Genomic DNA, 72,089 nt, shown 5'->3' with positions numbered 1-72,089 from the left:
AAACAACCAAGGGAAAAAAAAAACCCTTGGCAGGTTGACTTCTGATCAAAGCTGGATTCCCAGCTGCTCGCCAGCTCCAGACCCACTCTAAAAGCACTTCACTCATTTTAGTTTGCACAGAGGCTTAAAGTAGGTATAAACATAAAACTACCTGCTCTTACAGGTGTTCCCTTTGCTTTGCAACAGCAGACATGTTTTAATAACCTGTAAGCTCTCCACCTAACTACTTGTGTCTGTGAAACCAGAGTATAAATCACTCTCCCCACACAGACACCTTCTACACAGAAAGAAAAGAGTACCCTGAGTACAAGGAGGAGGGACATTCATTCCCTCCACTCTCGACCTGCCAAAGCCATCAAACACAAACACCATTCCCCTCATGTCACACGATTTATGTCAAATTTGTTTTCAAACTAAGGGGAGATTTGTAAGTGGGCAATAACCACTGAATAAACACAGTGATTAGGTGAGGTGGATAATCATATCCACACTCGGGTGTGCCAGGGTTACTTCTTGGTGACAGGGGAAGAAGAGAGGTGGGGAAAGAGCTGGAAGCCAAGATTGCCAAGACAGCTTTGCTCACAGCTGAGGTCCCTGCCGGCTCTCAGTTCCTGCAGAAGCCTAAGGAAAAGGTTAAGCAGTTCAAGGTGTTGAGCACTCACCCTCAACAGCTGCGGGCTACAAGGGCTTGACTCTCTCCCTCCTACTGTCCACCCAGTAGACGCCACTAAAGTCAATCAAAAGCTTTACTAATGCTTCACAGAATCCTTACAAGCCAAAAAGGATATGAATTGGGTAAGAGTTTTTTACTGTGAGACTGACAGAGCACAGGTTACCCTGAGAGGTTGTATAGTCTCTCACCTTGAACATGTTCAAAAGCTTTTTGGACACAGTCCTGAGCAATCAAGTCCAGGTGATGATGTTTGAGCAGGAAAGTCGAACAAAATGACCTCCATAGATGCCTTCCAACGTGAAGCACTCTGTGAAAAAGTGGAGTAGCAGTACTACAGTACTACACCCTCCCCCTCCCCAAGTCCATATGGGTCTTTAGAGCCATCTCTAATATTTTGAACAAAAACATTAATTGGGCATGTCCCGTGATTATTTCCAAATCACTGTCTCCTTTTCTCTCCCCCACTAAAATTCAAAGTTACCTCCTTTAAGCTTTAAAGATTGTTTTGAAATAACCAGCCAAAAACATACACATGTTGTGCATAGTCCTACAAAGCTTGCAGCAAAGCAAATTATAGGCCGGGGTGGATGAAGGAAGCTGAATCAAAACATATCTCTGTACAAAATGCTTGTGGCTTAGCAAAAGTGGTCTTTTTCTTTCCTCTCATGGTTAAAATGTATTGTGTTATGAGCCAGTCTCATGCTGTGAAGCACAGAGAAGAAACCATACTGGTCTTTTAAATAGATTTTTGCGGGACAAAAGCTAATCCACAGAAAATTCCGAATACCTTTGAAATGGAAGAGTTACACTGCTGTCTCTCTTCAGAAGTCTGACAAAGGCCTCATATTAGATTTTATCATCAAACTCAATAACAGCATTTTAACAGCATTCAGAGAAAGGGAGAGGAGAAAAGCATCTCTGAATTCTGACCAGAGCACATTCCAAGCAAAATGAAAAGTTCAGGTTTTACTCTCAAACCAATGGGTACTCACCAATAAAGAGGTGCAGTAGAAGGTGGTGTTGGTTTAGAACCCAAACAGATTGTTTCAGGAACAAATATTTAAACAGTAGAGCCCAGTGTAGGCCAAATCCCACTTTTCTTTTTGACCTGGCCCCGCAAAGGCTTTCCTGTGGGTTGGGTCCTCCAGCACCCTGGCTATGTTGCAATTAATCTTCAAACAGGGACATCATAACACCTCAGGCTCATCTTTATGATCTAAACTCTGTCTTTCTGGTTTATCATTCAGACATAAAGGGTTCTATCTTTCAGTAAGAGAAATGCTAAGCAATTCATATCAGTAAATAGCAACTTCTGCTATCAAAATGGTCTGGATACTGTTAAGCTTCCAAGTATCTTCCATGAGATAATCCGTATCATCTAAATGCAGTTAAGTACTCAGCAAGTATGAAAAACTTTTGTATCATACATCAAGCTGGAAACAATTTGTTGCCCCTGAGGGTCAGATATGTCACATACCACTTGGTTTATCACCCTCACACATACAGGTTGCGTTTTGTAAGATCCCTCACGAGGAGTCATTGGGCAGCTTAATTAGAGTGGTTGCACAGATCACGTGGCCTTACGCTTCTGTTTTGGCAGCTCACCTCCTTGCATTCACAGCGTTGAGTAGCTGGCTGTGATTTTCACTCCATTTCACACTAAAAGGTGCCAGAATGCAACTCTAGAAGGAAGCACTAGAGAGAACGTACAGTCTGCTCATTTTTAATAGGCAGATATTTACTCACTCCGAGTACATTCCTTCAGGGACTCGTGTGGTACTCTATTTGCATCTCCTCAGGAAAAGGATTTATTTTTTTTTCTTTTTCTATCAGAAAATAAATAAATAAAAAAAAAAAGTCTTGAATATCTGATCTTGTACTTCTCTGGTACAGTCACCCTTCTAGTACACTTGGAGCAAAAAACATCTTCTCTCAGCAACCCATATGTTCTGCTTTAGATTTTTAAGCCTTAATAACAAAACTCCAAGCAGGGGACATCTTTTAGCACAATTAAAAGAAGCCAATCTAAAATGACCACTGCTCAGCTTTAAGTTTGAATCCAAAAAACCCAAGACTTGCAGCATTCAATATGGTTTTCTCAAGATAAATATGGTTGGGGAGGGGAAACTACATGTCTTGTTTTTGTTTTAGTTGTTTGTTTGTGGGTTTTTTGGCTTGTTTGTTTTTTAATTGGTGGAACAGTAGAGCAGATAGAGAAGAAAAAGCTCTCAGAGCATCTCCTGTCTTGTGCCGTACTATCTAATATGCCCACTTCAAGTCAGCCAAATGGTTTCAATCATCCCAGTGGGAGACCATATTCTTTCTAGCAGAGAAACTTCAGGGAAAGGAAAAAAAAAAAAAAAAAAAAAAAAAAAAGAAAAAAAAAAAAAGAAAAGAGAAACTCTGAGCTGCCAAAGTCACCATTCAGATAAAGTTGTACACTGGGGTTCATCTATTTATCCATTACTGATCGTGGTCTTGTGGGAGCCAGTTTATGCAGTGAGAGAACAGGGGTCACCTCAGTGTCCTTCCCAGCATCTCAAGAGAATGCTTTTGCTTGCTTAGGGCTGTGCACGAGCAACTGCAAAGCACAAAGTGACAGATGTGTTTGTCTAAATGGCCTCACTGAGCTACCACCAGGAAAGAGGCTGCTTTGGGCCAAACTACAAGTTAAAGGCATTCGGTTCACAACTAAAATTAAATAGCATATATATATATATATAAAATATTTATAAATTTATTAACTATAAACACATAATTCTCACAGGGTTCACATGTCTAGTATATTGATAGAGTCCATACTGCCCCAGCTCTGCCCACAGTCAATCCTCTGCCTTCCCTCACTTCTGTCTCAGTGGAGAAAGAGTTGGATTTTTCATCCTGAAATGGTACTGAGATCATCAAGTCGTGCTCTTCTCGGAGCAAGGGAGGGTCAGGCCAGAGCGAAGGAGTGTCATGGTGACAGTGATGACCTGCAACTCTAACTCTAGCACATATTAAGCTCCTCTGAGAGGAGGCTTGGTTGCCCTTTGAAGAGGATTACTTTAAAGTTCCTCTTAGCCTTCTGTTAAGCAATTAAACCCCATCTTCTGTTCTCTAATTCTGTTGGGGTTTTTAAATCAGATTTATTTCTGTGAAACTTTTCACTGAAGGTGAAATAGTTTCCCATCTTGGAAAGTATTATCTCCCCAGCATACCTGCAAGAGCTTCAGTGCACATTTCTACACTCTGTGCCTGCAGTAATCTTGTCTCTGTTGAAACATCAGAGGCTCAAATTTAGGCTTGAACACGTGCAACAGGAGACAAAATTTGGCTCCCCAAGTGTAAAATAGCTCAGTTGTCTACTGACTCAACATCAAAAAATTTAAAAAAAAAAAAAAAAATATCAGCCTCTTGGAAAGGATTCATTTTCAAAACTTAAAGTAGTAAGGAGGTGAGGAGAGGAGAAAAAAAGGAATGAAAAAAAATTTTATGTAGCCAAGTATCCATTCATAATGCTCTGTTGAAAACATTGACAAGTAAAAAAAATTCTTTTCCCCCAAAATAAGCCTAAATATTTTTCTTCTATCTTAAATTTCTCTTTCCTTTCGGTTTCATTACTAATATTTATAAAGCACGTGTTAGATATAACCACACTTCATTGGAACTTACTAGGAAGTAATCCCCATCATAGGATCTGAGCTTAGGAACTTCTGAGAACAAGAGGGTGCTACTTTCTGGATTTGACCAGGGTAGCAGCAGTTTTTATGATTATTGTTTATTCCATATTTAAAAGGAGACAAGGCATAGCCTCCTAATACTTAAAAAAAATTAAAAAAAAAATCAAAACACAGAGATTATTCAGTGAGATTTTAACCTCCAGTCCAACAAAACCAAAACTGTTTGAGGGACCCTGCAGGACTCTCAGGTGACAAGAAGCAGCCACACCTGCTGCACATTCCCAACCAGGCAGCCCCAGCCAGCTGAGCCACTGGCATTCCCGTGCTGCCACCCAAGGCAGGGAGGAAGGCAAATTTCCAAAGCCAAACCAGCACCACAAAACCCTCTCTGACAACCCCGGGGCATTTGATTCCGAGCCCAGTGACATTTTGCTGGCTTGTGAGTGTGTACATGGGAACATACACAGTGTTTAAAGAGAGTAAATCACCGAGACCCACAGTCTTCTTATGCAGCAGAAAATGTATTGCTGTGAAAGATGGGAATGGTAGGACTCCCACCTGAGGGGCATGAAGGACTTCCCTTTGTTACACCACTGCGAGACACTGAGATGCCCCAGTGACTGGCACAACATGGGAACCTGATTACACACTGGAACACCGAGCCAGCTGTTATCCCTGGCTTTGCTCTTCCTTCGAGCCTCCTGCTAAGGCATTCCTCCCACCCATCATAAACACGGAAAGCAAAGCCCAGGGATTTCACTGAACAGAGCTCTGAGTGGAGGGAATAAAGCCATAGGACCTGATTCCCTGTTACATGAAAGCAAAAGATGCCAAAGTCTTAAAGTACTTTGGCAGAAGGCTAGCTCTGTATAACTAAGAATGCAAGCTCTGTGGTTAGTTTAATCCCTGGAATAGCTCTGCAGATTTCTGAGTAATATTGCACAGGGCAAGTTTGGCTGTAAGGTTTTTTTTTATATCTCTAAATTACTTACTGCTGTACGTTCCTTTCTTGCCTTTATATAAGCTCTCTTTTAAAACACACGTGAGAAGTGAGAAAAAGAAGAATCTTTCTGAAAACAACTTCCACTGCAGACAATTTGAATCCTGGGAGAGAAATTAGTTCCAGTAGCTGCCCAGGCCGCAACGTAGCCCCATCTAGAAAGGATACATCTGCTGCCTCAAGGAGTTTCTCAAGGAAAAGAGCATTTAAAAAAAAAAAAAAATCTTTATTATTGTTATTACTCTTTTTATTGCCATTTATTGATTCTTAGGCTGTCAGAGCTGCACCAACCTGTTTTTTGTCACTCCTCTGTTTTCAGAGAAATAGTGTCAAGAAAGAGATGGACTAGAAAAGGGTATTCAAGTTGCATGAATGAGACAGATGAGTTGGAGTTATTACAGGGCATTTCTGAAATATTCCTTTCTCCCCCCCTTCCCCTTCTTCAAACACAGGCTTAGTATCTGAATATAAAAGTTTAGTTTAATGGAGAAAAGAGAGAGAAATGGCTTATGATTTCCATATGTTTTAGTACCTTCAAAATAAAGGCATGGTAATACTTAAATAGTATTAAGCTTCAAACAGCTGGTACTGTGTTTGTTACTATAATCATTTCTCTAATTATAGTGGAATGTGACAAAAAAAAAAGTTTAAAAAAGGGGCTTGTTTTGACAGTTCTACACTCAGAGCTCCCAACAGGCCACCAATTAGAACCTGGAAAAAGGAAGGAACTTATAAAAACTAATGACTGCTCAGTAATGGGATGTAGACCTATTTTTGTTGTAAAAGTACTTTTTTTCTCCCCCTACAATAAATCTGGTCTCCTTTAGCTAAAACAACTCTATTTATGTCACGTTCAAGATATATGAACAAAATTAAGGATCTTTTTGTCAGTTAGCACTTCTGTTTTTCCAATTATGTCCCTCGGTTTCTATAAACATGCAAAAGCTGTCATGAATCTAAACATGAATTCTTGATAATAAATGCAGATATTCTGATTGCCAGAAGTTCATGATCATTCTGAGGGGTTTTAGCCAGTGGTTCCATGTACATTTACACAAAATGATCCAAATCCCACAGCATTCAGAGAATAGGTTTTCAGTGTGCTGATCCAAGCTCTACCCACTGGTGACAGATTTCTTCTTTCTCAGACTCAGGGACATCTCCCATGCTTAAGGGGAAGAAAAGAAAACAAAACAAAACAAACACCAAAATGCTGAGCACTACCCATGTTATTTAAAGCAGCATGAGCTGAAAAAGCTTAACAACATACACAGAATGAGATGTAGAATATGATCCAATAAGGATGTCAGTTATTTCAGTTGAAGACTTAATCCAGCTACACAGAGGTTCATGGGTATCTTTTCCCTCACTCCAGCGCAGTTGGATTAGTGCTAAACTACTTTCTCTGCAATGAAAAGAAACAAGCTTTTCTCCTCTGCTGCATTTCTTTTACTCCTGCACTGTGGTTTCCGTGTCTTGTCTTTTCCACCACTCAACTGTTGACATCTTAAAATAGAATTACATTTCCATTGTGTAAGCACAAGAGCATGTGAATTCAAATCTCATTTCAGTACAGGTAAGCAAAGCTTTTCAAATGTTTTCTGATCTTGGTTTTGGTGCTTGTCTGAGTTTATTCCACAATACTTGGAAATTCAATTTTTTGTTTTGAAATTGCACAGAACGCTTTTCCACAGACAAAATCACCCTAAGTGGTTCAAACAAAACCAAGTTTGATGAGGAATTTCTTACTTCTAAATCCCTGCATTGAGGTTATTCTTGCCCAGAAGCTCTGCTCAGTGACAGCTGCACACTGAGAGCCTCAGCTGGAGGAAGGGCTGTGCTCAGTATCGTCTGCCATTTCAAAGTGAGATGGTTCAAGCAAGAACCATCTATCTCTGTTCACACATGGCATACAAATAATTTTGGCTTCATATCCAAAAGAATCCTTTTCATTTAGCATTTACAAACATGAGTGTTGATAGGGGAGGTTCCTCTTTTTAGTTGAGAGGTTGGTTGGTTGTTCATTCATTTGCTTAACCCTACCTTACTTAAGAGCAAAGAGCCTGATTCAGCCAAGGACTTTTGCCTAAATATGACCAGTTATATAAGCTCTACTTTTGAAAAAATGCATAAGAGTGACTAATCTGATCTATCAATAAAGTTTTTCTGTTAAAATTTTCTTCCCACTGATTCTTTAATGCTCCTGTTTTCCACTCAACTTCGTCCTCCATTTTGTCTAGATGTGATAAAAACCACACATATTTGAATGCCTTGTAATGAAAATTGAAGATAATGGCCTCTTAAAGGTACACAGAGTTGTTTTCAGTACATTCAGTACAAGTATTAATAAAGAGAATGTATATGAGAGATAAGAATATCACCTTAAATACCTACTACAATTTAGAATATGCTATGAAAGTTACATCAGTTAGATGGTCTCATTGGCCCATCAGTTATTAGCATGAAAAAAAAATATTCAGTTGCTGTATTTCTCTTCATGGTAATACCTTTGGTCACCAAATACAACTTTTTTGTATTTATTTTTGTAACCATGGTAGTGGAAGACATTTACTGATAGAAGTCACAAAAATTTAAAAGAGTATTAATTTTTAGAGATTCAGAATATTTTTCTTTTTTACCCCTGCAGTAATAGGCACTTGGAGAATGCTCTGATACATATTTCCTCATATTTCAAACACTGTAACAGGAATCTAGAAATCTTTGCAAGAATCTTAAAACTTATTAAGACTCATCCCTATACTGTAACATTCTTTCCAGTTTCTGATGTGAAGTTAAAATCTGTTTTTGCAAGCCTAGCTTGTGAAAGCAGTTAATTAGTCGTTGTAGTTTTTCCGTTAATGATTTCACTCGAACAGACTGAAATTGCTCTCAGAAACCAACACTGTATTTTCCCAGACTCTGCATCTCCTTTTCTGCTCTCATGCAGCACTGTGGCAGCGATTCACATGAAATGATTTGTGGGGAACAAGAGCAAAAACCCTTTCCTTTACCAAAAGATACCTTGGTTTTACTAAGACCTTGATTGCTAAGGAAGCTGCTCTGGGCTTCTGAAGTTGATACTCACAATGTGTGTAACGTCAACCTCAAAGTGACAGAGTGCAAGCAGAGAGAGGTAAACCCACAACAGCTACAAGGCAAACTCATACAAACCCACTGGGAGCCCCAGGGTGGAGCCCTCTTGTCACCCAGACCCTGCAGTTTAACAGGTGGCCACTTGGCCCTTCCTGGCTGTCCCCAGGGATGTGCTGTGCACTTCAGCCAGTTGTACCCACCAAGCCAGGCACATCAGTTTAACTGTGCTTCTTCTCTAACAGATATTAATCTAGAGCAACACATTGTCCTTATGACATGCAATCTTTTATAAGCTTCAAATCCAACCCCAGTTTAAGAGGTTACTCTTTTACATGAACAAAATACAAAGCTCAAAAAGAGACAGATATGCAAAGCTTACTTTTTCCTCTTTTCAAACATATGTGTAGAATTGTATCTTTCCACTAAACCTCCTGGAGATGGACTAGTATATCAGACAATTCCATGCAACTACTTATATCATGTTTTCTATTTGTTTGATACAGACCAAGCTACAAAAAAAACCAAAAAAAACCCCAACAAATTAAACACTGTCGCAAAAGCAGATACAGGTAAAGCACACAGCTTTATTGAATGACCATCTTCACAGTAAGTTACATCATTACCCATTTCACCTCCTGCTCAACAGCTTTCCCCTGACTTGCTTCCCAGCTTGAATTCTTCAGATGAGATCAGCTGTTCACCTCGAGTTCATAAACAGCTGGAGAAGTTTACCCTGCTGTGAATGAGACTTTGTTTGTGTAACTCAGGAAAGTTAGCTCAATCTTAACTTCTCTGTTAAGGACAGAAAAGCAGCCTGCTGTAGTGGTGAAACATGAAAGCTAAATACATACACAGGTGTCTTGAAAGTAGTTTGTAAATATGAGAGCCTGTACATGATCTCTAAGGGTAGATACACTCTTTAAATCCCTAGATCTCAAAAAAGTGAGGGCAAAACCTCTGTAGGTGTATTTGGTCCAAAGCCATTTGCTTTCACTGTGGTTCATAGAGCTACTTTTCACATTAACAGTTCAGTGCCAGCAAAAACACTATTGCCTTCAATGCTAATTAGAGAGGTGGCAAGTAAGGGTTTTCTAATTAAAGTGGATTTAACTTTTGTATGTTAATTACTCTCAGTTAGTACCAATCAAATAAAGCAATAACGGGGTCATTTCACATTTAAATCACAGAAGCTTCAAGCATAAGCTGCCTTAGAGGAAATTAGCTTGCAATTAAACAGCGTTTTATTAATAATCGCTTGTAAATAGTAACAGCCAAGCTGTTGCACAGGCCTTGCCTAGTGGTTACAATTATAACCACCCACACAAAAATTGACAGAGGTAAATTCTGACTAATCATTTCTCAGGATTTCAATCTGCTCACTTTGTTTAAATCTCCTGCCCTCGTAATTAATGTTATCTATCATTGCCTGTCAAAAAGACATTTGTTTCACGGTGCACTGTGATGTGCTCTTTCACCACACCATCCCTGTCTGTGCTCACCTGCCTCCTGACAGCAGGGGGACCTCCCTGTTCTCCCAGCTCCTCTCTCAGCTGCACTTACAGGCACTGGGCAATTTTTCCAATATAAAGAACAGCTTTTACATGCACCAGTTAACACAGAGTGCGACTCTGGTCCTACCAGAGCCCTTAATTTAAGGCTCTACTGTGAGAACAAGTATTAATAATATTGTCCCCTGACACAGTTAGACCTCCTTTGCCTGTGCAATCTCTGTATCAATAGTTTAAATACATAAACAAGCAACTGGTATATGTTGTCCACAGAAAATAAAATAGATACTTATCTTCAATAACAAGCTTAAAGCCTTAGATTATGTATAATTTTTTTCTGAAGGGTGGACAGAATGCCCCTGCATCTCACAGTTACATATGAGCAGTTTGGGAAGGCAGATCAAAGTCAACATCAGAACAACACTCATCAGATCAACTCTCTGCCTTCAGCTGAGCTACAATTTCACTCAAGGATTCTGCAAGCAGGAGATTTTGTGCTGGTGCACCTGTTCCCAAAAGCACACCTATTCTTGGTGCATCCAACACAATAAAAGACTGCACTCCCTAAAGAGTTCAATTCAAATGAAAGCTTCTCTAAAAACTCTCCAGAGGAAAAGAATACTAGGAAAAAAAAATTAAGTGGGTGGGAAGAACCTCCAATCTAGAAGACTGTACAATTCCCTCAGTAAAGAAACTAAATCCCTAAGTAAAACATCATGTTGTGCCTCTAAAGTTCCCCCTGCTTAAGAATCTCAGACAGCTTTTTTTAAGTTCTTCTAAGTGAACAGCTGTAGAATAGTTACTGCAAAGCCAAGCAACTTTCCTGACTTCAGGAAGAGTCACAGTAAAGATTTATTACTCATCAACTTAGCTGATTTCAGTGCTGATGACCAAACCCTACAGAAAAAAAAGAAAGCCATTTTACTAATGAAAAAATAGATGAAAACCTACCAGAGTTGTAATCGTTGTCAGCAATGGTCTGATGAAATATGACAAAACCTCTTCTCTCTTGTTTTCAACTTGGTCAGCAGTCAGCTCAGCTGCAAATTTCTATGTAATTACCCTGACCTTTAATTAATAAATTAAGCTACCTTGCTTTATATTATAATATAACGATATCAAAGTATAACATTCGTTTCCATTCTGGAACTGAACTCTTCTTTAATGACACCCATCTAGTGACCCAACACCTATAAAAAACAGAGTTGCACCCAGTTCTGTTCTAACCAATGTTTCCTCCCTCCAGACATTATATCATGGCTGCTGAGAAGTCAGACCATATTCAGCTGTGTACTGAGATAGGTAACACCTGTTACACGGCTCTGATGAGCACAAAACAGGCAGAATCAGTGGTGGTACTGCTTTGGGATAACTTCTTGGAATTAAAGCCTTTCCATAATGGGACAAAAAGAAAAAAAAAAAAAAAGTGTTCAAATTAATTGCTTTGCTGGAGTTTTGGGAAGTTTTTATAGACAGCTTCCCTTAGTGAGTCAGCTTACAGGCAGTGGGGAAAAAAACATAAACTGAAAACTGTTTTCTTGTTCCCATTTGAACTTTTAGAAACCATGACTAGGGTGGCAATATGAAGGTGAACATATATATGGCTGAGAAGCTGCACTGACAGAACTGCATGCCTCCACAGCTGGGTGTTTGTGGGGTCGTGTAAATCTGTGTCTTTTTCAGAGGCTGAGCACTGTTTGTAGCAGCTACAAGTTCAATTTGTATCCCACAATGCTTTCTCAGCTATTTGCTTTTGGGTGTTCTCAGGTTTTTTTATCTCCTTAAAATGCCCCACAGATCATTTCAGAGCTCAGTAAGTCACCCTCTCTTACAATGCTTTCTTAGTTTTATTTCAGGTTCCCGTCACTTGAGCTTGTTATTCTCCTCTGAAGGAGGGACAGGGACTGCTACAGATGCACCTGCTCAGAGATCACAGTGTAAGGCACTTGCAACTGGATCTGCCATATGGGAATTAATCTCTTAAACCTACAGACAGCTGAAAACCACATGAAAACATATGTCTCTGAGAGACCAGGCCAGCCTCAACTCCTTGAGAGCATTTTGTATCCTCTTTTTTTTTTTTTTCTTTGAAATCATTTACAAAGATATCAACGGGCAGCAAAGGAATAAAGGCACAAGTGAATTTTGGGAACATTGGCCTTTTTTTCCAGACCTCTAAAGAAAGCAGTGTAGAAACCAAGTCTCCTCCAGCAGAAGCCAAGGTTATGTGGATGAGGCTCCTTCATCTCACTCTCATGCTGCTCAGTGTGATGAGATGCTGCTCAGGTGACCGAGATGCAACCCAAGCAATAGCCCATGTTGTCCTGAGCAGCCTGGCTGAGCCAGGGACAGCAGGATGCTGGGGATGATTTGCTGCTGTTTGGCCACTTTTCTGCTTCTTGACTTGGCATCAGTGTTCAGAGAGTGTGAACGAGCACAGGCAGAGCTGAGGGGGAACATTCCACGCTGGCTCCGTGCAGGTGTAAATAACAGCGTAAAGTGCATGGTGGGGAACACAATACACCCTCTCCATAACCCTGGTAAGGCTGTAAATAGTACAAGTCCAAGCACTGGATATCAAGCATAGAAATAAGAGAAAATAATCCCTTTATTAAAGTCGGGTCTGATGAAGTTAAACCTAAATCTTGTTACCCTTTTCAACAGGAGTATACTTGATGGATTGATGAGAACGACATGAATAGGATTTGGCCTCTATTTGGCCTGTTGAAGTCAGGATTCTGGGCCCCAAAATGGGGTGGGGGGAGGAAGGAAGACCTGAAACATCTTCAGGTCTTTCCCTTCCTCCCACACTAGCCAAATAATGACAACATAGTCCCATCTTACCTTGGTTTAAGATGGTTGTGAAGTGGATTTTCTGAGCTTGGAAGATCAAGCTCTGATGAACTTGGTCTGATGAACTATTTTCAAAATTGCTTTCAATTTGAGCTGTTGTACAACACATCCAGTAACCACTGAATAAGAAGAGAGCAACTCAAATCTTGCACACTGCAAAGGTTCAGATGACTTAATGACAGGTAACAGCTCACAGTTCTTGAATGCCTTACTCTCTTAGTTTTACCTTAGCTCAAGCACATTCTGTCTACAGATATATACAGGCAAAATATTTAGGGGATAAAATACAACCTGAATAAATACCAACATGACAGTGTCAGCCCCAGGAGATGGAAATGACACATGGTTGTCACTTCAGGGTAGAAAAATACACCTTCCAACATCTTCATAGCATTAACCTCTCAAAACTCAGGAGGAAAAGGATAAAACCTTTATTAACTGTCTTAGGTCACATTGCTGATCTTAATACTGAAACACTTAAGAAACCCCCAAACAACAAGTGGACATACATCACCACAGCAGAAGTCTCCCACTAAATGGAAAAAAACTGATAACAGGAAGGCCTAGGAGTCATAAACTTCACATTGCTAATGAAGAACTGCACATGTGTAAGATGATTTGAGTTTCAGATCACTTTGGAAATTCATTTATGTTTCCTGAAGATGCCCATCTTGGTTCAAGCAGAAGGAATGATTAATCTTATAAAGACCAGAACAAAAACACCAGCAGCAGGATGCACAGGCTCCCAGCATTGGATCCAGCTTTCACACAGACTAAGTTCCTGTGGAAAGGCCCGCCTTCAAAAGCAGTAGTAGTGCTGATATCACCAAGGAGCCACTAGTGCTTAGACCTGAAGCTGTAATCTCATCCACACTAGGAGTGTTTGAGTCATAGCTCCTGGTGTCCCTCCTAGAAAGCTCTGCTTTAAGCCCTTTTTCATTGGCTGCAGCTGTTAATGATGGGGTCATAAATTAAACAGAATTATGAAAGCAATATGTCATGACAGGTACTGGAAGTGATGGCTGCACCCTCTGCCACGTGGTACGACAGTCACAAAGCAGTGCTTTGTATGAAAGATCATGACTTTCACTTGGAGAGTCACCCCATCATGCCAAAACCAACAGGGTCTCACTGAGGCTGAGCAAAAGCAGTACATAATTAAGTGCATAATTCCCTCTGAAAAGCCCTTGGGTACGGTTAAATAATGATCTTGTTTACCTCATTTAGCCCCAAGTTCTCCAAGTAAGAGTTGGCCATGAAGAGTTCTTATGCTCTCTGATGTCCAGCCGGGACAACGTGTCCTGTCTTTGTTTTCAGCCATCAGGCTTGTGTCAAACACACCCTGACAGCTGCAAAGTTTTTTGGTGAAAACAATAATTCCACTTTTCCTTTCCATCTGCCTGCAGATGGTTTAAATCTGACCCATCAAACAGTGAAGAAAAAAAAAAATAAAAGAAAGGAAAAATAATATTCCAGCTGAAATGGAATTATAATGATTACTGATTTCATATAAAGAAAATGGTCCGAGATTTGCGTAAGAGTCCTTGCAACAATGACTTAAAGTGTGCATGGGGGAACTGGAGGTTTTACCATTTGATCTGGGTTCTCTATACTTGCTCTCAGACCAAATTAGCAAACAGCCACATGAACAGCAATAAGCAATGTCTGTCATGGATGACAGCTACATCTTCTCCTTCACTAGGAAGAACCTTTGTCACCAAAATACAGTCCAAAATATTAGAATGGAATAATTTCTGAAGGGGCAGGTTTGAAGCTTGAGGGCCCTACTCAGTTTCAATGTTCCTCTAAGTTCCTTCATATTTCAAATCCAAATAAAACAATTTATGTCATTCCCTGTTTATAAGCCCTCTTCACTGCAAATGCTGTTTTGAAAGTGCCCACTGTGAATGATGAGTTTGCTCAGGAAGAGCATCAAGCTACTGCAGGTAAAGCGCTGGCCAACTGATACAGAGCATGTTTGATGGGACCAGCACATACTGCAAAGCACCATAACCACAAAGCAACTAAAGAAATTACTTTCTGCCCAGTGATCCAGGGGTGAAGAATGAAATGCCATGATGTCTTGTGCTGGTCTCGCAGCAACATGCAGGTAGGCGTTGGATGGAAGAGGAAACAAAGAAGTTCAGTGTCCCATTCTTGAATTGTTTCTGCCTCTGACTCTCTGGCCCTTCTACACAAGTAGGATATTCTGGTCTTTTGGTATCTACTTTCATACAAAAAACTACTACTTCTGCATCGTAGAAAAGAAAAGAGAATCAGGCCATATACGAGCCAGAAAACAGTAACATTTTTTTGACTCACAGGCTTTAACAGTGGCCTCAAATATTTCACTGCATCATCCAGGCTGATAGCAATTTCCAGTACTTTCAAGATGAAACTGGTGGTAGAATACATGTAATCACTGGAAGATGTCATGTGGGGTAAGAGCTGAGGAAACAGGAGTTAAGGAACTTGTCACTCTCTAAACTAGGAGAATGTGGCATTAAGGAATTGCAAATTGCTAGGGGTTGTCAGACTTTCCCATCCTCATGGCAATGGTTTTTTCACATTACAACAAAGGTAAGGTGACAGTGAGATTCAGTATTAGATTCCATAAAGATCTCCTCAAGCCTATTCACAGACAAATGCCACTGACAGCAAGGCAAGGAGGCCAGGTAGCCTAACTGGGAGCAAGGAGAAAAAGCATCTGTGAATCTGTAGGATTCACTCAAGCTATTTCCCTGGACACAGTAAATGGGACTTTTTCCAAGGGAGACAGAATGTCTCCTGGGATGCTCTTGGGATGCTCTGTCTCCACTTTGTCCTTTACCCAGGGCTGTTGTTCCTGCCAAGCACTTCCATTTATTGTGACTGAAACCACCAAACAAACAAAAGGAGATTGCATTTGTGCTGCACCTTTTGACACCTATGAGCCTTATGGACAGGTCAAACTCAGCGTGCACAGGGAAGCTGTGTGACATGGAGCCACTGTGCCATGTCCCTGGATACCCACATGGCCAGCCAGCCAGGAGTTTGAAAGACTGCCCTTAAAGCAGTGAAACTGGAAAACAAGAGCAACATAGAGGTGGAAAAAATCAGTAAAAAGAACAGGTGGCTAAGTCACACAAAATATCCTGTAGAGTTTGGAAGTGGTAGAGTTGCTACACATAGAGGATGAATTGCCCTATGAAAGGCTGCCTAAAAAGCAGCATACTGCTTAATTAAAAAAAAAAAAAAAAAGTCTAGTAGTGCCACGGGCTGAGTTTGGGTGACTTTCTACTCTCTGCGGTGCTCCCCAGCCTCCAGCAGGCTGACACGAGCACGTGGGCTTCAGCTCTCTCCCTGGCTAAATAAAGGCCAAATTGAGGCTGCAAAAACTGTCGTCCTTTCCTAAGCCAGAGACTCAACTGAGGAAATTCCGATTCATCCACCAGTGACTAATGCTGCTGTCACTCTGGTCACGAAGCGCCCGAGGACGGCCGCGAACACTCTGTGCTGAGCCGCGTCCTGCGGTCCCGCTCTTGCGGGGCCAAGTTCAGCCAGACCCAGGCACCATCCCACCTCTAAGGAAAAGGGATTGCTGTGTGCTGCCCCTCGGGCCACGTGCTCTCCTGCTGTGCCCTGTGGAAAGCAGGTTTCACCATACAGAAGGAAGGTTTCACCATTCACAGAAGTTTAGTCAGACTTCAGGGTATCGCACAGGCCCATCCAGCCTCCTCCCTCGCTGTCCAGTGGGAATCACAGACAAGAGATTGTCTTGGAACAGACACAGATGGTTTAAAAAAAAAAAAAAAAAATGATGGAAAAAAACATTACACAAAGCATCCTCACGTGAGCAACCAGTACATCCCACAGCTGTTAGCTTTGTTTTGCATATTTTACATATTTACATACACAAGATATTTCCAAACATCTCTGTGTTTATTTAAAACTCCATCAGAAACATGTCTGGCAAAACAGATCCAGTGCAAATATATTTACTGGATGACACTTCCCTGCATTGGTTTTAAAATGCTTTAGGGGTCCAAGGCTGCTTCTAGTTAAGTCAACAACCAAAAAAATAATCAGTTTTCCAAATGAGGAAGAGCCAACTCTATAATCCTGAAGTATTCACCTTACAGCAAAGGCCTTCAGCCAAACAGTCTGCAAATGAATGAAGCAACACTTTTAAAACAAGGACAGCTGGTACCTTAGAGAAAGGGATTTTTTTGTACACATGTCACAGATGCCAGTTGCTTATGGGTGGGTGGTGAGGGTGGGTTGGAATGGGAATAAATCCTTCGAAGGAAAGGCTGAATAGCCTGTCTCAGACCGTGTGGAGTTGTTAAAAAAAAAACCTATTTAAGATCAGAAGGGGAGTGTGGGTGTAGGTGTGTACCTCCTCCTAAAAGCATATCCCAGCTTAAAAACAAGTAGTGACACCAGTGCACATGCTCATCTTCAAGGAATATTAACTCCCATCCAGAAAAGCCCAAAACATGACCTGAGGAGGCACTTTACCATGAACATTTCTGCTTTTTCTTTTTAAGACATTCTTTCTCTTCAAGCCCATCCAGCCAGGCAGGGAACTGGACATCCCCTCTGCCCGCAGTCACTTTCTGAGGGCACAACTTGGAAGTCTGGCCATGGGAAAGAGCATAGAGATGGCTTCCCACAAACTGCCCGGATGAGAAAGCCAAGGAGGTTGGAGGCATGAGCCAGTGCTGCTGCTCCATGTTACCTCATCAAGCTTACTGGTCAGGTGGAGCAGAATTCTGTCCCTCAGAGCTGAGGAATTAAGTTCTCCACAAAAGCAAACCAGAAAGAAGAGGGTGCAGAACAAGCAGGGGCAGTTTTGCAATTCATGGAATTCCCATTCAGCATTGGCTCTGTTGCTCAAAAGACTGAAAAGACAGGACAGAAAAGACCCACCAGCAAGTACAGAAGATTTATCCAGACTGACACCCCAAAAGTACTTTACAGATAGGGTTTTACAGAAGCCTCCTCATTGGCTTCTACACAGACACCAAAAAAATAAGTTTAAATCTTTTATGCTGGCCATTTGAGAGAGACCAGGGAGTTCCCCACTGACAAACTGGCTTCCCTAAAGTTGAATTCTCTCCTTATCCATCTCCATCAGAAAAGAATAGAGTGCTATTCTTAAAAGGGAACAGATTTTTTGGTTTTGGCCAGAGATAGAAAACTATGTTGCTATATTTGGCTTCCAATGCAGGACTCTCTGCTTGCTGGTGGGAGGAGGAAATTAGAGCTGGTGTTATTCATAACTAAATGGGCATGAAAAACAAACCACCTCCCTTTGAACTGCGGTGCTACTATGGGCATTCACATAACAAATCATTTTCAAAGCCTGTGATACCTCTGTACATGCAACAGCCAACATCAAAACTTTACTACCCACTCATTTTCCCATAGTGATAAACTGTTGCAGATGTATAGTTATTGACAAGGCAAGCACATTGGTGTAGTTTCTGGCATTGTTGTTTTGTTGTGTTTTTTTTTAATATAATTTCTTACTTGTCTTCAAAGAAAGCAAAAGTGATATTTTGAAGGAGAGACAGTTACTGGAAGGCTGCGGCATCTAACTCCCCCTCCTCCTCCTCCTCCTCCCAGCAACCCCAAAAAAGAACTCAGCTAAATTACTCGGCATCCCAGCCCAACGCACAGCTCAGCCATGAGGAATTCTCACCAGATGTCTTCGTCCCCACCCGGCCTCCCACGTCACGCAGGCAGCATAACCCCTCCGAGCCCGAGGTCCTGCCGGGACGGTCGGACCCACCATGCCTGGAATCTCCAGGACAGGCTGATGGTACCCCTGTCCCACCACGGCTGGCCACCCCAGCCCCAGAAGCTGGCCCCTGGCCACACTTGTCTCCTCTGCCAGCACAGGGGATGCCAGTCCCACCACTCTCCTTTTTTGTGGTGTTCCCCTGTGCCAGGTGGATTGGGCACCACGGAGGTCGCCCAGCCAGATCCTGGCTCTGAGGGAAGTACCTCACCCATGCACCCACCTGGGACCCAGTTTCCAGCTGACAACGTCCAAAAGGAGATTCATCCAGACAACTGGTAAGATTCTCCACGGGTGTTCAGTTCACTAAAGCCAACTGAGTGACAGTGGTTTGCATTAATGGAGGACGTGGATTGTTACGATTAAAATCAGCCACAAAATAAGGAAACACTTCCCCTGCTATCATTTCGTGGTGCAATGAGAGTGTGTGGAAACAACCCCCACGAGTAACTGGAAACCCAGGTGTAGGACAAGGCAGCTGGAGACCTACTCTGGCAAGATCAGTTAATTTTCAGGGAGAAGAAAAAGCACTTCATCTAGCTCATCCCCCAGTTTAACACACTCTTGCTTCCTAAAGTACATTTCTTTGGTGAGGATAACTGTGGTTGTCTTGAAGCAAAGGGGTCCCAACTCTCTTCTCACGGTCTAAACTACAGTGCACACAGCTCACTTCAAAGAAAAACATTTTCTGCAATGTTTATGCTAAATTTTCATTGATGCTTAGTTTATACCATATTTCCAAGTCCTCATATTATTCTGGTCTTTTGTGATAGCTGTCACATCCCACTCTAGACCTTTCATGTATTAGCCAAGTGATCCTGAGGCAATATTTGCTTCTTTTTCAGCAGTCCATATCCCATCTTCATCTCCACTGTCTATGGAGATTGTTTCTGCCCTGAGAGCTCCCAATCCCATTCTCTCCTACAGACAGCTTTTGAACCCTGTCTCCTCCTTTCCTGGGCTTCCTCTCCTTGAGTGCTTGGCTGCCAGCTCCCTCCAACTCCTTCTCACAGCCAAACAAAGAAGAACACAATGACTCTGCACTAAGTGCCCTGCTTGCTGCCTGGTCCTGGAAACAGGGCCTGAAGCAGGACGTATGGGAAAAATCCTGCTCATCTCCTGATGCTCTGAAACACAGAATCCCATATGGTCAGGATCTTCAGAGGATTTTGCAACTAAACACTTAACAGCTCCCTGCTGATTGCGTGCAAGTGGCAATTTTTCAAAAGCTGAGTGCTTGGCCAAAGTTTGGAGGGTTTTTTCCCCCAGTGTTGGAACAGTAAATGATGGATCTGTGACCAAAACACCAAATCTTCAACCCTTGAGCCAGAACACAGACATGCAAACATTTCTTAATTAAACAGTTGTAAAATAATTTTAGCAAGGGCAGTTACCTCCTTAGTGGGATCACTGAGCTTTGCCAAAAAAAAAAAAAAAAAAAAAGGCAATTTGAGATAAATGACTTGCACAGAACATCTCTGCCTGATGACTGTAAAAACTGCCAGGAAATGATAAAATTAAAAAGGGTCTTACACTAAGAAGTCTCAGGCTGTGATTCTACCAGATCTGACTGTAAAATAGCCTCTAGTGTTAATGTAATTTAAAAAAGATATTAAAAAAAAAAGGGGGGACATTGTAGCAGAAGCAATTGAAAATAGCTGAAAAGGCAAGCTTGTGCCTCCACGAGATCCCTGTTTGAAATTCTTCTGATGCTAGGCTTTCACTCTGCTTAATTTTAGTACAGAACCAGTTCAGAACACTTGTTTTACAATGTTTTCAACAGGAAAAAAAAGTTAATCTCATGCAAAGAACAGAAACTCAGGATGCTGTAGTTTATGAGTTATTCAGTTTCATAAGAATAAAAAAATAGCTAATTGTTGAGAAATACAGACCAAACTAAAAATTCCACATAAAAAATATAACAATAAAATTCACATTAAATTATTTATTCAGTAATAAACAGTGACACTTTTCTTTTATACAAAGCCCCCCTCCCCATCAGTTTTGATGAGAGGGGCAAAAAAAGTTCAATGGAATTTTGAGGGAAGCAAGGCTGGAAAACAGGTGTGGGAGAGAGAGGGACCCTGATTTGACTGATGGTTTTAAACAACAGCTACAAACAGCTAGCAGGGAAAGTGCAGCACATTCTGCAGATACTTTAGATTACCGTAAACCTCAACTGCTATAAACATCAGCTGTCTGTAGGTACTAAATACCTGAGCCCAAAGCTCACCAGAGTCAACGCTGATTCCCACTGATGTCTGACAATGCTGGACCAGACCCAGGCCACCACACTGTGCCAGCCAACACTGGGCTGCAATTTAGGCATCCAAGGCTGGTTCCAGTGATCCCAATGCCATTGAAGACTTCCAAAGAGACTGACAGGAGGAAGCAGAATCAGGCTCCTGTAGGCAAATGGCCATGATCAATGATGCACAGCCAATGAGCTGATTTATCTCGAAGGCTTGAGCCTTCGTGCAGGTGCATGAGATCATTGTGATGTTTCAATGGCCCCCATCCCTAAACTTTCCTTATTGGTAGCTAAAAACATCTTGCACTTCACAGGGAACTCCAGCCCAGTTTTCATAGGTCCCACTGTGGTGTCACAGAGACTGCAGAGCAAGAACAGGGAGAGGGTCACGGGACTGTGCAGACAAAGGGCAGCTAAAACACAGGTTTCCAGGGATATTTACAATTCCCCCTGGCAACCAGTTCACCCCATAAGTTTAAATCTGCTAACACAGTCTACATTTAATACGTTGAGCAGTGACTGCTCAAGCACCTACATACAATGCTGGGAGAGGATCATCTCTGCTCTCAGCTCTACCAGCTCAACTTTTCCAAGAAGACCACTCCTGCCTCTCCTGTCCCAAGGACTGGATTTTGAACTTGCTCCGGCCAAGAGTTCCTTAGCTTCTAAAGGGACATGGTCCTGCATCAAAACTGTCAGATTGTGCCCATAGGGCTAATATGTAAAAGCAGAATTTATTTTTAAATACCTTCCCACTTTACATGAGATTATCAGTTCCAAACAGCATGCATCAATATTTTTTTTTTCTTAAAAATCCCCACCACAAACAACATTTATCATCCAAATACCCCTTAAAGGCTCAAAGGTTGACATTGACATAGTAAAACCAAGAAGTCAATTTAAAAATAATATATATTTCTGAGTTGTTTATAAGAAATATATGTTGCTGGTCCATTGATATGGAGGAAAAGCTTGTACCTGAAATTAATTAAAAGAATCACATTCAAAGATATGCTTGTCTGCTGAAAGGCAAAATATTGCACCTCTCCACATAACTCTGCTGTCTCCACAGTCATCTTTACAGATACAACCAATCAGGTGTTTTAAAAGGTTTTTCTTTGTTGGGGTTTTGTTTTTACAAATACAGAAAAATTCTATTTAGTCCTGAGTCGACAGAGAACGCAGAAAAATGCCTACATTTTTCATCTCAGATGAGATTTGGTGATGTCATTCACTTTATTTCCCAAAGGATGTGCATTTGAAGCATGAGGGTGGAATGGAGGGAACAGCTATAGCTACATGTGTACGTGTACATGTATATTTGTATAACATATATACATACACACAAAAAATCGTGGGAGCAACACATAGGTCTTTCTGCCTGGAAGCAGAAAGGTTGGGGGCAGGCAAGGCATCCTAAGTGCAGCTGGGGGGAAACGTGACACTCCCCTCCCACAACCTCTGCTCTCTCTCTGAGAGCTGTGATGAGAGATCCATTCTTGAAAGAGTGGTTTGATGCAGGAGTAGATGACTGAGGAAAAACTGCCATTCACTGGAGACCATCACACTACAAAAGAGGTATTGGATAAACCGATAACTGAACTTTTGCAACTGGTGAGGAAAGGAATCAGAACACAGTGAATTTTACCACTGCCAAGCACAGCTTGCTCAGCTCTTCAGAAATCAAATCTCCAGGGCAGTCAGTAGCTGCACTATTCCATCATCTTGTGGGGATGGAAATGGGCTGTTGAAACAAACTGGTATCTGCTTTTCAAAAAGTGGTGGACAGCTTGAACCCTCCCAGCCTTCAAATGAAGACACAAAAATTAACGGCAGATTTCTCAACATTGATAGAAATAAATAAAATCCTGGGCAACTTTAGGAGTCAAGTATGTTGATTTTCTTGAAATAAAACAGTAATTTTCCTAAGTTCTCCCAGAAATAGTGACAGAGTACAGTATGTTTTATAAGCCCTCTCAAAATGAATCATCCACTTTCTTGGGACAGTATTAGAACTCATCACATATAAAAAGAATGAAAGAACTCCTTTAGTAACGCATTAAGACACGTAACTTATCTGTGACCTGATTTTAAGGGCCTTTTTTTTCCTATCTGCAGAAACCTGAGCAGTCTTAACATTTCTGTTTCTTTCTCACTGACATCAATTCTCCACAACTGCAACGTTGCGAGCGAGCGCTCCCCTCCTCTTTCAAGAACAAAACCATCACAGCATCTGCTTCTCATAAGCACATTTGTGTGTGTGTGAGAGTGTGTGTGCATGAGAAAGCGAGAGAGAAGTAAATCTGCTGAATTTAACTTAAAAGTTTTACACAGGGAAGGATTTTTTTTTCCTTTTCCATCCTCCAAGTTGCAGAACACAGAAACAGGGCTACTGCTACGCACTTGAACTTGCACCTCACTTGTTAGTAAACAGGGACAGTTAGTGACTGAGGGAAAAAAAATTAATTTATTTAACTTTCAGAGTCAACTGACTGGTACAGGAATGACTACAGATGATGGCAGGTTGTATTGGCACTTGTCTCTCAGAGCCTGCAGAGCAACAGAAGTTCCTTCTGTTCACTCACAGGTTCAGCAGTGGAAACTGGACACAGAACAGCAGTCCTTGAGGTGGAACATGCAATAGCTCCATCACATATTCATCCCCACTAACCAACAACTCAAGAATACAATCCAGAGAGAGACTCCAGTGCAAACTGTCGGCCTGGGTTTTTTGTGTCCCGTTTTGCTTTGACAGCTATAGGGAATGGGAAGAGGTCCCTCATAGCATGAACTTGTGAAGAGGAAGGCAATGAACAGACCACTCTTGCTAGACTTTAAACTATTTCAGGAAGTAAAACACACCACACCTCAAAAACAAATGTTGCCTTTTCTTTTGCACCCCCCTGCCACCTAAAGTCTCCATCCCTCAAGTTCAATGAGGACATATTGTTCCTTTGCCTTCCAGCTTTGCCAAGTCCAGGAAAAAAAAAAAACCAAAAATACCTTGGATTTTTTTTCTTCTTCCAGTATTTCTAGTACCATCAGAATTTCTAAGTCAGAACTCTTATTCTTGAAACATTTCTTGAACTATATTGTCCTGATAAGACAGTGAACTGTGACAGCTATTACCACATTCCCTCCCACACAGTTTTCCCATTGTATGATGAATTTATTGACAAACTGAGAAGCCAGCTCCACCAGAGGAGCAGTAATATATAGAACTGTCACAAGAGTGAAATTTATTAAGAGAAAGAAATACTGATGGACTATAAAGAGGAGGAAAAAAACCCCAGCACATTTAATTCATCATCCCAACACAGAAACTATAACCCCTCTCTTTTAAAGCAATACTTAAGCATAGTCCATTCAGCACTTATACGTTGCCTCAAACTTCAAATGAGAAAGGTACATATATATCTATAAGGGTATTGCCAAATTGTGATATAATTCTAATGCCTCCGGTGCCAGCATGTCAAGTTCTGTCACGTGACAAGGGAGAACGCTCAACACCTCATAGGATCAAGTTCAAAAGGGCTGGAGGGAAGCAGCAGTGTGGGGAGGGAGCCCTGATCCCTGGAGTGGCATGCACATCCCAACACTCCCCCTCCCCTTTCACACGCAGATCCATGTGGTCTCCACCTGACAAAACTACATTTACAACACTCAGTGCCTTGAAATTAAACTGTTTCTTATCTCAGCCATGCGATTATGTCTTGGTTTCCATTCCGCTGGTGTGTCTTTCAAAAAGGGATGTCTGCAGACAGCGGTAACAAAACATAATGAGTTGCAAGAGCCCCAGGAAATATTACAGTGGGACCCTGGGCACAGGGAAAGGCAACATCTCCAAGCAATAGCCAGGATCTGGCAACCCAGGACCCGATCCCGGGCTCCCCTCAGTCCCACCTGACACTCGGTGGAGTCCCCACGGGTCAGGCATGGAAGCAGCGCTGAGGCCGCCAAGGGTGATCCTGCAGCCCTTATTCAGGATTGGAGCGCGCTCACCTCGGCTCCAACTAAACTCCTTTATTATGCAAGTCAGACCCAAGGCCCAGGCCAGAAAGGGGGTTTCCCAAAACACACTGCAGAGGGCTGTGGTTGGATGTGGCCACGTTGTTTTCCAAGTTTCCAGACGCTTACCCTGATGGCAGCCAAGCCTCAACGTGTGCATGCTGAGCACGTGCAACTGGTTACGAAACCGGAGAGCTGCAGCTGGGGTCTCGCAAGGCCCGCAGCACAGCCTGGGTTTGACAAACACATTCTGAAGTCAACAGGAGATGAAGATTTCAGCGCTTTTCTCGAGGTGCTCAGCACACAGGTCATGGGCCAGTTGAAAACGTTTTGTTTCCACGAGTCGCACATTTGTATAAACCTGGCTTTTTTTAGTTTGTTGTTTTGGTTTTTTTTTTCCCCTGAATACTGACGTTATAAGTTACCACCCTCAAAATGGCTTATCTGAAAGTCCTGCCTGTAAGATTGTACTGATATTTATAAGCACTTCGAAGGCCTGCAACATAACCCACAGGGTACTGTGTTCAACAGCTTCAATGGATCATAGAAGAGGCCCAAATTTATGCCTGGTTTAAATCCGTAAGAGTATTTGGTCCATTTTGAAAGAATGGATGGGTTGGAAATGCAGTTCCTGTAACCTCAAGCTCTGTTTTATGCTAAAGGTTTTTGCAAGTTTCTGACAATCAGCGCAGCACAAAGTCACCTTTAGAAGCAAGAAAAATAAGAACACCCTTACTACAATCTAACATCAGGAAAAAATATTTGGCTGAAACTTTAGGTGCGAATTATACTTGCTTAAGCTAGAACAAAAGGACAAAAACATCAGAATCTAGTAATGCGGAAACAAGGGTGGTTTAGCTCTTCAAAAAGAAAGGAAAGATAGACATTTGAGGTAACAAACAAAAAAAAACCAAAATGCACAAACACGTCACAGACATCTAAAAATAGCATTTTATACATTTTTGCCAGTGCTTCTCTGAGAGCAAGTTCTTTAAACAGAACTTAACAATTTTACAATTTTTTTTAAAAAAATATGTCATCCTAAAATAGCCCATCAATCCTTACCCAAACTTTCTGTATTTCTACAAAAATAGATGCACAAAGAGCTACAAAATACTGTATTCCTGAAAGGAGGCGCACTGTAATCGAGGGAGAGGTTTTTTTTTTCCTGACAATTGAGACTGTCCATAAAAATATCAAGCTGAACAAAACAAAACACTGTTAAAGGAGCAGAAAGGAGTTAGGTTGCCCAGCTGCAGCAGGCTCAGATGAGGAAAGAAAGAGAAGTTAGGTTTCTGGTTTTTTCCAACACTGTGGGACCCATAAACGGCCTTACAAACAAAAGGCTCAACAGCAAAACCAGAAAAGTTGGCTCTTCATCTTCATGTATGTCCCCTGCTCCACGCAGAAGGAGTCAACAACTGCTGTATCGCCCGCCCAGCTGTGCTGACTCCAGCTCTAGCTGGTCTTAATTTCTCTGCACTTCAGAACCAAGCAGTTTCCTTGCCCTTGTCCTGATGCTGTAGACCTGCATTTCACGAGAGAAAAGAAAAATAATTAAAATTTGGTCGAGGTTTTTTTTTTTTGTTTGTCCCCCTCCCCAAGCAACTGAAATAAGAATAAACAAGTTTCGGTTCAAAAGAAGAGAAAAAAGAAAAAACCCGCAATTTACCAGTTTAGTGAACTTGTTAGCAACACTGTTACTACTCCCAATTTTTGAGGTATGGTAAGCTTAAACCACAATTAAGTTTCAGACTGGCTCAAGAAGTTCAAGAACGCTGACAAAATCCTGTATGTGATTCCTTGTTTTGACCTAAAATGGAGCATGGCATGGTATAAGAAACCCTCCAGCAAGATCTGCATTGATAATCCAGTATGCAACAGAGTAATGTTTCCTGACAGGGGCCAGCTGCACACGCTACCTCCTTCAGAAAAACCCTGGGACACTCTAGGATCTCACAGTTTCTGTGGCATTTCATCTTGCAGAGAAGAGAGGGAAAGTGTTCCTCCAGCATGTAAAAAAACCAAATAATTTCACCTACAGAGTGTCAGATTTTCAGCCAAGAATGGTTAGTGCTTCCACATGGGAAAAATTAATGATTTTCAGCTTGCATTTGTTATGAGTTCCTCTAACATTTTCCTTTGTAAAAAGTGAGGACTATCTAATAAATATGGTGCTATGTTGTGGCTTTAGCATTACAGACTTGGAACCTGTACTACAATCTGTGATTTCTCTGCTCCAGAGGGATTTAATCTTCTCTAGATTTACACCTAACAGGGCGTACACCTAAAATTCAGAAAGAGAGATGCAGATTAAACTTCCTGAAGAAGATACATTCTTGCTCATTTATAGGAAAGTAAAAAGGAGAGAGATGCAGGCACATGTTTTCAGTGGTAGCAAGGCACTTCAGACTCAACTATATAAAGGCTGCCCCTTATAATGTTTTGAGCCAAGTAATTCATTGTATGAAATAAAGGTGCACTTCCTGCTATAAGCCATCATTCCTATACAGACAGTAAAGCTCCACTGTGCCATGCTATAGAGGGCCCCAAGACCAGTGCATCAGCTAAGAATTTAGGGGCAATTTCACCACTAATGTAAATAAGTTCAACTCCAGACTTCAATGATGTTGTAGCCACTGAAGCTCCATGTTCACTCGATATTCATCCTGTCGAAGCTGACAGATCCATGTGCTAAGCACAGATCTCATTCCCGTATTTGGTCACACAGCAAAACACACAGGAGGTCCCACATGTATCCAGAAAGCCTCATAGGCATGAAGGGTTCAGATCAGACAACCACCTCCTTGTTTTAAGAGTTAAATATGTAACGATGATCAGCATTTCACACAGTTGAGCTACAAAGCAGTTGATGGTCACAGAAAAGGTGACAGCATATGGCTCTATCCATATAAGGATACAAACACTTCTGTGTCCACAAGTGAAAAGACAGGGAAAGCCAAGCACACAGGTATGGCATACCAAACCTTGTCCAGTGGCTTTCTGCTCCATTTCACCTACTTCTTCAGTCAGGAAAAACTGGGATACCCCTCATCTAGAGCATGCCCATAAAGACATGTTCAGAGACTCTTTATTCAATGAAGATATCTCCTTTCTCCTTGTTGCTTAAGAGCTACTTGTTTTCCTGGCAGCATCATACACAGGTAGAGACATATCAAACTGCTGCTAGTTTCCTTCAAAGCTCCCTCCAAGTTTGTGATGACAATTTGGGGTTATTTTCTCCCTGCTGTTTACAATTTTTTTAAACAAAGATGACACCAAAAAAAAAAGGACGGGGGAAAGGGAGAGGGCCAAAGGGAGAGGGGAAGAAAAAAAGGAAGAAAAAAGAAAAAAGGAAGAAAAAAAAAGAAAAAATTAAAAAAGAAAAGGGAAAAAAAAAAGAGAGAGGGATTCAGACAGCAGAAACCTTCAGAGGATAAAGAATTCATCTAAGTTCACCAGTGGAGGACTGAAGGCCACCAGATGCAATGGAAACTTTTAAGCACAAAAAACCAGGTTATATGGATCCTAGCTGCTTAAGAAAAGTGACACACACATACACCTGCTTAAGAGGTCATCCACCTGACAGTAGCAACTGGTGGAAGAGGAATAACCAGCTGAGCAGACACCTTCCTACACAGGTATCTTTGCAAGACACAACTGTAACAAGGAAGTTTAAGGTATGGTGGTTAAGTCTGAAAAGCCAGAGAAAACAATAAAAAAAATAAAATAAAAAAAGCACCAAAGTTACCCTAGCTACAGAACTGAATGTGGAACACTTTCCATGCCTTTTCCTCATTATATTCCCGCCTCCTTCCTGGCAAGGCCATCTGCAGTCCTAACACAGAATCCAAGTGCAACCCTGCTACTAACACAGAGCGTTCACTCGCAGCCTGTCCTAAGCAGGGACATCCTGGCTTGCCCTGCATGAGTCAGGATTATCACGCCAGCACAACCCCCTGCCTCTGGGACACCAACCTTACAGCTAATTGCCACAGGAACACCATGTAGTTCCTGTAGGAACATCTAAACAAATTTAATGAGTTGTGAAAAACTCGTGGGATGTGTGTGTGAACAGAGACAAATGTACAGAAGGCAGGAGACTGACCCCTCAAATTCCATATTCAATGTGTCAAACTGATGTACAGGCATTTCCAAAAGCAGTCTAGCCAAGACGAGAGGGCGCTGATTAATTCACCTAAATTTAAAGTTATTCATCTCAATGGGTGTTAATTTTACATGGTAAAGAATGCGCACCTCAATTTCAATAGAGGCTTACAGCTGTCAGATATGCCAGAATCCTGCTTTGCTTTTAGTGTGCTGGGGCTACAGGAAGCCTCCTCCAGCACATCTGTCCAACAGCAGGACAGGATATCCTCCTAGGCCCTGCAGTAGCAAAGCAAGTTGCTCTACTCTCCTCCCCACAGGGCTGCCTGCAGACCAGGCAGCTGCCGGCACAGCCAGATCCAACTGATCGGCTGAAGTCCTGGTGAGCAGGACATCTCCCGCCCTGCTCCCGAGGGAAACACTCATGGCTGTAACCACCAGCTCCACTGCAAGGCTGCAATTCCCCTCCCCAAGCCCTGATTTTAGGTGCCAGACTGACTCTGCTTGCGCACCTTCCACGTAAACAGGAGGATCTGGCCCCGGCACTGCGGGATTACGGCGTCAGCAATGCTCTGTGAGCACAGGCCACGAACCAGCGCTGTTACAGCCTGACCCTGCTTTGCAGGGAGCTGTGGCCTAAAGCACAAACACGCTGTGCCTTATACCAGTGTGTTCATACACATGAGAAACACACATATAAAACACACTTTTACACTGAGCATTATAGCTCGGGCACTTCAGCTTTGGGAAGACACTAGGTACCAGCAGAGACACGAGTAACAGAGTTTTAACAGATCTTCACGTAGACCTGCATTTTCTTTAATCCCACTTGTACCAATAAAGCAGCTTCTAAAAGGGTTAATTTGCAGCATACAATGTTAGGATTAAGCCACATTTAACGGGAATCAGGTAGCTAAATCCCTCTTCATCCTCTAAAACAGGACCATGTAAGTTCAAACAGATGTGCAAGACAGATCAATACTTCGTAAGCTCTATGAACAGTGCTACGCTGATGTCCCACGCAATCTGTTCTGAAACACAAATTCCCAAACTCCACAGTGCACGCAAGGGGAACCTCCTCTTAACCTTTGGAGAGATTCAGCATCACCCGTTCATGAGATCGATTATCTGGCTTAGTATGGCAGAGGTGCAACAATGTAGCTGGAAGAGGGTAAGGTTACAGGCAGCCTGCCCTGATCCCAACATTATCATTCCATATAATTCAGCATGAGGAATTTTTCAAATGTTTCTATAATCGCATGTGACAGTAGCATAAGAAATGTGACCCACCATAAGGGGCAGGGGTGGGGATCAGTTTTTAGCTGAAGGGCTTTGAAAAGCAACATCTAGGTATATGCCAAATGAACTTTTTAAGTATAAATCACCTGAAGCTCCTGGAATCTGATATATTCACAGCTCCACAGGTTATATTCTCCAGGGACGTATGAGCAAACACTTTCAGAAGTGATGTATCCTTGCCACTATGGCCTTACCCTACCCTGGAGAAACCACCACTGTGTTGCTAAAGGCCAGTACGCTCTTCCAGGGCCTTCAGTTTCCAGCCTCTCTGCTGAGATAGCTGTCTCACATTAGCATTAAATGTAATGAAATTCTGTGTGATGTGGACACTTACCCAGTATAACCTTCCCCTGAAGTGCACATGAAGCAGTAAAAGCTTCACTGCTGCTGGATGTGGCTCACTGTGGTACTTCAGCAGCCCCTTTCTCTCCCCACAGCACAACACACCTTCCCCGGGGTGACACCTTTCGATGAGCACACAAAACACCGAGGCAATTAAGCTCCCTCTTTTCACCAAGATCACGCCTTGAGTGCCTGTAACCAAAGCACTTGCCTCAACTGCACAAGCTGCAGGCAAGGCTGAAAAGGGAGCTCAGCCTTCCTGCCCTTCCCGGCAATCAAGGAGAGATGAGTGTGCAAGGAAAGAGACCACGTAATTGTAATGTCACAGGCCTCCACTACCTGCTGTGTTTCACTGCTGGCACCCTTGTTTCCAACACTGGGGGCTGCCTAACAGGATTTTGCTGTTGTGTTTCAGTGCATGGTCATTTTGAATAGCCACAAGGCACTGATCTGTTGAAATCCTCTGTTCCTGCAAGGCAGTCACACATTTCCCTTCTTTCTTTTCCCACACAGGAACTCATGGATTGAAAGCCACACATGGGCCTGAAATTAAGAGTTCAGACCTCTTCCAGTTCCTCAGTGAGCAACTTGAGGCAGCAAACGGCATGGTATTTAGAATAGATTATTGGTTCCCAGTTCCTTTAAGGGGAAGAGAGAGGGATTTGTATTCAGTTCACAGTATTTCATCTTTAAGAAATTTTTCCCCACTAACTCTTTGCTCCTCTGTGCACCAGTCAAGGCAAGGAAGTGCTTCTCACACACTGAATCAGTCAGTGAGAGCTACCAAAAAGAGAGACAGATACTTTAATGAAAAGGCAGTAGAGACGCAAACCCAGTCTCTCCTTAATCAGATAACATACTGTCTTTTAAAGTATTAATCTGCAAGGACTGGGGCCACTGAGATAAATACCAAACAGAAAAAGGAGCCCTCAATAGCACATATGAGCTCCAGGATGGAAACTGTTAGTCACCCATCACCTAAATGCAAAAGTGAGGGCTGCCAGACTGCTCCTAACACTGAGACAAGAGCTCACAGATGCAGATGTAGCTCATGGAGGCTGCCCTATGGCTACAGATCCTGCACTAAGATAAATCTAATTCATAGAACTCTGCCCAGACTCTATAGAAGGATGTCCAGCTTGATGGTGAGCACAGCTCAAACAGCAGCATCTCCACTCTCCTTGTGACACCTGGATACTGCACAGGAAGGAAATGCTGAGCTGCTGCAATTTGGGTAAGATGCAGTCCTCATGTACTGCAAGTTATTAGTTCACTGGAGCTACATTTTAGTGAATGTGTATATGAACTAGCTGAACAAGCTGGGAGTTTCCACATGGAAGTATAATTAACCATTTCCCACAAGATTTAAACAAACAAACAAACAAAAAAACCACGCATCATGTCACAACTCATTTGGCTTGAATGGGACCAAGGTAGACAAAGGTCTCTCAGCAAAAAGGCAGCATGTTTTACAGCTCATCTGCCCTGACAGCAATCACAGGAGGGATTCCCACCTGGAAATACATTTGAACGTGGCTGAGAACCAGCCCTGCTTCAGCTGCAGGGAGTTCACTTTTCTGATCAAATTCTTCCTGCTAAAACAAGTCACAGGCACAATCGAACCATCTTACCTGTATCAAACCCAAAACTTGGCACAATGTCCACTGTTCCATGAAAGGCTCCAGCCCATGCTGAGGTAGCGCTGGTGACAGCAGCGGGGTCTGTCTTTGTCACGTCACACTGGGGAGCAGGAATCCTGGCTGCGCGGACTGACGGCATCAGCAGGGACCCGTAGCGGGGGTCGCGGTGCGAGCTGGGATGGTGATGGTGCATGTGTGGATGGGGGTGATGGCGATGCATGTACACGTCATGCATGTGTGCATACGAAGGGCTCACCTGAGATGCTAAAGGATAATGCCAGGATTCGGAGGCAGCAGGGGGAGGAGGTGGGGCAGTCTGATGAAGGCCGTGTCCTGGCCAGCTGCTGGGATCTGGTGTTGGGAAGGTGCCTGGTGCAGTAACGGGGAAATCAGGGTGTACTCCACTTAAGCATGGTGGAGGAGGAGGCTGATAAGAGCTGGTCCAAAATGAAGTTGGGAAACTGCTCCTTTGGCTTGAAATTGTTGAGCTTTCTGGCAGAGAAGAGAGAAACGAAGTATCACTGAAGCTGAACGACACATTCCACGACAAAACCCTCCAACTCAAAATTCCTCAGTAATTATAGAAATCACAGGACATCTGAGCTAAGGGGGGACCTCTTGAGATCACCCAGTCCAATTCCCCTGCTCAGGTGGGGTCATCTGGAGCAGGCTGACCAGGACTATGTCCAGTCAGATTTTAAATAAGATCCAAACTCCACAGCCTCTCTGGGCAAACTTTTCCAGGTTTTAGCCACCCTCAATTTAGCAATTACAAAAAAAACCCAACCCAAACAAACAAACAAACAACCCAACAAAACAAACAACAAAACAAAGGAAAATATATATAAAGAGTTTTACTGTTTTCTGATGGAATTTCCTGTTTTCTAATCTGTGCCTACTGCCTCTTGTCCTGTCCCCAAGCATTGCTGAGGAGAGCCTGGCTTCCCCATCTTTCTCATTTCCCCCTCCCATCAGGTTTTAAACATATTGGTAAGATCCTCCCAAAGAATATTTTTCTTCTTCAAGCTGAAGAGTCACAGCCCCCTCAGGATCATGGTACAGGAATTATGAGGAGAGGCTAACTCCTGACCAGTCTAGACCCTATCATTTAGAAAGGTAGTTGTTGTGGCTATAAATGCATCCGAGGACAGAGAACCAAGTCACATTGCAGAATAGGAGACATTTGGCCAAAGGAAATACACCAGATTTTCTCAAACTAATTGTATGCTTTTATGGGATAAAGATCACATCTAACACATCTTATGTTAGCCCCTTACAGAATATATCACATTGCCCTGTACCCAATAGGATCATACAAGCAGAAACCTCTATGTAGCTCAAAGAGGTTTTGGTCAGAAAGAAAAGACTCACTGCTTCTTACAGCTAGGGCTCAACTTTTATTTAAATGGACTCAAATACTTCTACATTATGAAATCACATTCTAAAAATTCCTCTCTTGAAGGAGCGGTTACTGTTTTTGATGTGTAGGGAACTACTGGCACCTCCATTCTCACAATCCTCTTGCCAGCTCCTGTTAGTACTGCTTCATGCAATATGTCTCAGCTCAAATAGGGGTTTTTTTGCTCGAAGATGGAAACATAAAAATACACAACTTCACCTCTGATGAAAGAGTAGTCATAAAAATAGCCTATGGAGGAATAAAGCCAAGGAAGTTTAATATCTGATGAGGCGAGGAATCCTCTGTTCCTCATATAACTTATAAAAATACTTTTTTTTTTTAAATGACCTTTCATTTTGCTTTGTTTAATAAGCAACTGGAATGAGATTTGGGTGAAGAGACCATTGAGAATGAACAGATTCTCCAAATGCTCCTGCCTCTGAACTTTGCTTATACAAAAATATTTTGGAAACCAAAACTTAGAAGTGTTTTCTGACTGTATCACTTGGACAACTCACCCCTCTGTTTTAAAATCCACTAAAATCATAGTATTTTTTCTACACATCAATTGGCTTTGATTTACGCACTTTATTGAGTCTGATTGACTTCCTATATTGGAAATAAACCCTGCAAACACACCATGGACAAACACAGAGGATGTTTTGGGTCAAAGTGCTTCAGAGGCTGCAAGCTTATCTGGCAAACAGTACTCCAATATGATTTTCTGCAAAAGTTTGGGCTGCTTTTAGAGATGTATTTCTATTGCAACTCATGCTTGAAGACTGGAGAGAGCTTCAAGCATGTTACAGAAGCCTCAACATCCCTCCAAAGTTGGTATTGTTGCTTGTTTGTAAATCATTCCTTGTTAAAAGGGATTACACTGAGATGGAGAGTGTTCATGGTGATGTCAGCATGGCTGACATCAAAAAAAAAAGCAAAACCAAACTTCTCCATGCCCAGTCTTTTGTTTTCCACACTAACTTAACAGAGGAGCACAGCTTGACAATGTTTCACCAGTATTCTGGAAACATAACCTCTGTAATCGAGAGTTTTTGTAAACTATCTGGCTGTTATCTGCATGGAAAAGCCCTAAATCCAAAGCATTGCACTTCAAAAAAGCACAGAAAACCACAAAGTATCTGCAGGACAGCTTTCATACCAGGAGAGAACACTTTAAACCGCTGGATTTGCCAATATGAATTCATCCCAGATTGCATAACAGCTTGGCTTTACCAATCATGAAGGAGGTCTACGCTACAGAAAACATGTTTGGCCACCTCCATTTTTCAAACCTGTGCACATTTCACAAAGCCGCTGCTGCTGCCAGAAACTGCCATGGACCAGCCCCCACCAAGACATCACTGAGTGTAGCAGCAGAGGCCAAGCTCACTGCTCAAAGCCAAGTCATGTCACTGGAGACACAGGGTCCATCCAGATTATACAAACATGCCAGAAAATTTCATCCATCCCGAGTGCTCAGAGATACCCAGCCTCTATGGAACACGGCAATGGAGAAACAGCCATTTCTGCGTCGTCCTTGAAAAAGAAAAATAAATAAAATCTCTGCAGCTTGCATGGGCTTTCAGGGGGAGAAGGGAAGGAGGCATTTAACAAAAGCTGTTTGCCAAGAAAGATCCTTCAGTCACCACAATTTCCTACGCTGAGTACAGGGAGGCAGGGAGATGGCAACATCTCAGATACCACGAAGTGGTAACCGATGCAAATGTTCGTGGTGGCCCGACCGACACGCACCGAGAACGTGCCAAAGAGCACACGCTGTGAAGGAGACAACGTATGGAACTTCCTGCAGTACAACACTGCCTCTCAGTCAAGGCAAGAGGAAAGAAAAATAAGAAAGTAAAACAACCTTTCAGCTAGGAAAAACATGTTGATAAAAATACCATTAAGGTCGCATCGGTTTCAAGGTGTCTTTAGTTACATTAGCACCTGCAAAAAGACTGCAGGTAGCTACATCTAAAATTGAATATTCAAAGTCCATGGATCCTATTGTAGGGAACTATATTTTATTAATAAAAAAAAAAATCAGTTTTCAAGTTAATGTAAACAAATAAACTCATCACATATGTATTTTCAACACACAAATGATGAAAACCTGTTCTTTTCAGGACAACGGGTTCCATTTTTTCTATGTAAGCAATATCCCTCTCCAAAACAAAATAAAAAAAACAACCAATCAAACAAAAAAAATCCCAATAGCACTGCAATGATAAAATCAGACTTTGTGTTTTCATCAGGGCACATTAAAAAAAACAAACAAAAAAACCCCAAAGTCAAAGACGGAAGGAGAAAAAAGGGCAAAAACCATTACTAATCCCTCCTTTCAGGTAAAGGAGAAAACAGTGAACTGGGGAGTCAGTTCATCCTCACACACTTCCCCCTTAAATCCATACCTTCCAAAAATATATGTTGCAAAAGGTTTTTTTCCTTTTTAATTTATCTTTGAATAACAAATTGACAAAAATTCTGACTACCCAGGAAGGTCATTTATAAAAGAACTTCCAACTAACGGTATTTTAATCTCTTTAGGTAATGGGATACAAATTCACATTCACAGAATCATAAAACCGTTTGGGGCTGGGAAGGGACCTTGAAGATCACCTAGTGCCTACCCCCTGCCATAGGCAGGGACACCAACTAGACCAGGTTGCTCAGAGCCCCATTCATTTGCTGTTAACTGAACATCTTTGAATACTATCTAAAGCAGAAGGCCAAGATATTGGCATCTTTCCTTCCCACTGTTTTCAAGCAGGCATATTTCAGGAACTCATTTGGGCCTGATAAAATTATTGCCAGCTTCTCTTCTCTCAAGTAGCAAATGCCCTCAGGTCTCTCAGCGTCCACAGCCCTGCCCAGTAGCCTCCCTGGGGATTTTCATACCACTTCAGCAGGTGCAGCAACAGCAAAGGGCATATCTCCTTACTTTATTCCCAGAAGACTTTCAGGACATGCAGACCTCCATTCCCCACGGAGGGCATGGGGCACATGGGGTTAGGAGGCATCGTGGCTGAAGAACCCTTATACCAGGCCACCCAGCCCCCTGCAGAACCCTCTACGGATGGTTGTGCAACCACAGGGGGACACAGGGAAAAAGAGCTGGGTCTGTCTGAGGTCAAAGAGAAGACACACAACCCCTGGTATGTCTCTAAGTGCAGTGAAGAGGGCTTGCTATGGGGACGAGGTCTCTGGGGACTGCCTTGATCCCATCTCTAAAACATTTATAGCCTGTCTGGGCCATTTATAAATGCTCCAGTCTCCTTTTTAGTAAGCATAGGTTCAATCCCGCTCTCAGTCGAGTCAACGGAAAATTTCCCATTAACGTTAATGGTCCCGGCTCAAGCCATAAATTCCTCTAGCTCCCTAGCCACTTGTGCTGACCTTTGCTTAAACTTCCTCGGATTTGTCATCATCCTTTTGGAAAGCAAGTCCTTCTGTGCTATTTTTCTCTCCACAGTAGTTTCCAAAAATCCCATCTCTTTAATTCACTAATACGGTCTCACCTCAACGTCGCTGATTATGAGCACCACTGCTCCCATACAGATCCCACTGCTATCTCTCTCACTCAACCTGATGCAAGGCCACTGCTAATGATGCTTAGTTTGTGTCCCTCTGCCAGTCCACATAAGGATGTGATCAGAAATAATACAGCTGTGGATCTGAAAAACTACCCACACTGCCACATTCAACAAAATGGAAATAGCAACTTACTGGCAAGGCTTTCTTCAGTCACCAATTCTGAAATCTCACCTGTAAGGTCTAACTAGCGTATCTGGCAAGATCTGCTCTCTGTTACACTGATGCATATAATGCACATAAGCATTTATATGCATAACAAGACAGAAGTGCTATGACACCGTGCAAATGCCTCGCAGAACCTACCATGTTTCTACTCTCTGCTTGGAAGCAGAGTAGTGTCACCCCCATTTTGCATGCAGGAAGCTGTAACATCGGCCATACCTCTGCCACAAGCAGGCTGCAATGCACCACACCACATGGCTGCAGCCACAAGGGCCAGGGCTTGTCCCCCAGCCTATTCCAGCCTGTGCTGGCTCCTCCCCACTCGAAAAGCAGCTGCGGATGAATCCTAATCACCTGGCAAAGTCACCCGGGAGGGCTGCATAGGTTTCCTCACGTCCAAGGCCAGAATCCCAAACAGCTTTGCTCTTTCCTCTCAGGCCAAGTTTCACACTTGGAGCTTAAAAAAAAGAGCCTCCAACCTTGCAGGAGACGTTTGTGAAGCTGCGTGAGCTCTGCCCCATCCCATCCAGGCCTTGGCAGAGACAGGGGTTATGGCGAGAGCGGGAGGCGCCTGCTTCTTCCATGCCTTTGGCACCTATCTCCCCCTTTAACACTTCGGATCACTCAACCCCAGAAGCTCCACGGTTCTTTCAAGTTTGAGGGAGAATTTTCCACCTCTCCAGAGGAGTGAAATTTCAGCTGCAATGCAATGCGTGTTACCGCGACACAGACCGAGTAAGCCACGCCACAGAGAGCAAGTTACTGCTCCTCTTACCTCTCCACAGAGGACTTAGCCCTGTCTTGCTCTTGGTAAGGGCAGTTTCTGAATTGAAGCTACTGGCTTGGCTCAAAGCTCTTGAGAAGTGTTCATCCACTACAGAACCAATGTCTCCCTGGAAGTAAGTGAACAGGACGCAGCGCGAGTTAAGGTACTCCATCTCGGCAGGCTGGTCTTTCTCATCCTCCTCTTGCTTGCTGGGAAGGGTCACTTCCAGAGATTCCTGCATCTTGTTGTACACAGCTAATTTCTTCTGGGATTAAAACCAGAACAAACGAGATGTATCAGTGATGGCATTCAGTGGAAGATCAACATATGGTTTCTTTAACAAAAAATAACTGAACACACTGAATATTTATTTCATAATTTAAGTGAGACTACCAGGATATTTCACACTGGCATTTTACAAAGAAGAGAATACCAGCACCCACTTATGACTCTCTAACCCTCTCAAGCAGATGGACCTGCTTCTCAGGCATGTTTCACAACTGCAATCTATCAGCTAGAGCTTTCACCAATACTTTCAAAAGAAAACAGACAGGCTCTAACAATTCCTTCCTGACTCCCACCTGGAGAGGATATTCCCATTAATGAAGGCTACAGAGGTTGAGTTAAGCTCTGTGCAAGGGTGTCCAGACAGAGGGTGCCAGCATTTCACCCACCTGACCGAACATACACTAGATTTTGCCGGCTGCACTCCCCAAGTTGAGCATACATGGCCCTCGGGACTCCCCACATTTATCCACTTATGAAGAAGTAAAGATGGGAGAATTCTGTGGTTCCGAAATTAATAAATTTTCACTTGCTGCCAAGAAAATTTTTATCCCATGAAGCTATACTTTAGGGTAGTGATTGGGGTTTGGCTGGGGAGTTGAGGTATTTTGTTTTGGTTCGTTGGTTGGTTTGGGGTGGTTTGCTGTTGTTTTGAGGTTGGGGTAAGAGGTGGGTTTATTTTTCCCCCTTTTCCTTTTTTCTTTTTGTTTTTTAAAGACAAGGTTCTGGGAAAAAAAAGGACAAGAATTCAAGTAATAAGAAATTAAACGTGTGACCAGGGGAAAGAGAGGGATTGATAAGTTTGCAAACATATGCAAAAGAAATGCACCCCAAACCAAAAACACAGAGAAGCATTTAAAAAAAAAACTTAAACCTGCACAAGCCATCTGTGAATGACTATTTCAGAATCTTCTCTCTCCCTCTCTCTCAAATCAAACCTAAATGTCAAAATAAATGTGTGTGAAGATTCATTTTGCATGGAACATATTTTTCAGATGTTCCACTTTACAACTGTTTTCACAGAAAAAAAACTTTCCCCACAACAGTAAAGCTGCAGGAATCACAGCTTTTAGCTAGCCAGCCATTTCCACAGCTGACTTTGCACACAAGCACTTTCAGGAACCCAAAAACAACTACAGCACATATGCAGAAGTATTTCATAGGATTTCTATAGAATTACAGTTTGACTTCTCTTTAATGGTTTGCTTGGCAGCTCTCTAGTGCCATCAGAATCTCTTTAGGTTTATAGCTTTTTTACCCTTTTTCCAAAGCAGTTCTATAGGAAAAGTTAAACAACTGTACAGCCTATAAAGTTTCATTTATACAATAAATACACACATCCTAGTTAAAAATAATTGAAAGTAATTTCCTGATCTTATGTACCATCAATACATTTACATTCAGTGCTTTCTAAAATCATATTAGCCGATACAAATTCTCTCATTGTAATACAAAACAAATACCCTACAAAACAAAATTCTAATTATGAATGGTTATTTAAAAAAAAAAAAAAAACCTGTAAGGAAGAGCTACTGACAAGTGGAATTAAAACCTATAGTACTAAAAGCTCATAACAACTAAAGGATCTATGTGACATTCCAGGAACAGATAAATGTAAACTATTTATCATGTAAAACAATTTATCATAAACCATTTATTATGTAAACCAAATGTAATACCATTAATTCAGATGCAATGAGGGACATACATAATTTTATTTCAGTTTGAGATATTCAGGCAACAGGCTGGAATTCAAGTAAATCTGTGCTTCACTTATTTAGACTTTCGGTTTTATCCCAAGATCCCATAATACATAAAAAAACCTCTGGGATTCACTCATAAAAAACCAAACCAAACCAAACAAACAAAAGGAAAAAGCAAATTAAGTTTTACTAGAAACCCTAAAATTCACTGAAATTGTTAAAACGAAGTACAGTCTGAAGCTCTGAAACATATTTTTGCAAGCAGAGAATCTGGGGTAACCCTTTTTTTTTTTTTTTTGGTAAATGCTCTCTTTATTTTTTACAAAATTTACATCTCCTAGTATTTTTTCCTGAAATGAAACAAATGGAAAATGAAATGGAAAATTTGTTCCTAAGGTACCACTCACAGCAAGCTTCACAGCTTTGCTTAGGTAGTCACAGAACAATGAGACTTGAGTAAGACAGAAATGGTTATAACAACATGGCATATCTAGGAAATTGAAACACATTTGAAATCTGTAATGAATCTACCTCAGTGACTTCATCATTCTTAAAGGTGCACCATAACCCAGAGCCTCTTAAAAATGCAAGACAAGTGGTTGGGGAGGGTGGTTTTCTCATTTTTGGTTACGGTTGGGCTTTGTTTTTTAAGTAGAGAACAAAGCATGAGAGACCTCTACAGAAGTCTAAACAGACACTGACTTATTACATCATCTCAGGTGTGAGTGTATGTGCCAGACCCTGAATAATGTAACACACTTTAAAAGTTGACTTCTGTCATTACAGGTACAGTACTTGCATTTATCCTGCTGTTATGCAAATGCACATACAAGCACACAATTATATACAGAAACACACTGTTTAATACAGCCCCTGGCTTGACTTGGTTATCAGGAAGGAAGTCTTTCAATGTTCCTATACAGGGACTGGAGCTCAGGAAATTAAAACTTATCTCCAGAGTTGCTTCTCTGTGCAGGAATGTTCCCCCTTCCACAGCCTAAGAATCTAATTCATTTTCCATTTCAACTCTCTTCCCTCCCCTCCAGTCCATGGGCAGTCATTACAAGATGCTCTGAGCACTTTCTTCTTTCAAAAACACCAAATCTGACCTTTTTTTAAATGTAAAAAAAGATGGTAGGACTGATGAACAAGTACAAGGCCTTGTGCATGGTTTGAAGTTACTTACAGTGAAAGGTTTGTGTTTTGTGGTGAGTTTTCTGCAAACGACAAGAGTTCTAAATTAAAAGATTTTTCAAAACAGCATCAAGCCTGTGATCAGACATGGGTATAATTAAATTATATTTCAGGAAGAAATTATCAGCCTGTAATTGCAAAACTCTTTAAATAAGAAACTACAGTGAGATAAAGTGACTCAATAACTTTTCCTTGTTTGCAATGTATATACATCCTTTACATTGTATACATCCTCTAACAATGTGGGGGTTTTTCCCCCAACTCACTTAAAATAGTCTGTTTGCACACAAATTCCATCATTTTTGTTCTGACCTTAGCAGTAATCCTCTCATAGCATTTCTGACTGCACTTGTGTGAGTGGAAAAGTATGCAAGATCATCAGCTGCTAAATGAATTTGTCCCACCATCATGGGGTGTGAGGGAATAAAAACAAAAAAACCAAACATCAGGTTAGGTTTCTGGTAACCAATCTGGGCCGGTCCAGTTTCACTTGTACTTTTTCATATAAACAGTTCTGGCATATATTTCAGCAGCCAACAGTGCCTGTAGATCACAATGCTATCCCTTGTCAGTGTTCGATACTTTTATATTAAGGAAGTCCACCTCTCCCTTCCTTACAAATTAGAGACTGATATCAAGCAGCCTCTGAAAAAAAATAAAACAAAACAAACACACAAAATCTTATCTTGGCCAAAACCCAGAATACAGAAGTAAAAGTCAGCTGAGCGTACTAGGAAATAGGGAAATTCAGTATCTATAGCACCTGATGCCAACTTACACAACAGACCCATGGCTGAAAAGGCACAAGCTCTGCATAAATAGTGCTGTACAGCATGGGCTGAACCCATCCTCAACCAACACTATTTTTTTAATTTATTTCATATATTTACAAACAGGCTCTTCCAAAGAAAATTTAAATCCTTAACTGCAAGTTGTATAAGAAAAGGAAACTAAAGATAAATAGCACATCACCACTGATATGGGAATATTAAAGAGTAGGTTTAAGCTGAATGAGCATCATCCTGTCTTCTAAAGAACACTGACCGCTTTTAAAAGCTTGTGGTCCAAAAATCTCACACAAAATCTTCTCCTTGAAGATTCCTGTTATTTTCTGACATGCCGTACCCAGAACCAAGTGAAACGGTTCCCATGCAGTGAAGTGCTGGCCACATTAAAGCCAGTGGCAAAAGTCCAACTGACTTCAAGGGTCCCGGATCTCACCCAGGGTGTCTGGTAAATATGTCAGAACATTCCTCCTTGCAAATTGAAATAAATCCCCTTCCAGCTGAAACCAGCGAGTAGGCAGAAAAACAGAAACAAATAAACAAACAAACAAACCAAACCACACTTGAGAACAGAGAAAGTCTTACTTTAGCCAAGTTTGAATCAAAAATTCAGGCTAGCTCTTATTTTTCATATAAGCTGGTTGCCTATTCCTACAACTTATTATGTCCATACATGCCATCATAACAGCATATGGTCCTTTATGCTCCCAAGCACGAAAGCCTGGTGTGCCTGTGGCCACCTGTTACAGATTTTCCATTATGAGAGAAAGAACAGGAACCAAAAATAAAGAATAACTACACTGGGGAAACACTATATGACCCTGTCCTGAGAAAAAGGCTGTCGTTTGACATAAGCTTCTGAGAAGGAATTCCAGCAACAAACTCAAGGCAAATCACGGACAGTCCCTCCATTTGTGGAGCTGCCTGTCAAGCAGGCTCCTATTGATAACACAGAAAGTATTCAAGGAGAAAGACAATTTCAAGCAATCAGGCCATCAAATGCTGGGCCTGAAAGCAGTATTTATGGCATGCCCTGAAAACATGAAATGATAACTTCTACCCACAAAAATGAGCAAGGCAAGAGCTTGTTTTCAGGAGAGCCCCTGAATTTGCAGCAGTAGAGCCTGCAGCTCCTGCTATGCTCTGCTAATGGAAGGAAGTGGTGAAAAAGGAATTAATTGATACATCTTTTGCTGTACATGCAAACAGAGATGTACCAATCAAGTCTAAAGGTCTATTTTTATGTAGGTAGGGGAAGATCAGGTAGAATTTGGTCCCAATTGCAGTGACAGAGTAAAGCAAAACAAACTTTTAAAATCAGTAGTGTCTTGTAGAGTTAAACCAAACCAACCAAACCAACAAAAACCCACACGTAGGGGAAGACTTAATCCAAGTTTTACATTCAGCAATTCTGAGAGTAGCCTTTAAAGGTGAGTTACATAGGTCTGATCCAGCTTCCAGAGAAGTCAGCAGCACAGCAAACAGCAGGCCTCAGGACTAGCCTTGAGAAAGAATCTGAACTGCAAAAGCTGAATGTGAAGCCATGCTCTGCCATTATGAGCTGTTAGACACTGCCACACAGCACAAGCAGTATAATAAGCACATCCTCAAAAGTGGTAAGCTCATGATTCAAAGAACTTTACTGAAAAAACAAGTTACAGTCTGTGAACTGGGGTTTAGCTACAGCCAGCTGACACAGCATTATACGTGACCTGTCCTTGTCTGCAGTGCTGTTAGTTTGGAAGGAAGAGCTGAGTTAGTGACCTAATTTGCTAATGAAGACAAGCCCTTATCTAGAAAAAGTCTGTCTAAGGCACTGCCAGCACTTGAGAATATCACAAGTCTTTATGCAAGACTCTGATTTAGCAAGGACGGTGTTGGCTTAGATGTTGGTTCACATCTACATACCATGGAGAAATTCCAAAACTACCATTTTACTGCAACTTCCCATTTCAAAAGTCTTAAGCTCAGGTGTAAGTGAGCCAGGGTGAACCCTGCCTTAGCCTCAGCTCTGCAGCTCGCTGTACCTGGCCTGACAGGACATGACAATCTGTCAGGGTGTCTCACATGCGCTGAGAACACAATGGGATTCTTCAGCAATTATGTGTTTCCAAAGTCTCGTCGAATTCCGTTACACCCATTCCTCACCCAGCCCATAGGAAAGCCAAAACTTACTCCTGCAGCTGCACAGCCCCTCAGGAAAGCACACCATGAAGGGTGTTTTAACTTTGCCATCCTGCAGGGTTTTACCCTCACGCAGGCACAGATCCTCACCGGACACAGAAACGCGCTCGTATTCTGACACCGGCACACACTCGCTCCGCCTTTTGGCAAAGTATGGAAATCCTGATTTATCTGTAAAATTAGGGCCACACCCCATTTTCATCAGTTCCTTCTGGCACCATATGAGCAGGTATACAAACCACATTCCCCTTACCTCCCTCTGGCAAACACCCTGGACTTGAGCAATCTCAAAGATCTAAGGTGCTAAGCCTCCACTCCCATTAACATTCAATAGGAATTTAGGCTTCAGTCCATTAGGGGCTTTAAAATAAAATCCCACCTAAATTAATTTGCCAGCAAGTTCTCTCCTGGCTAAGGATCGGTGAAAGTTAAGTTTCCAGAAATTCTGCCTTCCTATGCAAGGAAAAAAATCAGTTCTGTGCTGATTTTAAGGAAGGGAAAAATACAGACGCAGAAACGTAGGAATAACTTTAGATTGGGGAAACTTGAAAAAAGCACGATGAACCATCCCCTAAAGAGAAATTTCTGCACAATCCAGGTGCACATTAGTCCATCATTTAAAAACAGTCCAAAGGCTCTCATTAAAAACAAAGAAAGAAACAAACAAAACAAGACAACGAAAAGGAGACAACCATTTGAACCCCCTTCGCTGCAGAACAGCGACACAACACCAGCCCCTCGCTGAAGGCACTTCATGCAGCAGGAGACCTACAGAAACACGAAGAGCTTGGCTCTCCAGAGACACCACAGCCCAGAACTTGAGCCTGTACATCTGGAAGGGCAGCTCCACAGCTAAGGAGCTGCTTTGCTCTTTAATGGATATGGAAGTGCTGCGGAAAGCTGGCATAACCCATTACATGTTTGAGATGGCTCTACTGCAAACACCTGAGAAGATGCAAAAGCTTTAGTTATAGTAACACACCTACATCTCTCACTGAGAAGGAAAGGAAAACCAACAGGAGGAGCTTTCTCTCACAAAACAAACCAAAAGACACCAGAGTAGAACACCACCACTGAAAAATGCTTCAGTGGAGTCACTGGATATTCTAAGGGTGAGCTCCACTTTATCAGCTCCAATGCACAGCCTTATTTCTAAGATATCCCACTAATTCATCTTCCCTGTTATTTTTAAACCACAGTTTTAATTCCAGCAAAGAGGAACATTCTTTAAAATGGTCATCATCCTCACGAAGAGCGCAGCAGCATTTTACATGTTGAACACATGTGTAAGAAGAACCAAAAACCTGGCAACAGATTCTTCATCCTTCCTTCTTACGCTCTCTATCAGTTGACTAAATGTCTCTGACAGGACAATTCTGAAGGAACAGAAGAGATTTGCAAAATGTCATACATTACCCAAACAATAAATCTTTTCACTACGAATACAGATGCATGAGGAGTTCATTCTATGTTTACTTTATTAATTTAGAAAACATCGGATTCAGAGAAAATACATAAACTGCTCTAAAGTTAGCAGCTGCTAGAATCAGAGGGTGCAGCACTCTTAGTTCAGCAGCAACAGCTCAGTTTTTCAGTCTGACATTTAACCAGACTGTGAAGACCCTCCAGCTTCAAGTACTTCAGGAAAACTGGTGCAAACAGGATTAACTAAACCAGATTGTCAATAAACGTGTAGGATAGCCATGTTTAGAAAGTTCTTAGGTGGAAATGGAATATGTGGTGTCAGCCAAGACTCATAAGCTGTCCTGGTTCATCAGAGCTATCTATGTTTCTTGCCATGCTTATCTACCTCCACTTGTTAAATAACATAATCCACAGTTTATCTAAAATGATTTCAATAAATTTTCGTTTGTATTACGGTGCCTCTGGGACATTTCATATATGGTGAGGGAGAAACTTCATGATTATGCTTAAAATCAAAAAGCAATTGCACTTGAGCATGACACAGCTGCTAACGATCATTTAATAGATTTTTACATATTATGTGTTCTATAAATCTGGAAGAGAAATACAGATCATCACCCCAAGAGTTAAATGTCAAAAAGCTCAGCAAAGTTTCAATTGCAGTTTTCTACTTCTAGGTCTCTTGTCAGAGAGTCAGGTTCTTAGAGATTATTTATTTATTTTCCGTCCGAATCACACAGGCTAACAACTGGAGCTCCACACATTCAAATACGAAGTTCATAAGTAAGATTATTGAATAGATAAAAGGTTCTGCAAGCTGTGACCTAGATAAGAGGAAAAAAATAATTGCGAAGGCAGGATGCAACAGACAGAACTCACAAGTTTTCCAGTGAACAACGTGAGCAACCTGGACAAGTTCACTGGGGTATCGTTTCTGCGAACAGGCTCTGTCTCCCAACAATAAAGGAAAAAAACAGCAATACACGATAGGAATTTTAATGTTTTAGCCCATACTCGTGTCTCCCAGGCAAGTTGATATTAGGGGTCACTTCCCATGTACGGAGAAAACAATCTTCACGGATAATAATGATAAAACCTTATGGAATGCAGCAACAACCAAAAAATGTATTCTCAGATGACTACATTAGGGCCAAGTCAATATTAGTCCCACTTCACCCACGCACTGCATAGTCTAAAAATGCTGTCAGCCTGATAAGAATTTCCTGATTCACTTAAAAATTAAAAAAAAAAAAAAAAAAAAAAAAAAAAAAAAAGAAAAAAATCTGATCACCAAGTTCAGCTGGAAACCCGCCGGAGACGATCCTCCAGGAGCGCCGGGGCGAGTGGCGCGGCGCGCCCCGTCCGTGGGGAGCAGCGCGGGTCCCCTCCCGCCGGCGGAGGTTCCGCCCGTGTGCGCGCCCGCGGGGCGAAGGCGCTGCTCGGTGCCCGCAAAGGGAGGGTCGTCAAGTAAGCAACGACGGCGGAGAGAAGAGGGAGGGGAGGGGAGAGAAAAAATAACTTTTTGCCCCTCTGCCCCACTCCCGCTGAGCAGGCCAACAGCCATCCCCCCAAAACACAAGTATTTTGGGGGAAAATATTTTTGTCGTTTGAAAAAAAAAAAAAAACCAAGCCTTACCAAGCTCCGTTGCTCTGGGGCACCCTCACCAGCTCCCCGCATCTCCAAATCAGGCCGGGGGCTGCAGAGCGCATCGCTGGCTGGCCGGGGCCGAGGTCTCCGCCCCGACCAGCCAGCGATGCGCTCTGCAGCCCGCTGACGGCGGTGGGGAGTGCGGAGGAGGGGGGAGGGCACCCCAAAAAAAAATCTCCCCTCCACCTCCCAGCCCTCCCCACCGCAGCGCCTCACCTGCGCGCATCCCGCCGCGGGCGCGGCCAGATAGCGGGGCGCGCCGCACGCCGCCGGGGCGGGCTGCTGCATGGCCACGTCCGAGCAGCTCATGGCCGCGGCCGCCCCGCGCCACCGCCTTCTGCCCCTTCCTCTTCTCCCTCTTCCTCCTCCTCCTCCTTCTTCTTCTGCTCCTTGTCCTCGGCGCGGGGCGGCCCCGGCGAGGCGCCGCGCAGCGCCGGCCGCCAGCGCATCTTCAGCGGCCGCCGCGCCCCGCGCCCGCACTTATAGCGCGGCGCTGGCGGCAGCGCGGGGAGCCCCGGCGGCCGCGGCCGCGGCAGAGCCGGGAGGGCGGGGACCCCACCGCGCCCCGCCCGCCGCTCCGCGGGCGCGCAGCACCTGCCCCTGCCCCTGCCCCTGCCCCTGCCCCTGCCCCTGCCCCTGCCCCTGCCCCTGCCCCTGCCCCTGCCCCTGCCCCTGCCCCTGCCCCTGCCGCGCCTCCCCGTCCCTGCCGAAGCACCGCACGGGCAGCCGCGCGTCGGCTCTCCCCGCAGCAGCGGGAAGCGTCTCGTGTGCCGGGTTTTCGGTCCGTGGGAAGCTCGGCTAAGCCTGAGCAAGGTGACACCTGTGTCTAGCCACGCTTCCAGCTCCCGAAGGGTTCGTCCTGGAAATTCATCGATGAGGAAGGAGGAACCTGCTCGTTCCATACGGATGGATTGTTGGCTAGCCCGGAGATTCTCTTCCCTCCCCACATTTGGTCCACAATGTTTTTTTTGAAAAAAAAAAAAAATTAAGTGTACTGTTCTCCTTGAAAACCCAGGATCTGGTTGTGATGGTTACGGTCATATTCAAAACTATTCATATTCACAGATATTCGTGGCCTACCTCTGTGTGCACATTTCTGCCAGCGAGCTGCCCCTACTGCAGTCCCGCACCCAGAGGCTTTCGATGCCATTCCTCACATGGAAAAGACTATGCATATGGCTTGTTAGCATTATTCCAGCTTATGAGCCTGGGAATGATTTACACGTGTTTGCTCATGTAATTCTTCTCATTTTGCCTAAAACTAATTACTGTTTCAAGTTTCTTTTTCACGAAATTTGTTTTTTGAAGTTTACCTACCTTTAATAGTGGCCAGAAATTGAAGCCTTCAATCAAAAATTCTAAATTTGTACTCTCTCGCTCTCCCTCTTTGTATATATACACACACAAACACACACACATCTCCTCAGCCAGAACAGTTAGATGAATACACAAGGTTAAAATAGCTCTGTCTGACCCCAGTAGGATTCCCTGTTTATAGAAAGCATTTCTCCAAAACATTCAACTGCAATACTTTGAACAAAGATCCAATTTCCTGCAGGAGTGTTTAGTTTCTTTTTTTTTATTTATTATTTTTCCTTTTTTTTTTTCTTTTTTTTCTTTTTGTAGGTTTTGGGCATACAGATTTTAAGGTCAGTATATACTTTTTTAATATCATTCTGATAACTTGTTCCTGTTGCATTTTGTATATCTGTGTAAATGGATTCAATCCAAACTGTTAAACTCTGCAGTCACTCAGAAGTATCTGAGTGGGTACAACACACTTGCAGCATACACTTTGCTGTACCAAATACACAGACTTCTGAATGGTTTCTTTGCAAAAAACAGAAAATCCAAGTGCTGATTGCTGCCTACAAATCTCTGCTCGATCTGGGCCCTATTAATTTCAAAAATCTCTTTCCCCCCTCATTTCCTACTGCAACAACAAGCCTAAGGCAGAACATTATCCCGACGGAAAGGTTTGCAGGAGCCGGAGGCCGTCGGTCGGCAATAACAAGTACCACCTTCTGAAGTTCGCTGTTCCTGGACACGAGCCTGATCCTGACCTGGAGGTTTTTACCGCAAGCATATGGCCAGGCTGCCTCCAGGCATTCCTCTGGCCGCCCTGTCTCCTGGCACCCGGCCCCCTCGCATTTGGACGACTGGCTGCTATCCACCCTCGCAGATCCTCTCAGGGAAGCTTGTGCCGCTCGCCGCAGAGGATTGTGAAACATGTTTCCTGTTTTAGGGAAAATGTTGTTTAGCACCATTCTGTCTGAGGTAAAACGCTTTCAGATGCAAAGGCAATGAGGCCTGATGCTAGTTTATAAAAAAAACAAAAAAAAAAAACTCAAAAAAAACCAGAGCAACACCCTCCTTAATAACGCATTTAATAGCAGTAACCAAACAAGCCTGTAAAATCACAAATATAGAAACAAATTCTTTCAATACCAATTGATCATTTTTAGGAGAAAATCCAATATCGGTCCTTAAAGCAGAACAGACCAAAACAGAGAATGATTTATCATCTACTATGTTAATGTGACACATTGAAGTGGGAGGACATTAGTGATCATTTTTCACCCAAGTACATGAGGCACTTCCAAGAGGTTTATAAATGCACTAACACAGGGATCACTGTTTTCCAGAAGATGCCAAAATGCTCTGATATTCAGTTAGCACACATTCCTTATTATCAGATCCTGCCACAATTCCTGTCAGATGCCTTTGGGGCACGATACAGTGGCATGATGCGTCATGTCAGAAAGCAGATCAGGACCATTATCAGGCAGATGTTTGACATGATGCACGGTGTCAGTCAGCCAGTGGCATGCTGCCATTGCTCAAAAGGATTTTGACATCATACAGTGTACCAGTGCTGTAGCACAAAACCAGCATGTTCCAAAAATAGGGACAAATTCACCTCTGGCACAAGTAGAAGTAACTGCAGTGACTTCATTAGATTTGCATCTGCTTATGTCAACAGTGAGTTTGGCTCATAATCTGGAATTTATATAAAAGAGTGGTAAGTGGCTGCATTTTCAGATATTGGTTATAGTGTTTTCTACTCCCAGTATTCAGGCATCGTGGGACAGCTGGGGTAAACCCATCACCTTTCTCAACTCTTTCCCCTCCACCCCACAAGAAGCAGCCTCAGATTTCCATTTTTAACAGTGTAACAATACCTCAAAGTACATATAGGGTCACTCTTTTCAGAAACACGGGAGGTTGTGAGTTTGGGGATTTCATAAGGGGTAGGAATTTACAAAAAAGGAAGAGAGAGGGTCTCTCCTTACTGCCTTCATACTATTTCACAACAGTAGCTGCAAGCACTTGAGTTCACAAGTACTTAAATACAAGAAATTCATTCCACTCAAAAGAGGAAATTTTGGGTGGCAATTACAGTAATAGTTAAAGAATGGCATGAAAGGGCAGCCAGGATGAAATGTGAGATCTGATAAGATTTGGAGACTTCTTAAAAGGCATTGTAATTTATTGTTGTCCCCTTTCATCACTTTGGAATGAAAAGCACAGCTTGCTAATGCAGATGCATCACAGTGACAAAAGGACAGGAGGGGAATCAGCTAAGATATGACTGGTGTAAGACCTTCTTTACAGAAAGGAAACATCCCTCCCTTCTGACACAGTCTGTTTCTTTAATGATGAAAAGAACTAACTGGTTCTATTTTAAATAAATTTCCTTCATCTTTGCTATGTGTTCTAGCTTCTTAAATCCATCAGGGTACACCAATCCTTGGATTCACTGAACTTTGGTGATGCTAAGGGTAACCAAAAGAAATAAAAGCCAGTAAATCTTCAAGGAGCACTAATTAAGCACCACCTCCAAACCTGACTTGATACAGCAGCTGCACGGGTTGTAACATCAAGGGAACATGGCTTGTCTGGTACACTGTAGTTCTGGAGGAGAGAGGAAGAGCACAGCACCGTGGTAGAAGCAATCTGCACAGGCTCCTCAAGCATTCATTTACTTACCTGCTTGGAGATGAGATTTTATGTTGGAGTTGGAGGTGCTCACCACTTCCACAGATCAGAAAATTTATGTCAAGGCCTCAGTAAATGCTGGGAAACAGTTTGCAAGCCATTTCAAACTTTTGAACAATAACAACAAGGAGTAAGGGTCCTTCCCCTCCTTTATCACCACCATGGAATTATTTCCAAATATTTCTTTGAGGAGACAGCTCTGCGCAGTTAAGCAGTTTCACAGAGATTAAAACAAACAAAACAACAACTCCCCTCCTCTTATACCCTCCCCCCACCTCCTTCTTTCACCCTCTGCTGGCATTCTATAAGTATTTAAATCATTGGAAACCACACCCTAGCTAGTTGTGGCTAGTATTTACAGGCAAAGCCCCTTGGCTTTGCTGTTATGGGCCGCTCAAGAGCCAAAAATGTAACACTGTTAGTTTTTTCCTAAACAAGGATTCCAAATTGGAAGATACACATGGCATCCCAAGGAAAAACACACCAGGCATTTTCTACACCTTATGTATAAAGGAATGGTAACATTGAAAACAATGTTTCTTCATAACTCAATGGGAATTCTCTGATGAGATGGACAATAATTTTTTTTTTTTAAGTCAACTTTGATTGATGCAACACCATTTTCTTGTGGAGAACACTCAATTTTGACAAACACTCTCTAAAGCAAGTTAAGTTCCCATTGAGATCTGCCACCACACAAATTTCTGAAGGTTTTCAAATTACATTGCACTGGGTAGCCCAGCTAGGGAGTTTGTCTTGACCTCGGGACTCAGGGGATGCTAGGCATATTCCTGTAAAACTGCAGTGCCATCACCACTGGGATCTACACTTCCAGCAGATACACTGCAAGTCCCGGAAAAGCAGGAGGCAACAGAGAGCTTGAAAACTCCTGGGCTGAGCTCTGTCTTTCCCCATTCTCCAGGGAAGAAATACACATTGGAGCCAGGCAGGGAGGCACTCACTGCCATTTCTGAAGGAATGGAAACAGACTGCCCCGAACGCTTGAAGAGGGAGAGAAGGATGGGAGTTATTTCCATTCTGGAGGACAAAGTTTCACTCTGTATATACTTACATTGCTCCAATTTGAAAGCATACAGAAATTGATGGGGTTGAGTGTTTGAGGGAAAAAAAAGAAGTGTTCCATTCCTGTAATGCCATTTTAATCCATACAACACCTTGTGAGGACAGGAAACAGGCTTAACATTTCCCTTATACACACAGCCATGCACACTCACCACCAAGGGTTTGACCCCTCCAGGGCAGGAGGCATCAGTTTGTGTGTGGCAAGTACATAACCCCGAGATTTTTAGGATCTCTAGATTCAAAAGGCAATGAAATACAGCAAACCACTGGCCAAATTTAGGATCGAGAGATGCAGTGCAACCTCTCCGTAGGATGTGAGGATCTGGACACCTCTTGGGTCATCTCCCTCATATTTTGTAATAAAACCAAAGCTGCAGTGCCAATTACAGCAAATATCTTTCTTCAAGCCACTAACAGCTTTCACATCTCATGCCTGTAATCTTCAGCAAATAGATCAAGGGCTGTTATTCATTTTAGTGCCTGAATGCATTATATTTATTGTTGTTATAATACATTCTGTTACCACAGAAAATGTTTGGCTCCCAAAGAAAAAGAGGGAATTGTGTCAAAAGTCCAAATTCTTCCTTGAAATGCAAACATTTTTAATGGCTTTAATGGAAGATATGCATTGGAATCCCAGGGCACAATCTGGCACTAAAATCCTCCATCTATACTGGAATTTTTCACCATGTCTTTTTCATAATCTATTATTAAGCATGTTTCCATCTCAGCAGTTGAAATCTGGGGCCCTGTTGCATCTGACAGGGAAGTGCGAAGCAGCTGGGAAGTAACTGCAAAAGAGAAGCAGTAAACTGATTGAAATATGCTCATATGCTGGATGATGCTGTTCTCTTCTATCCTTCTCCTCATCAGAAAAAAAAAAGGAACAAAAAGCACATTGGGGTGCTCCCTCAGCCTTCCAGATGGTACAGTAGCAGCAGCTGGCCCAATGCAGGGCAGCTTCACTGCTGTTCCCAGTTACCCTGCGGGTTTCTTTGGTCTCTAACTGGCCACAGATTGAGCACAGCTTCCCTCCCCGCCTCCCTCCTGAAGCTCTCAGGCTGCAGCAAAAGTGGTGAATATGGAGAAACTGAGGATGAAGCCCAGCAGTCCCTGCAACTGAAAAGCCTAGGAGAATATGGTTTTATTTTTTCTGCAGGCTGGGAACCAGTTCATGATCACTGACTGACACTTTGCTCTGAAATCGGTCCTGTTGTCATCAGCGTGGCTGCTCACGGAATGTCACAGCAGTGCTCCAGTCTTAGACACATCACCTGTGAGCGGGGAAGGGCATTCCTATGGGCACGTTTTTGATGAGTTAGCCAGAATAAAATACAGAGTATCTGCAGATAGCAGTGTTTACATAGCTGGGGGCAAGCTGACAGGGCCTGGCCCAGAGTGAAGCCCACAGCAAAACAATGGCCCAGCACATTGAGAACAAACCCGAACCACTGAGGTGACTGTAGCAGAGCATGTTTGCATCAGCTGACTGCAAAGGGTTTGACCCAGTCCAACAAACCCTACGGTAGGGCTAAGTCTTGCTTCACGTGAGCATAGACGTGTGTCTGTAGAGCTAATAGGGCAGAGGCACAAGTGCAAGCTAGGACTAACAAAGTGAAATAGCAATCAGTTTTATCTTGGATTAATTCTTAGTTTGAAGAAAACACCCCACAGTCTTACAGTCTGACTTCCCTGTGATGTCTAGGTGCTCTACAACCATCCCTGCTGGCACAGCTAACATTCTTCCCCCTGTCTTGCATTCAGATATTGCAATCTGCAGCAGAACAGGAATGATTTTGCATTCCTGCTTCACCCCTCAGACAAATATCACACTCAAATAGTTTTGTCACCAAACATTGCAAGTCCATCTTTCCCAGGTAGGCTACTTCATGTAACTTCTCATGAAACAAAATAATTGCAGTACTGTGTCCAGTTTTTACTTCCTCCTCCTTTCCCTCTGCTCGACCTAAGTGGTTTCAATAATATGTCAGCTAGAAACACTCCTTATGTTTTATTGGGTGTGAATAGTGACTATAGGAACATATAATGAACACTCTTTTTTGCAAAAGTGGGGCAGTGTAAACCCTTTCTTTGGTTTACATGACAGAAAGCATTTGCTGCAATGAACACTGCCATGTTTTTAGTACCACATGCCATTTCCCAAATCTAAATATATATTCATGTAAATGGAAGTAAAAACTTGTTTTCCTGCAGTTTCATAAATGTCTTTAACAATTTAACAACTGGGGGGGCTTGGTGTGGATTTTTTTAATCCTTTGGCCAAGAGTGTATATTAGAATAATAATACAAAATTCTCCTATACTAGATTATTATAATAATCAAAACTGTCAGCATTTCCCAGTTTCTTTTCATATTGATCTTGTAATCTTATTAGCTCAGGCTTTTTATTAGCTTTCCTTTGCTCATCTAAGGAATTTATGTGTATAGTGAAGGAAATGGCTAGAAAAATACTTCTAGAGGAAGTACCAGTCTCCTGGTAAATAAAATGCAGCTATTGATAATGCTTAGCCAGCTCTTCTCAGTTGTCTATGGCATCGTTCCTTTCCCATCACCAGAACAATCTGTATGAGTGGGGAAGCAAGTAATTAATTCCTAGTGAAATAATACATTACATAGTAAAATGTGTGAAATATTTATATATCAATACACTAATTCCCACATTGACCATGTGAGCTATCACCATTATTTCTTTTAGAGTTGGAGATATAGAGGCTGTGGGCTTAATAAGCTCAAGATCATGCCCAGAACTTTGTCATTCCAGCACAGGCTTAAGTCATGCAGCTTGTTTAGTTCTCTTGTAAGGGGCAAGATTCATTGACATGATTATTTCCTGCTCTGTGGGCACCTCTGTGCTATGGGATGTGACTGCCGCAACAAAAAAAGGAGGTCTTTGAGTGAGCAAAACCAGCATTCTGAAACTGCCTGAAAAAAAGCAAACTTGAAAAGGAAGATATTGCTCACTTCCCTGAAAGTCAGAGGAGTTGGGAAATACAGTAGAATTTGGCTTGCACAAAAAGCCAAAGCAAACTGCTGAATAGAGATAATGTTCCCAAAGCCAGGCATAAGAAAGCTGAAGATTAAGCTCCATCTTTTTCTTCCTTAATGGAATTTTCTCACCTGTTAAACAGCCCTTGCCCCTATGCACACAAATGCATTATCTCTAACATCTACAAGAAATACTGTGCTTCTGCCTTAAAAGTACATACAGCAGTTTTTTTGGAGGAGGGAGGTCCAGCACAACACTACTTGATGTTTTACTTCATTAATGTCAGCTTTTCTGTAAAAAATCATACAAGTATATATACACACAGATTAGATGCTTTCTTCTAAACTCATCTTTCATATTTCAAAGTGAGACAGAGCATTGTCACCTCTCAATAGGTACATTTGAAGCAAACAGACAGGCTTAAGGCACTGGCATAGCTGCTGTAGCTTAGTATCAGTAAGATATATAATTCTCCAAGTGTATCAGTTCCCCTGAGCACCATCAGTTTGGGGCATGAGTTTGAGGTTGTCTTTTTATTTTAGAGATATCTTTATAGTTTCAGTAGAGTATACCAGGGAGTCTCTTTGCAGACTCAAAGCCTCTAATTTTGTAAAGAAGTGCTAATTGCCTTCCAAATAAGAGCAGACTGCACCACTGGAGAATCATAGAATGGCTTGGGTTGGAAGAGGCCTTAAAGATCATCTAATCCCAACCTTCCCTGCTGTGGGCAGAGACACCTTCCACCTGAACAGGTTTCTCAAGGCCTGTCCTACCTGCCCTTAAACACTGTCATGTTCTTTTAGTGCAAGCAGCTTATTCTTTGCAGGCCTCTCACAGGGGTATTAAAACACCAAATTAAGCTGCTTGCTGTTGCTCACACCCCAGCCCAAATGAGCAAGCAGCAGAGAAGCTGCTCACCTGTTCTCGAAATCCTTGCACAGAAGAGCCGTGTGAGTGGGATACACAGGCAGCAATGGAGAAACATTTCCTCTCCTGGGACAGGAAGCACAGCAACACCCCTCTCTGACAGCATTTTCCTTGGAAGGAAAACAGAAGCCTATTTGTCTGCCCTGTCCTTACACCTAAGCCCTGGGGTCCAAGCCTGCTGCCATAACTCCAAGTTAGAGGTGGCAAAGTCCTTTCACTCTGACTAAAGGCAGCTATTTCTTCCACCAACAGCATCTGCATATTCCCAATCAGGGAATGCTTTAATAAGCTGCAGCATCTGAGAAAGGTGGGCTGCAGAGTCCTAATTAAATAGCAACTGACATATCACTTTTCAAACTAAACATCCAGCTGGGATGCTCAATCTATCACACTTGGTTTGTAAACAACTGAACAGAGCACTCCATAGAGCAGCCCTATGAGCTTCTGCCATGAAATGCTGCAGAGGCTCCCTTTGCCCTTGTAACAAATGATCTAATGATTCTCAGGAGGAGGAAAAGAGACTGATTTGTAACTCTCTTCAAGAGGTTAACATAGTTAAGCAAGACTTCTTAATTGCCTGGTCTTTATTATTTAATACATAAGAAAGTTTTAAAAAAATGCTCAGGGTCAGATCCCAAAAAGGTATTTAGGTATCCAATCAGGCAGCTAGGCAGAAGTTAGCTGCAATTACAGTGATACTAAAAACCTCTGCTCAGCTGCTGCACAGCTCTGAAGGCTCTTAAATCTAAGTAGGTATCTATTTCAATTTTACAGTTCTCCAGGTGCCCAGCATTCAGCTTCTGCACATGCCAAGAAAACAGTTCATTCCTGGACAGTGCCAAGGAAGCTCCTGCTGGCCCAGTGATGAACCTCTTGGGAACCAGGAGAAACTCAAGAGGTTTCAGTCACAGTGAATGTTCACCTGGTGGACAGAAACATCTGAAAGCCTACCTGTATCTCTTGAACGGGTTATAGATAACATCAGATTAATTATAAATTATAGAAATTATAACATGGCAAGCAAACAGGCTTGTTCAACAACATGTCACAGATCCAGCAGTTACATGATGGGAAGCAATGCAGGAGAGAAGCAACCCTAACATTCTCAGAAACATTTCAGAGCTGCAAGTTATGAAGGACAAACGAGCCAGGTACCTCACCCATAGCAAGGCAAGAAACGTGCTTTTAAAACACTGCATCTCGTTTCTTCAGGCTTAACTGTATGAAAATTAACCCTTTAAATGAGTTGGACTGGAGTTGGACTGAATTTGGACGAAGATACGACGCTCATCAGCTGTGGGGTCTGATAGCAGGGGGGCGGCTGCTGCAGTCTTGGCCTGTACAGGCTCCTGCCAAGAACGCGGAGGGAGAGAGGAATGAAGGTGGGAGCACTTTGTCCCCTCTACTCATCCCATCAGTGATTTTATAAACAGATAATTTGAAAAATCTCACTTTCCCAAGGAACGGCATTTGTGTTGTGCTGTTCATATATCACCATTTTGAAAAAGTTTACTGTTCTCTTTTCCTACATGTGATCTCACTCTCTTTGATATCTGCTTGAGAGGGATGTGGATCGCTCAGGAGAGCATTTGGGACTGTGCTCCGCATGCAGCATCTAATAAGATTTATTGCCATATTTCATTGGTTTGCCGTGAATTCAGGTACTGCACTAATGGAACAATGAGATAGACCCTTGACTTGGTAAATACAGAATCAGAAGGAAAAAAAAAAGGCTTATGTAAGGGCCCATGAAAACAAGACGATTCAGACAGAATTCAGGCAGCTGCTCTATTCTCGATTCCTTCCATTGTGCCTCGGGATGGACAGACGTCAGCCTGCCGGATCTCTTACATGCATTACTGGGTTTTGTTAAATTTGGTAAAACAATATGAAAATCAGTCTTGAGGTTCAGGAGTAGTTTGGATCTATGTCTCTTGTCACGGTCAGTGCCTGGAGATGACTCCAGGACATTGGAAAGACCACCTAATGTACTGACAACTGGGTAGAAGAAAACCTGTTTGGCATGAGGCTTCTGCCTCCCCAGAGTGAGAGCAGAGATCTCACAGACCTATGGGAATGAAGGGACACAAATCTTTACAGAAGACAGAAATTTCTACAAATGAAAAGGTGACACCTACACCAGAGTCCTTGCAAATGTCAATGCTGTTTCCATCAGATATGAGAATTTACTTCCTCTAAAACATTCAAAGAGACATATACAACTATTTCAGTAATTGAACAGCTCTCTCCCTTCACACCTTCTCTTTAAAGAGAATATAAACATCACCATGCACAGGTGGAAGTTGCTCAGCTATTATTGTTGTTTTTCATATTGCTGTGTACAAGGAATAGACTTGGTGCTCTATGAATGCTAGTACTAACAGCAATAACAAATATTTTTGAGGTGCAAAACAAAATGAAGTTGTTGGATTTGTACATGACTTTCCCTCTCAAAAAAGAAAGAAAGTTGAGTGCACAGAGTGAATTTTAAATTAGTCAAATCAGAAAGTTAATCCACTGCAGGTGGCAAAGCACCAACACACACCAACGTGTCACTTACCAATTGTCTCACTATTTATTATCCTCTTGAATAGTCCAAAGGACACCTTGAGTAGGGTTTTATTGACTTCCTCTGTTTAGAGCAGCCTTAAAAGGTTTTAGAGTTAAAACTTGTTGAGAACAGTGTTTTTCATCCAGAATTACCAAGTAACCCTGAAGCTTCTTGCTAGAGGTATCCCATATCAGAGGAACTTCCTTGCTCTAGCAAGCTCACAAAACACAGCCCAAGGAGAAAATGTCTTATCAAATGGCAAACATCAATTTTTAAGAGAAGTTAATGGTTGGGAATGCTGCTCTACTCAGTCTGCAAAGCATTAGGACAGCACAGCTCACTGAGTAATTAATTAGCCTGATAGAGGTACGTGAAGGAAAAAAAGAATATGCCAAGCAGGACACTCAATGCTCAGAGGCCATCAAAGCAGGACTTACAACCACTTTCCAGTTACACTGTGGTTACTGCCCCTCTGTTCAACAACTGAAGCAAGTGATCGCTGTGTCAGCTGGGATTCAGAAACATGGATCTATCAGTTAATCACTTCAGTCGGGCAGTGAAGGGATGCTTCAGGGAGAACAGACATATAGGCAGCAACAGTGCTATCTTTCTGCATTTACATGGGGGGAGGATGTGAAATTCAGCAGGATTCCCGTTTCTGGCAGTTTAACGCTTTGGTTGGTACTGCAAAACACTTTACTTTTGAATAATTTTGATTAGATGGTCTCAAAACCGTATGACATTTTCAAGAGGGTTTTATAATTTGTTTCTTGTTCTTTGGCCCATTTTTAATTCCATGGGTTATGATAACCAACATGATGGACTTGGGACTCCCCACGAGGGACTTGGAATGCTCTGAATTATTCATCAGAAATAAAAGGGATATAAAGCTGTTTGTTAATCATGCTAATTCAAAGCTTTTACCTTTCTGTTTCACAGGCTTCCTATTTTTAAACACAGTTCAAGTACACTGTGCTATTACATATGCCAGTTGTACATCTCCAAGGCAGCAAGATCTAGTGCATACAAGAGGATTCATTTAAGTCTCTCAGGAGTATTCCCGGTGTGATGTCTGCTAAAACAAATGGAGAGGGACTGTAGAACTGTGCCTTTGACTCATTTATACCGTTTAGGTCTCTCAGGCAGTGAGAGACCAAAAGTTTTTTCCAAAATTTCCACTTGTTTTCTGGCAGTAAATTTATCAGCAGGGAAGCAGCCACTGTCCAGATTTTGAACTTGAAGAAAATGTCATCATCATCAGCCTCAGCAGGATGTAAGTAAGAATCACGGGTGTGTGTGGTGGAAGTAAAACTATATCTCAGTCAAGAGCGATAGGCTTACTGAGGAAATCAGTCTGTCCCATAAACTCTCCTGCAGGCTACAAGAGTTTGCAGATAAACCCATCTCCGTTAAGGAAACTAAATCCCGATTATACACACAGACAGCGCTGACACACCTTTTAAGAAGCTGTTGGCTTTGGCTGCTGTAATATCGATTTGTGTCCAGCAGATGGACGTCACTGGCAAGGAGCAGAAAGGTTTGGGTCGGCGCGGGGCTCCGGGCACAGAGACAACCCCATACACGGCACCTTCCCTTCTGGGTAACACTTACAGTGACAACCCCATACACGGCACCTGCCCTTCTGGGTAACACTTAACAGAGGCTTCAGTAGTGATAGCTGGATATAATTGTCTCCACGCCTGATATGTCCATTTTCACTGCCTTAGCAAACACAAGCACAGGCGCTGACCGGACTGTTTCTGAAAGGTTGCCCATGAGGTAAGATCTGTTGGTTGTTTTCTCCATTTTAATAACCTGATAAATAACCTGAAGCTCTATTTTTGGTCTGTTGTAATCAAAACTCACAAGTTGGTGTCCTCCTAAAGTCACAGCTTCAAATCAACTTTTAAAACAATTGAATTTAAGAATGAGCTCATCTGAATTTTTTATTACACATTGGGCTTCTAAGCTTTTGGGTTCGTTCTGGTTTTACACTGCCTTTGGTTTTATTTGGGTTGGATCATTTGGAAAACACAGTTCTGGTGTTTTCACAGTAACTGTGAGAACAAAATTTTACTTGAGTTTTAAATAAAAGGCAAGGAATATTAAAAAAATAATAATTGCACGACAAAGAATAGCTGTCTAATCAGAGCAAATACTGTGTGGTTTGCAACAAGAATAAAACATTTTGGTAAAACTGATAGAAGAAAGGCTTGTTTTTGGCATTATACATTCAGACACTTTGGTACATATGTGAACACATAGCTCTGCTTGAAACTTCACATTTCTAAACTAAGGGTTGAGGTATAAAAGCCCCTTTTGAATAACATGCAAGGTGAGTCAGGCTTCTTCCGAATCTGAATGCCACCTGACTTCAAAAGCAGAACTAAACTCACCAATAGATTTCTCCAGAACTCTTGGAACACACCGAACCTCTGAAAAAAGCATTTTGCAACAGTGGTATGGAAATCAGGATCAGAGACGTGATAACTTCACCTCATGAGATCACCCAGCAGTTTCTTACACGACTACTACTCCCACTTCAAGGGTTATGTTCTGGTTTAAATCAACAAAGGACTTGGTTTAGCCAGAACACACCAGATTTTGTCAACCAAAGATTTGGCTCCCAGCATGAGCTGCTGCTGTGTGTGAATTATCTGAATACCCTGTTAATTAGCACTACAGAGCACCACTCACTTGAGAAGTTCCTGTTTGTAGCAGGGCAGTCTGTGCTCACCAGCATGGTCAGCCTGACTGGTCCTGCCAGCAGGCTGGAGGAAGAGGGTAAGGCCCATGGTGGGATCTGTTGGGTTTGGGGGGTAGGAGAAGGAGGTAAGAGCACAGTGGAGCGACAGATCTGAGGGTATTACATGGGAGAGAACAGGAAAGATCCTGGGGGAGAAGTAAAGGACAGAGAGCACAGACCAATATAAACAAATTTCATTATCCTGAGGATCATGTGACCATTCATTAGTGAACCAATCTGCATTTAGCACAGTTTTCGAAAAAAGCAACCAAGTGAAAGAAGCTTTGTGAAAAAGCCATTTGTGTTTCTTGCAGAAGAAATATAAAATCATACATGTAAATTAATATTTCTAGACCACTGTCATGCAACCTGCTGCTTAGATCAATAATATGCTGAAAGACAAACATGAAATGAATTAACCTCCAGGCTGAAAAAATTTAATAAAAATATATCTTAAATAGATGAAGGGCAATGCTTCCAAAACCCATGAAATTAAATTGCTTTTATATATCCTTGTTCTTCCTATAGCCTTACCTCAGAATAGTATTTTCATTATAATTGCATCAGGAGTTTTTTATCGTTCTTCAAAGTAAATCTTTCATAACTCAGGCTAGCCAGGAATAATTTTGCTTCTCAAATGAAAAATCAAAACCTGGACTATTTTAAGTGGGTAATATGACCACTGTTCCTCAAGGGAAATAAAATGCTGCTCCTGAATGTGGTCCAGAGTCATGGCGAAGGATGCCTTTCCATGCTTGGTGAGAGGAAGTTGCTCATCATGGGAGGAGAAATTCAGATGGCAATCTCAACTCTTAGAGTTCAGTAGGGCTGTGGAGCAGTTGATACGGACTCCTCAGGCAACACACCAGTAGTCTCTGAAGTCAAACCTGCATTTTTCTGGGGGCACAGGAACTGCAAACAACACAGAAAGGGAAACTAATAAAGCATCCCTCTCTGAGAAACTACTGGAACCATCCGAAAATTGTCTGATTTCAGTCTGCAGCTTGAATTGAAGGAGGAAGTAGAATTCCAGAATGAGTCTGTGCCTTCTTGGACATAGGTCGATAAAGCCACTTCAGTTGAAATAGGTCTAAATTCCTGATAGAACCCATCCAGCATGATCATTAAAAAGTCCCTTCAAATTAGTGAAACTGTTTTATCTTACATTGCAAGAATTTTTTTTATTATTATTTTTTTAATGGGGTTACCTTTATTACCACACTGGGTTGCAGTCAGATCTTAGTAAGTTTAAAGAAAGCCTACAGGGGATGAGAGCAGGTGCTGAAGAATATATCTTATCTGATTAAAAGTGAGTAATATGAATGAGCCAAATTGCTGGGGAGTAGTTGCCACAGGACAGCCAGTGATATGATATCAGTCAGGAGTGCAGCAGAGAAATCCACAGTAATGACTTAGTGATGGAAAGCCTGGGGAAAATACCGAGTCTCTTCTAGGCATCTATAACACGGATTTATAAGTACAAAATGAAATACAAACTACCCAAGTTGGGAGAATTTTATTCAATAATGCCTTCTGTCTATTTATCTACTTTTCCTTTAAGCACATTAATCTCTTGTTTTCATGTGCATTCTGTAACTTGAAGCAAGGTTCCCTTTGAATGATGATTTCATTAGGAATTTTTCTGCCAGACAGCGATGCCTCCAGAGTTATGTACTACATTAATTCTGTCACATTTTTACCTTACTTCTATTTTAATTTCACACAAAATATGAAAAAAAATCTACATGCTGATAAGTAGAGGATGCTATTTTTGTGTATTTCTCATAACTAGGTGAAAATTGAACCTTCAAATAATATACAAAATAAACTATACAGAACAGAACTCCTTATCATGCCAATGGAACAAGGCTGTAGCTTATTATAAAATTGTTAGGGAAGATAAGAATTACATTAATTAAAGTCAAAACCACTACCTTTAGGAGCCCTTGGAAAAGTCAATGCTTTGAAAATATCCTTTGGTGCCAGCTCTACATGCTCTTTACCACAATCCAGTAATTCCTGCAGTTATATTAAGCAGCTCTCTCCATATGAGAAAAGCTATGAGGGAAAGCTCATGATAAATCATGTAGCCACCAGAAAACTATATAATAGCAACTAACTCAGTTTATTTGCCCTGGTGTAGGGTCCTCCCAGCTGAAAGGGAGGTGGAAGAGTCCTTACTCGGTGTAAGGACTGTGCTCTTAAAACAGAGATGAGCATTTACAATGCCCCAGCATGAAGAGGCACTCACTGTCCAAAACCAAAAGTGAATTCGACCCTAGAAGCATCTCTAATCCAGCAAAGAAATTCTCCCATTTAATTCAGTGCAAGAATATCATTGTGGTTTTCAAGTAGGTACCCTTTGGACCTTGCCAACAGAGGGTGTTGAATAAAATGAAATAACCTCTTCCTTCCTACACTACAAACTTCCCCTACCAAAAGTCCTGGGAAAAAAAGGCATAATATGGGAGGGAACAGAATGGACAATTCATGTTTCTCAATCCTTTTAGGTATCATCTACTGTCATATGTCTCCTGCAGAGGAAAGGGTTCTGACGACCTGGCTAAAGCAGAAACCATCAGTTTACCACAGGACTGAGCTAAATCCATCTCTTCAAAAGAAATATTTGATACTCCTTCATCAAGGACACTAAAGTGAACTCTACACAGAAAAATGATTTGGTCTTATTATAGAAAAATGAGCTTGCTTTTAAATTTTAGTACCTATGGTGTATCAGCTCGAATTTGAAGTGGAAAACTGAGATGATGGAGTAATTTTAAAAGTTTATTGAAAACAGATAAAGAGTTCTGTTTTCCCAGTAGCATCCAGGATAGCTTAGGTACCCCTCCCCAGGTTCAAACTTTGGGCTGTGCTAAATACTGATTAATACCTTTTCATCTCTGCAAATACAAGGTGTTGATTTTGTTCTAAGCACACAAATGATTGAACTAATAGAGACATGGAATTTCATCACACCTGCTGCAACTAACTGTTCCCAGCCTCTGTATCATCCCCAGATAGCTGACAGATTCATTTCAAATTCAGTTTCCAGATGAGTGACACATTCAATTCAGTGGGTAGGGTCGTGTTGATGACACAGCAGAAGATTTTGATGCTGCAATACACGGAAACCCTTTCATATATTAAAAATGTGACGTTTCCATGGCCTACAGAGGTTCTTTCTGACTTTTTGCCATGAAATCTGCAGGGTGAGTTTCACCCTGCTATGTTGCTTCTTTTGATGTACGGGCTTGGGGTAGGACACAGTGATCTGGGAAGAACCATGTAGGAAAGCCTCACATCAACATACATTAACAAAGAGAGCAGAAAGCCTCCAAAGGATTTACTGCATCTCCATCACCTGCTTCAACACTGCAGAGACAGGCCCCAACTAGTTGTTTGCCTCGTGTGCTGTTACATCAGGGTTTGTGGCTAGCTAGGGGCAGCTGTCAGATCCTTCTGCTCTTACTTCTCTGAATCCAGACCATTTAAGAGAAAGCCATGCATTCTACAACTGATCAAATATGGAAGGTGAAAAAGTCACTTAAGAAACTGTCATTTAATGAAGTGTTTCCTCAGACTTATGGAAACATGACTTGTGTTCCTGTTATATATTTCGTGTTCTCTGGCGAAATAAGGTAAGGTGATATGACTACTAGTTGCTGATTTATAATAAATTTAAATCAGCATCTGATGTGTCTTCTCATTTTTTAGAATATTTCACTGTTCACTGAGTACAATAGGAAAAACAAACAGTCTACGGGACAGTCAGACACCTCATTAGTAAGAATATTGTGTCAAGCCTTACTGACCAAATCTTGATAGCAAAAAATCCTCTTACAATGCTCCAGTGGAGACTAGTCAGCAATCACAGACAGATCTCACCAGGAGTTTTTACTGGTGGATAGGTTGTTTAGAGGGTGGTCCTTTTAAGTCATTGCTCAGGATGAAAACAAGCTTCTGTATAAAAAGACTGGAGGTTTTAAATTCAGTCGTTGCAAGACAGTAAAACAAGTAGCAGTGCTGTTATACCCCCATGACAGGGTAAAAAGGAATACCCTGACAAAACAAAAAGTGCCATGTGGAAGAATCCTGACTGTCCACTGGAACATTTTCCTACGAAGTTCTGAGAATTTAGTGTTTCCAGTGGAAAATTTTAGAAGTGTTGAATATTTAAAACCAGGATAGCTGATGTCGGGTTCTTTAAACAGTTTCAGTACAAAACCTCACAGTCTTGACTCCCTTTGGATGAGGGGAGAAATGATTGTTTATAGGATGTAGCTAATCACATCCCATGGTGGGTGACTAAAATAGATGTAGTTGAACATTGCTGGGATATGAAGCTACAGGTATGAATAGAAAATACCAAATATCTCTAAGTTTCAAAATAAACCCTCTTTCATTCAAAGTCCTCAACCTTAGCCCATGTGGAAAAAAAGCCTCAAACTTTCATTCAATGTAGCATTTCTTTAAGAACAGGAAAAAAAGCACTAAATTGATGCAGGTCTACAAATTGCTGCATTAAGTCTGCTATGCACAACCCACGCACAATAACATAAGGGTAATGTAAAAATATGCATTAGGGATGAAGATCCCTCTCTCCCCCTATGAAAGGATGAGCTGAGAGTTGATGGTGGGTGAGTGCTGCTAGCAAAGCAAACACTTCAGTATCTGTGGGTGAACATTTCGTGCATGCTCTTTATTATAAAGCCCACTGAAAACTTAACGCTGCTTTCCTGAAGGAGCTGTTGTGTAACTCTGACATCTGGGGTTTTCAGTCGCTGCCCTGTTTGAACTGGTTATGGAACACATTAAACCCAGAAGGTTCCACTTCAGCTATTTACAAACCTTCCCCACACTCCTCCACCATCCCAGCTTTTTCAGCAGGCTCCAGCTCAGTCCTGGGGCTGGAGGCTCAGGCCTGGCTTTGTAAGATAAGCAATACCATAGGGTGGAGCAGGAAGGAGGCCTTGTTTAAAACATGCCATGTTCTCAAGAGCCTGGAAGCATCAAGACTGTTCTTTTCAGAAGTTTAATCCACTGCTGTCCCTTTGGATCAACCCAAACAAGCTTCCATGACTATAAAAAGGACCTTTGATTCCACCTTTGATATATAGGTATAACTGTATGTCTCTAACTGAGCTTGGAACCATTTCCCCACACATTCTTCTGTTTGTGTTTCATTATTAAAGTCAGGGATCAAGCAGTCATGTCATGCATGTCACGTTAATAGCATTACTAAAAAATCCAAATAAATAAATAAATTAAAAAAAAATCAGTTCCTTTTTTCTGTTCACAGCTCATAAGCACACTTTGAATTTGTTCAAAATAAGTAAGCTTTTTTCTGTGCAATTCCCCACATGCACATAAGGTGCTCACAAGAACTCAATGCAAATAACAGAACTTCAGCATTCCTATGGAGGGAACAGGCAAAACAAAGTGTTTTGAAAGCTCAGACCACAGAGATTTAAAAAGCAACTAGATAATTTTGTAAAAGAAAATTACAGCATATTTCTGTTAAACTCTTTGAGATCAGGATGTCATAGAATCATAAAATCTTTTCACTTGAAAAGGACCTAAAAGATCATCTAATTCCAACCCTCTCTGCCATAGGCAGAGATATCTTTCACTAGATTAGGTTCCTCAGAGAATTTTGTCATTGAATTCCAAATCACTGGAAGCATGGCAAAAGTGCTGGGAAAGTAATACTGTAAGTATTCCCTCTGCTTATGATCTACCTTAAGCATCAAGATGAGTGTTGGAAAGAGGAGACTGTGAAACCCATGAACTACCCATACCTTTTCTATGACCCACCACTGCCTTTCTTGTGTTTCAGTGTCTTATGACATGGAAGTATCACTCTGCTTTGCTGATTTCATGGTTTATGCAGCTATCTGCTAGAGTAAAAAAATCAAAGTATTGACAGACGATATTTATGGCAGAAATTCCCTATTATAAAACACTCAGAAACCTTGCTTATCTTTGTGTAACCATGGTATTTAGGCTGAATTTTTGCATTCCAGACTTGCCATGGGAGTTTGTGATAACGAAGAATATCAATAGGTTCAAAAAGCAGCTGCACACATTCATGGACAACAGGTCCGTAAATGGATAATAGGAGGAAGAGAGAGGAATGTTCCCCTAGATATGCCTAATACAAAAACTTTGATTCTGGGACAGAAGGAAGGAACGAACATCAGGATGTGAACAGGCTTGTGTGTTCTCCCCAGGCAGCCACTCTGATTGCTGCAGACACAAGTACGGATAGTCCGAGCCAGCAGGCACTTTATGAAATTCTTATCACCCCAACAACTAACAAGAAGGGGACAGGACAACCTAAGATATTACTGCTTCCTCTAATATGCCTTGAATGCTGGTTAAACTGAATCTGATCCAAGAGACAGAGCACAGAAGCGAGCAAATAACCTCAGCCATGCACGTCGTGCTGCAGGTACCGCTGGGCTGGTTCCATCCAGGCTCTGTCACTGCTTGTAAGGGTAGGGAAGAGACAAGATTCTCCAACACTTCAAAACCCTCATGGTTGTGTTATTGGTTCATTCTGATGAGGTCAGAGCCATGAGCACTGGAGCTTCAAGGAGAAGGGTAGCTTGGTAGGCCAACAGAGGCAGCAGGAAACTCATCAAACTGGCAGTGCTTCCAACTGAGGATAATCATGGAAGTGATATTAGGACATTCACTGCCGAAATAGCAGTTGGAATGCAGCACAGCACAAATACAGTGCCACAGTTCCATGATACCGGCCAGCAAAGATTTATGACTGTAGGCAAAAGGAAAAAAAAGATCTAAAGTTGTTTGTGCAGAGTAGTTCCAGGGAAATATTTCCAGATGCATCCTTTTGACTCTAATTTTCTGAGAATGATATGTGTATTGTTTTGGTTGGCTATAAGACTCCATGAAGTGTAAAGTGGGCACTCAAAATGAATATTACAAACAGTCTTAGTCAAGACAAAAGAGGAACAACTCATAAAAACTTATTATATCAGACATCACTAATCTTTGTACAATCAAAAACTATGTTTAGGGAAGCAAACTTTTATGTTTCTAAAGAATAATACCTGTGAACAGTTGCCAACGTATAAACATCTCATTAACTAAGACTTACACTAGTGATACTACAACCAGGAAAATATGCAAATAATACACAGAAATGTATGAGCATATGTATAATACTGTGGTTAGCACAGCAATGGCAGACACTCGGACCTGAAACTTCATCTACCCTGAATAGAAAGGGTTGACTTCAGATTAAGTAACTCTACTCAAATTGACTTTAAGTAGGTCAGGTGGCAAGAGCTGGGTAGCTACGGATCTGGATCTCAGCTAGAGAGGTACCAAACCTCTCTGGCAGCTGCACTATACTCTGTGCAGTTGCAGTTTCTTTCTGAGAGGAACGCAAGCAGCTCGTCAAAAGCTAATTTGGGAAAAGCTACATGAGCAGCAGTAACATCATGACAGCAGCAGAGTCCTGCTATGAGTGATGTTTGGCACTGTGCTACTCATTACTCTCCTGGTGCTGAGTAAGAGGACACTTGAAACCAAACAAAACTGCCAGACAAAAAACTTTGGGCCTACAAACACCAAGCCCGCCATGCGTTTATGGACAAGGAAGATGAATTAAAATTTACCTGCAGATTTATAACTTCCAACAAAGCCCAGAAGTTTCTGCTTACCCCACCAGCTAATCTCTGCAACTCTACTGGGCTTGACTCTGATTTCACTCCTGTCTATTTGGAGCAATAGAGTTATGCTGGCACAAAGTCAGAGCAAAGTCAGAATCAGGTGCTCCTTACTGCAGTGTCTACATGCTGACAGGATGTTATGAAACCACAATACAACTCCAAAGTGGCACACAACACAATGCTTGGTAAAAGAAATGTGTTCTACAATAAGCTAATAATTGATAAAAACCTCTACAATGTTGTTGATTTTATCTGTAGAAAAGCCACTAAGAAGAATAACAGTCCTGACAGGTTGATTCTTGAATGATGTGAAGCATGTACAGGATGCTGTGCTTTTATTACCTAAGCACTAATGGCACTTTCAGAAAAGGAATTCAGGCAAAATGGCACATAATAGGAGATCAGTTAGAAGAGTAATAAGTCATGTTATAAGTCAGGTAAGTGACTAACATTGATGGGAATATCACCAGTCAGCTGTCTGCAGTTTTAAAGAAAATAGCTAGTACATTTACTGCATGAAAACAGAGAAGATATCAAGAGATCGGGGGGAACAAATAGCATTTAAATCCTCAAGATCAAAGTCTGTCACATGCTATCACTTTCAATTTTAGAGAACCCAAGAGATGTGAAGAAGCTTCTAAAAAGTCAAACAGAACAACCGATTGCAGTATCAAGATTCACTCAGGAATCTTGCCTCACTGTGGTGTGTGTGCACCTTACTTACCCCCTGACAGTGACATGAGCTGCCTGTTCGTGAGGATGAGAGCCCAGTAGTCTGCCTTGTTTGACTTATGCCATACGGCATAATCCATACAGCTAATCATAACCTCATCAGTGATAACCTAGTCATAAGAAAACACTCCTTTAAAGAAAGGAAGGGTTCCCCACAATGGGATGTTGAAGTCAGATAGAAGAACTCCTCATCAAAACGCAGCTCTGCTGTAACAGAAACAAGTGCTGGATTCAGTCAATCTTTACTATATAAGCACGATTCTATTTTTGGCTATGGGAAGTGCAACCAAATTTTTCTTAGTCATTTCACAGCTTATTTTTCCAATCCATAGCTGTCCTTTGGGAACACAATAACACAGCTGCCTTTTTACATGGGAAGAGGTATAAAGTAACCAATACCTCTCACATACAGCCCTCTGTGGACTGGCTTTTGCAAACACAAGGCCACGTAGGGTCTTAAGTGCCTTCTTTCATGAAGTGTGTCCATGTCTACCATGCAGACATAGCAAGTCCTGATTTACTCTGGGTATACTCAGTGCATGTAATGCTTCCATGGGTCTACTGGAATATGCCTGGCTGATGAAGCAATGGTTTGGTTCATATGCACAGAAGTTCTGCCACTTGCTTGCTCCCTGCCTGCACGAACAGCACCTGAAAAGCAGCTGGGAAGGGGCTATTTCACCAGCCTGAGGCCTCCTGGAGCACAGGTCCTGTATACACTTGTGTGTTTAACGCTGTCTAGTGATAAGATGTTTAATGCTGCCCTGCCATGCATTATCTGTTTGGCCATCAGCACATTTCCAACCAGTTAATATCCAGCTCACTCACAACTCAGGGCTTGGGATCACCCTCCCTGCAGAGGGAAGGACATAACAACAAAACTTTCACACTCTGCCCACTGTCCTCTACTCTCTGCTTTACTTGCTAAGCATCAGTCTTACCACCAAATCGAAATTTTCCAAGCATAAAATTAAAATTACACACTTTAAACCATATGTAGCAGTTTTCTATTCACTTTCACAAATCCAAGCATTGTAATAATTGTCATTCATACAGTTAAAACAAATTACAACCAAAGCAACATGTTTCAATAAGTCCAAACCCAGAATGTGCACTAATGAGTTTATAATTCACAGAGATTACCTAGCAGGATTTTTTCCCCCTCTCTTCCTTACCTCTGCCCTTGCTCAGGTTGGGAAGCAGGGAATTTCATTGCTGCAGGCAGTCTGGTCTCCAGCTTTCAAAGGTAAACCTGCAAGAAAGGGCTCTGTAAAGAAAAGATGCAGAATAAAGACACAGGCGTACAACAAATGCAGATTTATAGAGACATGTCAGAAGCTGAACTTCCTTCCCTGAGTTTATTTAAGGACAAATAGTAAGAGCTTTTGAGCAAAGAGAAATATCCACTGAAGCTATAAATTCCATTTCCCACATAGATTACATACAAATCACGAGAGAAGTTTTGAGCCACTCAAATCTTTGTCATATAATTTCAATCATTCATTTATTATACTGCTTATTTAGCAACTCAGCCTTCATAGACTGCAAATAAAGAGCTTCTATTTAGCCCAAATGGAAATGGAGGGATAGGAATTAACTGACAAATTTGAGAGCCAAAACCTGTATGGTGAGCATTTAAAAAGCAGTTTTCAGGGTATGAGCTCTCAGCTGGGGGCACAAGGAATCCTGACGGACGAGACAGCTCCCAGAGCTCCACATGAGTGTGGAGCCTGCAGGACGCCAGGTGGGGTTACAGGGGGCAGGATGATTTTGGCAAGTGTCATCTGGTGTGCGGTATCTGCAGTGATGGCTGTACAGGTGCTAACAGGAAAGTCTGCAAATGCTTAAAGGAAGAAACACTGATGAATTTTAACCAGCTGATAAATCACGCCAGAGAACCTGACTAGGTACTTACAACTCATAAAAACTTCTGAAATGGAAGTATGGCATATATTATGTGTAGGTTTCATTAAAGTACCTG

General features: G+C 42.1%; 1 protein-coding gene across 4 annotated transcripts; it reads right to left on the bottom strand.

Moving 5' to 3' along the window:
* Positions 1-23,273: 23,273 nt before the first annotated feature.
* Positions 23,274-47,730, bottom strand: VGLL3 (vestigial like family member 3). Of its 4 annotated transcripts, none has more exons than XM_050333266.1 (4): positions 47,580-47,730; positions 38,149-38,404; positions 32,210-32,710; positions 23,274-26,358 (listed from the first exon to the last, which is right to left on the bottom strand). In XM_050333266.1, exons 1-4 carry the CDS (start codon positions 47,670-47,672, stop codon positions 26,315-26,317), a joined length of 894 nt encoding a protein of 297 aa, XP_050189223.1. In that variant the 5' UTR covers positions 47,673-47,730; the 3' UTR covers positions 23,274-26,314. The 4 variants fall into 4 exon arrangements, with proteins under 4 accessions (XP_050189223.1, XP_050189224.1, XP_050189225.1 ...); XM_050333267.1 differs by having other exon boundaries at positions 38,149-38,401; positions 47,580-47,727; XM_050333268.1 differs by lacking the exon at positions 47,580-47,730 and adding an exon at positions 47,352-47,420.
* Between the last annotated feature and the right edge of the window lie 24,359 nt (positions 47,731-72,089).

This window comes from Myiozetetes cayanensis, unplaced genomic scaffold (genome assembly GCF_022539395.1).
Source record: "Myiozetetes cayanensis isolate MyiCay16 unplaced genomic scaffold, myiCay2020 scf5-8, whole genome shotgun sequence".
Lineage (NCBI taxonomy): Eukaryota > Metazoa > Chordata > Aves > Passeriformes > Tyrannidae > Myiozetetes > Myiozetetes cayanensis.
The sequence above is the reverse complement of the archived record's forward strand: the minus strand, read 5'-3'. Positions and strand labels throughout refer to the sequence as shown.

Bases quoted from the DNA above. Each gene is read 5' to 3' on its own strand.
- VGLL3 (XM_050333266.1), bottom strand. From the start codon at position 47,672: ATGAGCTGCTCGGACGTGGCCATGCAGCAGCCCGCCCCGGCGGCGTGC. The intron at 32,711-38,148 runs GTAAGAGGAGCA...CTTCTCTGCCAG, and splicing joins GCTAAGTCCTCTGTGGAGAG to AAAGCTCAACAATTTCAAGC. The intron at 26,359-32,209 runs GTAAGATGGTTC...CGTGAAATGCAG, and splicing joins AAGTTTTGGGTTTGATACAG to GTCTACAGCATCAGGACAAG.